This window comes from Triticum aestivum, chromosome 3A, assembly GCF_018294505.1.
Source record: "Triticum aestivum cultivar Chinese Spring chromosome 3A, IWGSC CS RefSeq v2.1, whole genome shotgun sequence".
Lineage (NCBI taxonomy): Eukaryota > Viridiplantae > Streptophyta > Magnoliopsida > Poales > Poaceae > Triticum > Triticum aestivum.
Window position 1 is genome coordinate 102,903,840 of NC_057800.1, and position 72,089 is coordinate 102,975,928.

The 72,089-nt window shown below is 45.7% G+C and overlaps 1 protein-coding gene and 1 pseudogene across 1 annotated transcript; both read left to right on the top strand.

Annotated features, from left to right (window-relative positions):
• The first annotated feature begins 13,198 nt into the window (after positions 1-13,198).
• Positions 13,199-22,843, top strand: LOC123056831 (serine/threonine-protein phosphatase 6 regulatory ankyrin repeat subunit B-like; annotated as a pseudogene).
• Positions 22,844-44,462: 21,619 nt separating this feature from the next.
• Positions 44,463-45,349, top strand: LOC123058043 (uncharacterized). The gene has a single exon (XM_044480875.1). It carries the CDS (start codon positions 44,643-44,645, stop codon positions 45,018-45,020), a length of 378 nt encoding a protein of 125 aa, XP_044336810.1. The 5' UTR covers positions 44,463-44,642; the 3' UTR covers positions 45,021-45,349.
• The last annotated feature ends 26,740 nt before the right edge of the window (positions 45,350-72,089 follow it).

Consider the following 72,089-nt stretch of genomic DNA (forward strand, 5'->3'; position numbering starts at 1 on the left):
TAGTGGGAATTTTTCATTATAGAACTTGGCTTATATATTCCAATGATGGGCTTCCTCAAAATGCCCTAGGTCTTCATAAGCAAGCAAGTTGGATGCACATTCACTTAGTTTCTTTTGTTGAACTTTCGTATACTTATAGCTCTAGTGCATCCGTTGCATGGCAATCCCTACTCACTCACATTGATATCTATTGATGGGCATCTCCATAGCCCGTTGATACGCCTAGTTGATGTGAGACTATCTTCTCCCTGTTTGTCTTCTCCACAACTCACGCTCACACTCACGCTCATGCTCTATTTTAGGGTTTCGAAGAAAAGGGATATCAAACGGAATAATAGTAGTGCTATATCCATGGCTCACGCTCATGTATTGCGTGAAGATTGAAAAAGTTTGAAAATGTCAAAAGTATGAAACAATTGCTTGGCTTGTCATCGGGGTTGTGCATGATTTAAATACTTTGTGTGATGAAGATACAACATAGCCAGACTATAGGATTTCGTAGGGATAACTTTCTCTGGCCATGTTATTTTGAGAAGACATGATTCCTTTGTTAGTATGCTTGAAGTATTATTATTTTTTATGTCAATATTAAACTTTTATCTTGAATCTTTCGGATCTGAATATTCATACCACAATTAAGAAGAATTACATTAAAATTATGCCAAGTAGCACTCCGCATCAAAAAATTTGTTTTTATCATTTACCTACTCGAGGACGAGCAGGAATTAAGCTTGGGGATGCTTGATGCGTCTCCAACGTATCTATAATTTTTTATTGCTCCATGCTATATTATCTACTATTTTGGACATTATTGGGCTTTATTATCCACTTTTATATTATTTTTGGGACTAATCTATTAACCGAAGGCCCAGCCCAGAATTGTTGTTTTTTTTGCCCTATTTTAGGGTTTCGAAGAAAAGGGATATCAAACGGAGTCCAAAAGGAATGAAACCTTCGGGAACGTGATTTTCTCACCGAACATGATTCAGGAGACTTGGACCCTACGTCAAGAAACAAAGGAGGAGGCAACGAGGTAGGGGCGCGCCTCCCCCCCCCCCCCGGCGTGCCCTCCACCCTCGTGGGCCCCCTGTTGCTCCACCGACGTACTCCTTCCTCCTATATATACCTACGTACCCCCAAACGATCAGATACGGAGCCAAAACCCAAATTCCACCGCCGCAACTTTCTGTATCCACGAGATCCCATCTTGGGGCCTGTTCCGGAGCTCCGTCGGAGGGGGTATCCATCACGGAGGGCTTCTACATCATCACCATAGCCTCTCCGATGAAGTGTGAGTAGTTTACCTCAGACCTACTGGCCATAGTTATTAGCTAGATGGCTTCTTCTCTCTTTTGGATCTCAATACAATGTTCTCCCCCTCTCTTGTGGAGATCTATTCGATGTAATCTTCTTTTTTGCGGTGTGTTTGTTGAGACCGATGAATTGTGGGTTTATGATCAAGTCTATCTATGAACAATAATTGTATCTTCTCTGGATTCTTTTATGTGTGATTGGTTATCTTTGCAAGTCTCTTCGAATTATCAGTTTGGTTTGGCCTACTAGATTGATCTTTCTTGCAATGGGAGAAGTTCTTAGCTTCCGATTCAATCTTGCGGTGTCCTTTCCCAGTGACAGTAGGGGCAGCAAGGCACGTATTGTATTGTTGCCATCGAGGATAACAAGATGAGATTCTCATCATATTGCATGAGTTTATCCCTCTACATCATGTCATGTTACTTAAGGCGTTACTCTGTTTTCATGAACTTAATACTCTAGATGCATGCTGGATAGCGGTCGATGAATGGAGTACTAGTAGTAGATGCAGGCAGGAGTAGGTCTACTTGTCTCGGACATGACGCCTATATACATGATCATACCTAGATATTCTCATAATTATGCTCAATTCTGTCAATTGCTCAACAGTAATTCGTTCACCCACCGTAAAATACCTATGCTCTTGAGAGAAGCCACTAGTGAAACCTATGGCCCCTGGGTCTATCTTCATCATATTAATCTTCCAATACTTCGTTATTTCCTTTGCTTTTATTTTACTTTGCATCTTTATCATAAAAATATCAAAAATATTATCTTATCATATCTATCAGATCTTACTCTCGTAAGTGGCCCTGTAGGGATTGACAACCCCTTATCGTGTTGGTTGCGAGGATTTATTTGTTTTGTGCAGGTGTGACGGACTCAAGCGTAGCCTCCTACTGGATTGATACCTTGGTTCTCAAAAACTGAGGGAAATACTTACGCTACTTTGCTGCATCATCCCTTCCTCTTCGGGGAAAACCAACGCAGTGCTCAAGAGGTAGCAGCCACCCTGCAGTCCAACTCCCGTGCTCGCCACACTCATTTACGATCGTGCGCTACTCCAACCTTGGGACGAGCCACATGATTGATTCAAATTTCGAATCATCTCAGTCGCAGCTGGGGAGATCAAAAGATGATCGCCTACGCTGCTAGCATATGCCACCCTATCACCTGGCATGCGCGGTCCACATCCTGCCCTGTATGGGGCAGGTGTTGAGTAGCCTGTGGTCGAGCCCCCCTCTGGAAGCCTCAGAACCACGCAGCTCACCCCTCCTCTGGTCAAAAGTGGTGTGGATACCACAGCCAACTCTATCCTCCTTTGTACGTGAGTCATCTATTGGCCAAGCGTAGTGGTGGGGTCCTCCCTTTGGGCGCCAGCCACATGCAATCTGGTGCTGGGCAGCACCAGTAGCTCGCCACCCTCGCCGTCCTCGCCGCCGTTATGAACGGCACACTCACCATGAGCCACTGGAGTCCAGGGCACCACCATCTTGGGCAGGTCGACGGCCACCCGCCTATGCCCGGCAACACGACCACCTCGCGTCTGCTGTCTTTCGCTTCAGTCATCTCCATCCACATGGCCACGAGAATATGTGAACCGGCGCCGTGTATGGCGCGCTCCGCCGGGGCCGTTATGGTCGGCCTGTGGGTATTCGAACTCATCCCCGTCGTCGTTGTCGTTGCCGGACGAAGGCCCCGAGCTCGCCGTCATGTTCTCGGTGGACACCAAATGTACAGTGACACGGTATTCCAGCATGCTCTTCTCCAGCGGCACCAGTGCATCTGCCGGCAATACCAAGCCCTCCGCAAGCTCAACCTCCATAGCCTCCTTAGGCTCCTCCGCCAAGATGGTCTTCTCCTTGGGCAGAAGCGACAGATCATCAGTCCAAGAGAACGCCTCGAAGCTCTGAAGATCCGCCTTGTTCGCAGTCATCGTGCCTAGCCTCTCCACCCATGCCACCGAGCCGAGGATGATCTATGTCGTAGCACGACTCCAGACATGCGGAGGGATTCCTTCCATTTCCACACCGACGCGATAGTTGAACGGCCTCCGGGTAGCTTGGAGCTGCCTGTTCCAGGGGGAGAACCTCAGGGAAAAGTCGCGGCCGTGAACCTCAACAGCGCTCATGACTGTTGGAAATATGCCCTATAGGCAATAATAAAAGTATTATTATATTTCATTGTTCATGATAATTGTCTTGTATTCATGCTATAACTGTATTATCCGGAAATCGTAATACACGTGTGAATACTTAGACCACACTATGTCCCTGGTAAGCCTCTAGTTGACCAGCTCGTTGTGATCAACAGATAGTCATGGTTTCCTGACTATGGACATTGGATGTCGTTGATAACGGGATCACATCATTAGGAGAATGATGTGATGGACAAGACCCAATCCTAAGCATAGCATAAAAGATCGAGTAGTTCGTTTTGCTAGAGCTTTGCAAGTGTCAAGTATCTCTTCCTTCGACCATGAGATTGTGTAACTCCCGGATACCGTAAGAATGCCTTGGGTGTACCAAATGTCACAACGTAACTGGGTGACTATAAAGGTACATTACAGGTATCTCCGAAAGTAGTTGTTGGGTTGACACGGATCGAGACTGGGATTTGTCACTCCGTATGACGGAGAGGTATCTCTGGGCCCACTCGGTAATGCATCATCATAATGAGCTCAAAGTGACCAAGGTGTTGGACACGGGATCATGCATTACGGTACGAGTAAAGTGACTTGCCGGTAACGAGACTGAACAAGGTATTGGGATACCGACGATCGAGTCTCGGGCAAGTAACGTACCGATTGACAAAGGGAATTGCATACAGGGTTTGATCGAATCCTCGACATAGTGGTTCATCCGATGACAACATCGAGGAGCATGTGGGAGCCATCATGGGTATCCAGATCCCGCTGATGGTTATTGAGTAAGAGAGTCTCGGTCATGTCTACATGTCTCCCGAACCCGTAGGGTCTACACACTTAAGGTTCAGTCATGCTAGGGTTGTAGGGATATGTATATGCAGTAACCCGAATGTTGTTCGGAGTCCCGGATGAGATCCCGGACGTCACGAGGAGTTCCGGAATGGTCCGGAGGTAAAGATTTATATATAGGAAGTGCTATTTCGGGCACCGGGACAAGTTTCGGGGTTATCGGTATTGTACCGGGACCACCGGAGGGGTCCCGGGGGCCCACCGGGTGGGGCCACCCATCACCGGGGGCCACATGGGCTGTAGGGGGTGCGCCTTGGCCTTCATGGGCCAAGGGCACCAGCCCCACAAGGCCCATGCGCCTAGGGTTTCCCCCTAGGAGGAGTCCTAGTGGTGGAAGGCACCCCTAGGTGCCTTGGGGGGGAGGGAAACCTCCCTAGGCCGCCGCCCCCCCTAGTAGATCTCATCTACTAGGGCCGGCCACCCCCCCTTGGCACCCCTATATATAGTGGGGGAGAGGAGGGACTTCATACCTTGATCCCTGGCCTTTGGTTGCCTCCTTCTCCCTCCCCAACACCTCCTCCAACTCCATAGCGCTTAGCGAAGCTCTGCCGGAGTACTGCAGCTCCACCAACACCACGCCGTCGTGCTGCTGCTGGTGCCATCTCCCTCAACCTCTCCTCCCTTCCTTGCTAGATCAAGAAGGAGGAGACGTGGCTGTTCCGTACGTGTGTTGAACGCGGAGGTGCCGTCCGTTCGGCGCAGGTCATCGGTGATTTGGATCACGTCGAGTACGACTACATCATCACCTTGCAAGCTTCCGCACGCGATCTACAAGTGGTATGTAGATGCAAACTCTCTCCCTAGACTCGTTGCTTAGATGAACTCATAGATGGATCTTGGTGAAACCGTAGGAAAAATTTTAATTTTTTGCAACGTTCCCCAACAGTGGCATCATGAGCTAGGTCTATGCGTAGTTCTCTTTGCACGAGTAGAACACAATTTTGTTGTGGGCGTGGATTTTGTCATCTTACTTGCCTCTACTAGTCTTTTCTTGCTCGACGGTATTGTGGGATGAAGCGGCCCGGACCAACCTTACACGTACACTTACGTGAGACCGGTTCCACCGACTGACATGCACAAGTTGCATAAGGTGGCTGGCGGGTGTCTGTCTCTCCCACCTTAGTTGAAGCGGAATCGATGAACAGGGCCCTTATGAAGGGTAAATAGAAGTTGACAAAATCACGTTGTGGTGATTCGTAGGTAAGAAAACGTTCTTGCTAGAACCCAATTGCAGCCACGTAAAAGATGCAACAACAATTAGAGGACGTCTAACTTGTTTTTGCAGCGATTGATCATGTGATGTGATATGGCCAGAAGTTGTGATGAATGATGAATTGTGATGTATGAGATCATGTTCTTTGTAATAGGATTCACGACTTGCATGTCGATGAGTATGACAACCGGCAGGAGCCATAGGAGTTGTCATTATTTTTTGTATGACCTGCGTGTCATTGAATAACGTCATGTAAACTACTTTACTTTTTTTGCTAAACGTTAGTCATAGAAGTAGAAGTAGTCGTTGGCGTGACAACTTCATGAAGACACGATGATGGAGATCATGATGATGGAGATCATGGTGTCAAGCCGGTGACAAGATGATCATGGAGCCCCGAAGATGAAGATCAATGGAGCTATATGATATTGGCCATATCATGTCACAACTATATAATTGCATGTGATGTTTATTATGTATTATGCATCTTGTTTACATAGAACGACGGTAGTAAATAAGATGATCCCTTACAAAATTTCAAGAAGTGTTCTCCCCTAACTGTGCACCGTTGCTACAGTTCGTCGTTTCTAAGCACCACGTGATGATCGGGTGTGATGGATCCTTACGTTCACATACAACGGGTGTAAGACAGTTTTACACAGCGAAAACACTTAGGGTTAACTTGACGAGCCTAGCATGTGCAGACATGGCCTCGGAACACGGAGACCGAAAGGTCGAACACGAGTCGTATGGAAGATACGATCAACATGAAAATGTTCACCGACGATGACTAGTCCGTCTCACGTGATGATCGGACACGGGCTACTCGACTCGGATCGTGTAACACTTAGATGACTAAAGGGATGTCTAATCTAAGTGGGAGTTCATAATTTGATTAGAACTTTATTATCATGAACATAGTCTAAAACCTTTGCAAATATGTCTTGTAGATCAATGGCCAACGCTAATGTCAACATGAACTTCAACGCGTTCCTAGAGAAAACCAAGCTGAAAGATGATGGCAGCAACTATACGGACTGGGTCCGGAACCTGAGGATCATCCTCATAGCTGCCAGGAAACAATATGTCCTAGAAGGACCGCTAGGTGACGCTCCCGTCCCAGAGAACCAAGACATTATGAATGCTTGGCAGTCTCGCGCTGATGATTACTCCCTCGTTCAGTGCGGCATGCTTTACAGCTTAGAACCGGGGCTCCAAAAGCGTTTTGAGCATCACGGAGCATATGAGATGTTCGAAGAGCTGAAACTAGTTTTTCAAGCTCATGCCCGGGTCGAGAGATATGATGTCTCCGACAAGTTCTACAGTTGTAAGATGGAGGAGAACAGTTCTGTCAGTGAGCACATCCTGAAGATGTCTGGGTTGCACAACCGTATGACCCAGCTGAACATTAACCTCCCAGATGAGGCGGTCATTGACAGAATCCTCCAGTCGCTCCCACCAAGCTACAAGAGCTTTGTGATGAACTACAACATGCAAGGAATGGAAAAGACCATTCCTGAATTGTTCTCGATGCTGAAGTCAGCAGAGGCTGAAATCAAGAAAGAACATCAAGTGTTGATGGTCAATAAGACCACTAAGTTCAAGAAGGGCAAGGGTAAGAAGAACTTCAAGAAGGACGGCAAAGATGTTGCCGCGCCTGGTAAGCCAGTTACCGGGAAGAAGTCAAAGAATGGACCCAAGCCTGAGACTGAGTGCTTTTATTGCAAGGGGAAGGGTCACTGGAAGCGGAACTGCCCCAAATACTTAGCGGATAAGAAGGCCGGCAACACCAAAGGTATATTTGATATACATGTGATTGATGTGTACCTTACCAGTAATCGTAGTAACTCCTGGGTATTTGATACCGGTGCCGTTGCTCATATTTGTAACTCACAGCAGGAGCTGCGGAATAAACGGAGACTGGCAAAGGACGAGGTGACGATGCGCGTCGGGAATGGTTCCAAAGTCGATGTGATCGCCGTCGGCACGCTGCCTCTACATTTACCTACGGGATTAGTTTTGAACCTCAATAATTGTTATTTAGTGCCAAGTTTGAGCATGAACATTGTATCTGGATCTCGTTTAATACGAGATGGCTACTCATTTAAGTCTGAGAATAATGGTTGTTCGATTTATATGAGAGATATGTTTTATGGTCATGCTCCGATGGTCAATGGTTTATTCTTAATGAATCTCGAGCGTAATATTACACATGTTCATAGTGTAGATGCCAAAAGATTTAAAGTTGATAACGATAGTCCCACATACTTGTGGCACTGCCGCCTTGGTCACATTGGTGTCAAGCGCATGAAGAAGCTCCATGCCGATGGACTTTTAGAGTCTCTTGATTATGAATCGTTTGACACGTGCGAACCATGCCTCTTAGGTAAAATGACCAAGACTCCGTTCTCCGGAACAATGGAGCGAGCAACCAACTTGTTGGAAATCATACATACCGATGTGTGCGGTCCAATGAGCGTTGAGGCTCGCGGAGGATATCGTTATGTTCTCACTCTCACAGATGACTTGAGTAGATATGGGTATGTCTACTTAATGAAACACAAGTCTGAGACCTTTGAAAAGTTCAAGGAATTTCAGAATGAGGTGGAGAATCAACGTGACCGAAAGATAAAATTCTTACGATCAGATCGTGGAGGAGAATACCTAAGTCACGAATTTGGTACACACTTAAAGAAATGTGGAATCGTTTCACAGCTCACGCCGCCTGGAACACCTCAGCGAAACGGTGTGTCCGAACGTCGTAATCGCACTCTATTGGATATGGTGCGGTCTATGATGTCTCTTACCGATTTACCGCTATCATTTTGGGGATACGCTCTAGAGACAGCTACATTCACTTTAAATAGGGCACCGTCTAAATCCGTTGAGACGACACCGTATGAATTATGGTTTGGAAAGAAACCTAAGCTGTCGTTTCTAAAAGTTTGGGGATGCGAAGCTTATGTCAAGAAACTTCAACCTGAAAAGCTCGAACCCAAGTCGGAAAAATGCGTATTCATAGGATACCCTAAGGAAACTATAGGGTATACCTTCTACTTAAGATCCGAAGGCAAGATCTTTGTTGCCAAGAACGGATGCTTTCTGGAAAAAGAGTTTCTCTCGAAAGAAGTAAGTGGGAGGAAAGTAGAACTCGATGAAGTACTACCTCTTGAGCGGGATAGTGACGCAGCACAGGAAACCATTCCTGTGATGCCCACACCAACTGAAGAGGAAAACCATGATAATGATCAAGGTACTTCGGATCAAGTTACTGCTGAACTTCGTAGGTCCACAAGAACACGTTCCGCACCAGAGTGGTACGGCAACCCTGTCCTGGAAATCATGTTGTTAGACAACAATGAACCTTCGAACTATGAAGAAGCAATGACGGGCCCGGATTCCAACAAATGGCTTGAAGCCATGAAATCCGAGATAGAATCCATGTATGAAAACAAAGTATGGACTTTGACAGACTTGCCCGATGATCGGCGAGCGATAGAAAACAAATGGATCTTTAAGAAGAAGACGGACGCGGATGGAAATGTTACCATCTATAAAGCTCGACTTGTCGCTAAGGGTTATCGACAGGTTCAAGGGATTGACTACGACGAGACATTCTCTCCCGTAGCGAAGCTAAAGTCCGTCCGAATCATGTTAGCAATTGCCGCATACTATGATTATGAGATATGGCAGATGGACGTCAAAACAGCATTCCTTAACGGGCATCTTAAGGAAGAACTGTATATGATGCAGCCGGAAGGTTTTGTCGATCCTCAGAACGCTAACAAAGTATGCAAGCTCCAGCGATCCATTTATGGACTGGTGCAAGCATCTCGGAGTTGGAACATTCGCTTTGATGAGATGATCAAAGCGTTTGGGTTTATGCAGACTTATGGAGAAGCCTGCGTTTACAAGAAAGTGAGTGGGAGCTCTGTAGCATTTCTCATATTATATGTAGATGACATACTCCTGATGGGAAATAATATAGAATTTCTGGACAGCATTAAGGCCTACTTGAATAAGTGTTTTTCAATGAAGGACCTTGGAGAAGCTGCTTATATATTAGGCATCAAGATCTATAGAGATAGATCGAGACGCCTCATAGGTCTTTCACAAAGTACATACCTTGATAAGATTTTGAAGAGATTCAGAATGGATCAGTCCAAGAAGGGGTTCTTGCCTATGTTACAAGGTATGAGACTGAGCTCAGCTCAGTCACCGACCACGGCAAAAGATAAAGAAGAGATGAGTGTCATCCCCTATGCTTCAGCCATAGGATCTATTATGTATGCCATGCTGTGTACCAGACCCGATGTAAACCTCGCCGTAAGTTTGGTAGCAAGATACCAAAGTAATCCCGGCAAGGAACACTGGACAGCGGTCAAGAATATCCTGAAGTACCTGAAAAGGACAAAGGACATGTTTCTCGTTTACGGAGGAGACGAAGAGCTCGTCGTAAAGGGTTACGTCGACGCTAGCTTCGACTCAGATCCGGATGACTCTAAGTCACAAACCGGATACGTGTATATGTTGAATGGTGGAGCAGTAAGCTGGTGCAGCTGCAAGCAGAGCGTCGTGGCGGGATCTACGTGTGAAGCGGAGTACATGGCAGCCTCGGAGGCAGCACATGAAGCGATTTGGGTGAAGGAGTTCATCACCGACCTAGGAGTCATACCCAATGCGTCGGGGCCGATCAAACTCTTCTGTGACAACACTGGAGCTATTGCCCTCGCAAAGGAGCCCAGGTTTCACAAGAAGACCAGGCACATCAAGCGTCGTTTCAACTCCATCCGTGAAAATGTTCAAGATGGAGACATAGAGATTTGCAAAGTGCACACGGATCTGAATGTCGCAGATCCGCTGACTAAACCTCTCTCGCGTGCAAAACATGATCAACACCAGAACTCTATGGGTGTTCGATTCATCACAATGTAACTAGATTAGTGACTCTAGTGCAAGTGGGAGACTGTTGGAAATATGCCCTAGAGGCAATAATAAAAGTATTATTATATTTCATTGTTCATGATAATTGTCTTGTATTCATGCTATAACTGTATTATCCGGAAATCGTAATACACGTGTGAATACTTAGACCACACTATGTCCCTGGTAAGCCTCTAGTTGACCAGCTCGTTGTGATCAACAGATAGTCATGGTTTCCTGACTATGGACATTGGATGTCGTTGATAACGGGATCACATCATTAGGAGAATGATGTGATGGACAAGACCCAATCCTAAGCATAGCATAAAAGATCGAGTAGTTCGTTTTGCTAGAGCTTTGCAAGTGTCAAGTATCTCTTCCTTCGACCATGAGATCGTGTAACTCCCGGATACCGTAAGAATGCCTTGGGTGTACCAAACGTCACAACGTAACTGGGTGACTATAAAGGTACATTACAGGTATCTCCGAAAGTAGCTGTTGGGTTGACACGGATCGAGACTGGGATTTGTCACTCCGTATGACGGAGAGGTATCTCTGGGCCCACTCGGTAATGCATCATCATAATGAGCTCAAAGTGACCAAGGTGTTGGACACGGGATCATGCATTACGGTACGAGTAAAGTGACTTGCCGGTAACGAGACTGAACAAGGTATTGGGATACCGACGATCGAGTCTCGGGCAAGTAACGTACCGATTGACAAAGGGAATTGCATACAGGGTTTGATCGAATCCTCGACATAGTGGTTCATCCGATGACAACATCGAGGAGCATGTGGGAGCCATCATGGGTATCCAGATCCCGCTGATGGTTATTGACTAAGAGAGTCTCGGTCATGTCTACATGTCTCCCGAACCCGTAGGGTCTACACACTTAAGGTTCAGTCATGCTAGGGTTGTAGGGATATGTATATGCAGTAACCCGAATGTTGTTCGGAGTCCCGGATGAGATCCCGGACGTCACGAGGAGTTCCGGAATGGTCCGGAGGTAAAGATTTATATATAGGAAGTGCTATTTCGGGCACCGGGACAAGTTTCGGGGTTATCGGTATTGTACCGGGACCACCGGAGGGGTCCCGGGGGCCCACCGGGTGGGGCCACCCATCACCGGGGGCCACATGGGCTGTAGGGGGTGCGCCTTGGCCTTCATGGGCCAAGGGCACCAGCCCCACAAGGCCCATGCGCCTAGGGTTTCCCCCTAGGAGGAGTCCTAGTGGTGGAAGGCACCCCTAGGTGCCTTGGGGGGAGGGAAACCTCCCTAGGCCGCCGCCCCCCCTAGTAGATCTCATCTACTAGGGCCGGCCACCCCCCCTTGGCACCCCTATATATAGTGGGGGAGAGGAGGGACTTCATACCTTGATCCCTGGCCTTTGGTTGCCTCCTTCTCCCTCCCCAACACCTCCTCCAACTCCATAGCGCTTAGCGAAGCTCTGCCGGAGTACTGCAGCTCCACCAACACCACGCCGTCGTGCTGCTGCTGGTGCCATCTCCCTCAACCTCTCCTCCCTTCCTTGCTGGATCAAGAAGGAGGAGACGTGGCTGTTCCGTACGTGTGTTGAACGCGGAGGTGCCGTCCGTTCGGCGCAGGTCATCGGTGATTTGGATCACGTCGAGTACGACTACATCATCACCTTGCAAGCTTCCGCACGCGATCTACAAGTGGTATGTAGATGCAAACTCTCTCCCTAGACTCGTTGCTTAGATGAACTCATAGATGGATCTTGGTGAAACCGTAGGAAAAATTTTAATTTTCTGCAACGTTCCCCAACAATGACCACATCTCGTGCCGCCCTGGAGTTGAAGACAAGCAGAAAGTCTGTCGACCAAAACCGATGCACGGTGAAGGCACCCACCACTGCGGGGACCAACATCTCGACTGCCGCGGTGAGCAGACTTGATGCGATCCTTGGCCGCCCACCCATGGTGATTGCGACCAGGCTCCAACGCAGAGCATCCTCTGCGGCGACCACCTCCTGCGAGCGGGGGATGATGCAGCGCTCCACAGCTGACCTAGCCGATGGCGAGTCGGGCCTCATCCGCCTACTTGACTGACCCACCTCGACCTCCCGCGCGTCCAGCGACGGCTCCGAGGGCACCCTGCCAGTGGAGGCCACTACAAGACCCAGGCAAGGACGGAAGTATATATTGATTTGATTAGGAAAGCGTGTCGATATGGTCAACGACTCCTACGTCTTAATGTTTTGCATCATTAAGTGAAATGAAAAATACCAAAGAGAACAACTCGTTGATGGAGGATATAAATCAAATGACATCTTTTTTATATTCGTACTTGTAGGATTTGAGATGCATACAATCTTATTTCTATGTTTTTTTATTTTTGCGAATTTTCTAACCTACGAACAAAGGAGGCCTAAAGAGATGTGATTTGCTCGAGCCACCGGGGCGCCCACGGTTTCTCAGCGCCATTTCCGTGGAAGGTGCAGTCCTCACTACAGCTTTTCGCTCGTCCTTGTTCTACACGTGTCACTCCCACATTGGCTCACCTCATCCACCCTCGCAAGAAACCTCTGCACCCGTCTCCCCTTCTCACCCGCTACCGGTCAGTACTCGCCAACCTTCTCCAGAGAGTCTGTGTGGACCAGGTCTTTGTCCGAGCAGCCGAGCGGTGGTGCGCACGGGGCCACACGTCACTAGGCAGCGCTAGCTCCGGTGCACCAACACCGGGCTCATTCAGCCAACCACGTCGTCGCCATCATCGCCAAGTTAAGGAGGCAAACCAAAGCGGTCGGCCGAAACTGGGAGCCTCCAAACCCCTCCCCACCGCGGCGCAGGGTTCTCCGTCTCGTCGCTGCCGCCTCCGGGAAGCTTCCACCCCGCCGGGGCTGGGCCATGGCGGCGCCGTTTGTGTACCTCCGCCCCACCGTCAAGGATGACGGCACCGGTACGTACAGCCTCCTCTTCCCGACCCTCTCAATTTGCTCCCAACTTCGCCCCCCCCCCCCTCTCTGGACCCTGGCCGCGTTTCTGACAGCTATCACGTGCGCGCGTATGTAGGTGAGAAGGCCGCCCTGGTTCTCCTTGCTTCGATTCTAGTCTAGCGATGCTTGCTTGGTTACGTCATGCGTGTGCTGACTGCTGTGTTCGCGGGGTCGGAGGTTGTTCAGGCATGCTACATTGCTGCATGTAACCGTCTACTCTACCGATTGCCTTCGGGTTCTGTTTGTTGTGATGCTCTGGTTGTCTTGATTTGGTCAGATTTTCGCTTGATTTGTTGGTACGTTTAAAACATGGGCATTGGGTAAGCACAGAGGGCCTTCTAGCTAGTAAAAAACCAAATAGATTTGCATGAGAAGCACCTAACCTGCCGCCTGTATGACCTTGTTTCTGACTGCATTTGGTTGCGTCTGTGAGTTATTTTGAGTAGTTACAGTGTGCGCTGCCTTGGTTCCGATACCTTTGTCAAAAGTTTTCTCATACTCAATCAAAAATACTTTTCCTAGTGACAGCCATGGCATGTTAATTTTAGGACCGATCATCACACCCGCATGATTAGATACCGTAGTTAAAACAAACTGGGCTGATCAGTCTCTTGATAATGCGAGAACTAAAGATGATGCGGTACAGTTGTGCATTGCATCCTAATTTGCAGCATAGTGTGTCTTATCAAGTATTTTCACCGCATGACTCTGTCCAGCAATGTGATAGATCAGTCACTTTGACTTCCAGAGGCTCTTGTGCATTCAACACGTTTGCTTCTTTTCTTTTAGTTTTCTAACTTGTTAATTTGTCTATTCTCTTCTATAATCCGATCATGTTTACTTTTGTGAAAGGTATTATAAAGAGACTTACCAAAAGAAACGGCGACCTGTCGGCGCTTTTTTCTATCAACACGAATGGATGTAATGTGTTGCGTCTCGCGACATGCGCAGGCCATTTAGAGGTTTGCAGGTACCTAGTGGAGGAGCTTGGAGGAGATGTAAATGCTCCTGGGTTTGGGGATACAGCTCTAGGTCTTTCTCTATCCCTTTCTCCATTTTTCAATTTGGTGGCTACCATGTAAATATTTGCCAGTATGAGATGTACGATTGTGCTAACAATGTGCTTTTTGAAGGTGCGACTCCATTTATGGTGTCTGCTCAGTCTGGTGATGTTGCTACTGTCAAGTATTTTCTTGATCATGGTGGTGATCTTGTGAAAGCAGATGACAAAGGGCGCACAGTTCTCCACCATGCTGCGGGTATAGGTACTCCCCCTGTCACACACCCTCACACTTAATTTCTGCAATCTAGTCATTGTACTGGTAATTATTTACTCTACTCTAGTCATTTGTTCAATGCTTGTGCCCAAATGACTTATGGAATCATCTCGTTCACCACAGGATGCTGCAAGGTTACAGAGTTCCTCCTGTCAAAAGGAGTGCCTGTTGACATAGACTGTGGCCGTGGAACACCACTCTTTTGGGCTGCCAGTAATTTGTTCAATGCTTGTGCCCAAATGACTTATGTGGCTAGGCTGGGGATTCCGGCTTTTGATGTTAGGATTAGGTGAGTGATCTGGGTAGTGGCCCAGCTAGCACCCCTTCATCATATGGATAGGAGTAGCGGCATATGTTGCCTAGATGGTGAATTCAGGCTTATTGTTGTAACACTTTGTAAGGTCCTCGAGAATAATCAATAAAGTGGCCGTATGCATCTCCCAGATGCAGAGGCCGGGGGTCATCCTCCTTTTCTAAAAAAACCATGCGAATGTATATGGCCTCTGCTATTATTTCTCTTGATTCACAGTTAATTTCGATGGGAAGTTTTAAGTTTGTGCATAGTTATATGTCGTGGACAAATATGTTTTATCCTGGGTCTGCTTTGGTTGCTCGGATTGATACATACTTAGATGCCGCAGTACATAATCATTCTATTAGGGACACTCAATGGAGATTTTGAAGTGTGATTCATTTAATGGAGCAACCCATTCCAAACCTCAAACTAATCAAGCATGCTAGATCAGAATGACGATTGGAACCACTTACCATCTGATTCCTTGAACCACCACACACAACAGTTGATTATATGATGACATGTTTTTTAATAGTCATATCTTTGTTCATCTCAAACGTAACTACTGAATTTATCATAACACATGTGCTTCTTATCTTAATAAAACAATGCCCTCCTTTCAGCCTAACATCATCATCAATGGTACTACCAGTCCCCTTATGAGTGCTCTTGCTTATCGTTCATTGAAGTGCATGAAGCTACTCATTAAGGTGAGTATTCTCTGGATTATTTTTCCATGCGATGTTGTGATTTGCTTAGTTTACGAGCTCTGCATGCTTATATACATGTACATGGAGATATCACCATGGACATAATTTTGCACAATTCTTTTCACAGGCTGGTGCTGATGTCAATTGCAATGGTTCCATGTTGACTCCATTGTTGCTTGCTACGATGCATGGAGGTTATACCAACTTCATTAAGCTCCTATTAAAGGCTGGAGCAGATCCTAATATTCCTGATGATGTATGTGTTTTATATATTTTGTTGATATTTGCTGACCTGGTATGCAGAATTTCACTGTTAAGCTTATAGTGGTACTATTATTCAGCTCTTCTGATAATGTTAAGCACCCATTTAGCGATGGGTTTAGGTTGCTTGGTGTCATTGACTATGCTTATGGGAGTTGCGATTGTGTGTATTAACATTATCTTCACATTTCATTCTGGCAGTCTTTATCATAAAAAAAAGACCTATCGGGGGCTCATCCTGAGATATTAATCTGCACCACGGAAATCAAACTCTGGTGGGCTGGGTCACTCACGGCACATCCACCACTGGGGTGCAGCCCAATTTTGAATGGTTATATCAACAGTCAACAGATGTATCATTTTCTGTTGATCACTCCTATGAAGGAACATGCCTATACTCGTTGTTCTTAAAAGGTTTATGTGTCCAACATTTTATCAATATTTTTCCATTTTGGAAGATCATATTGGTGCTTAACTTAACAGTTGATGAGATACTGAGATCTCATATCTTATTACAAACCATTCTGGGCAGCAGCATTTCTCAAATGTTCTCATGCAATAAACAGTAGAATAAATTGAATTTTCCTAGCTAACTTGTTGTTGTTCTTCGTCCTGTTGGCGTTCTGTTTTCAGCCTTTTACTCTAGGCTACTTATATGAATGCTACCATCAGTTAACGGACCGACTAAAAAGAATTCATGTGTGCAGTTACTTCTCGTTTTTTATCTATATATTTCATGGGGACGAGTGTGATTCCACTAAACTGTTTTGGTGTCTCAGTCTCAACTTCTATGAAATACTCTTGGAAACCTTGTGTACTGAGTAAATCCTTGTTGAAACATTTGATCAAAACATTATGCAGATCCTGGTTCTTTCCCATGATGTTATAATTTTTTTACGCTAGTTGTACATTACACAATGTTCATGTTCTTTTGCTATATTCTAAACAGTTGACAAGAGTTGATGAGATAATGAGAAGCAGTATGTACTATTCTGGGTATTAGTATTTCTCCAATGTACTCGTGCAATAAAAACTGAAATAAATAGCTTAATTGATATGATTCTTCATCCCAATTCGTGGTATTCTCCTAGTTAAAACATTTGATAATTTTATTGATCCTGGTTCTTTCTGACAATATTTAATTTTCTTCATCGATTGTATGTTACGTAATGATCAAGTTCTTTTGTTATAATCTCTATGGTTTTCTTCTTCCTTTTGTTTGAACAAAATGATAAGTTCTTTTTCCTTTTGTTTCTAGTTGGGTAGGTTTCCAGTAGAGCTTGCTGCGATACGCGATTGCAAGGAAGAGGTTGAAATGTTATTTCCTGTGACTTCTCCAATTCCAAATGTCCCAAACTGGAGTATTGAAGGAGTAATTTCTCATGCGAAAATTGAAGAAAAGAAGCCAATTGTATGTTATTTTCTGTTCTTATTATGATGCTTGCTTACTGAATATTAATTGAAAGCTAAGCCTTCATATATTTTGTGCATTCGGTGCTATTGTAAGCTGTGATTACTTTATGCATTGCACCACTAGCGAAAATTATTGCTGATTATCTGAGAACAAAGTACCAACTTTACTTTACAAGGGTAATATGATTATGTAGTCACAACAGGGCTGCCCACCAATAGACATGATAAACCCATATTTGGTAACAAAACATAATATGAAGAAACCGTGGAACGTAATGTGTAGAAACTCCTAACAAAATCCGGTTTTCGTGATGGATAATTAGTACATATCATTGAGTAAAAAAGTCCTTTTGATTCCAACATTGAAAAGTATGAACACCTTACACTTGATAAGATTGACTCCTAAGATAAGGCAATTGATGTGCGGATATTTACATGTAGATTGTACTCTAGTCATATTTCTATTAACTGACTTGAACTTATCTTTGAGTCAGGTATTGAGCAAATCATGTAATGTTGTGTATAGTTAGATGCTCGCAGGAACAATAATTCTCGAAACATGGCTCATAATCATGGATGTCATGCCACGGTTGTGAAGTACACCATCATCAAGTAGAGGGTGTGCTATTCATTAGTATCCAGTAATAATGTCACAAGAGTACTATATTTTAATTAAGTGGCATACTATGTAATGTGTTCTCCTTGGTTGTTTCGTGAATGAAGAAACACTTGATATTTACCGATGTTCCCATGTTTCCTATGGAACGCTTGCCATCTAGTTAAACTGAAATTGTTAACTTTAGCGAGAGCATTCAATGGTAAGTTACATGCCACCTAGATACCAAATTATGAAGAATGTTGAACACGAAGTTCTTGGGTGTCTTTTGTGGTAAGAAGTGGGAAAAAATTCATAGTAAATGATTATTCCAAAATAGAAATATTCAATTCATGTTTCATTTATTTGTTATCTAGGAGCAACGGCACCTTCAAAGAAGAAAAGGTTTGATCAAGTCAAAGGCTGATACGGCATTCAAGCAGAAGGAGTATAAGATAGCAACAAAGATTTATGATTTGGTACACCTCTTGCATTATATCTATGATACTGGGAACTGGTTGAAGATATATAACTCTTTTTGTAATGTAAAACATGAAGGTTTGGTTGGCAAAAATAATTAATATTCCCTCTAATTCACAAAAAAATGACGTTTTGGACCTTGACATGGTCTTGGGAATATATTTTTGACCACCAATTTATTTTCTGATAGTACTTCTCTACACAAATCTATGCGTATGATTTTCAACCCAATTTGAACGTTTTAAATGGTATTGTTGGTCTAAGTTTGACTTGGGACGTCTCTTTTTTGTGTACTGGAAGGAGTAATGATTAGTGCGACTAGGATACAATGATCCATGGAAACCATCTATTTGACTATAGATCAAACTAAAGTTATGATTAGATCTGACCAAGGGTCATCCAAAATGTATATGATCTGAAGCCAGTATACATTAAGAATGTGCTAGCATTCATGCATTACTATTTGGGGCAGAATGAATGAAGATTCCATCATCAAACTTGGTTGTTGTCTTACATCCCCAGAACCCATAAGAAGTTCATGACAGTGCATCAAATTATCTAGCTTTATCCAGATTGATCGTACAACAAGCCAATCTGTGTAGCAATAGAATGTGCTCCATATTCTGCAGTATTACTGTCTTACTGAGTAGTAATGTAGATAGTTTCCTACCTGTTAGCATGTGTGAACCATTAAAATAGAACTTTTGTATGTCACCACTCTACCTGGTATCATGCGTGAGTCCCATGAATGAGCATTAATTAAAATAAGGCCTCCTTTGGTTCACGGGGTAGGGAAATCATAGGAATAGAAAAGTCATAGAAAATGGGATGACATGCATCTCAAATCCTATGAGTAGGAATAGGAAAGAAGATGTCCTTTGATTCACTTCATAGGATTTTTTCCATTGAGTCTAGGCTAATGTTTAGGCCTCCTTTGATTTAGAGGAATTTTAGAGGAATTTTAGAGGATAGGATTCTTATAGGATTTTTTTCCTTTAGAGCCCTTTGGTTCATAGGAATGGATTCCTATTCCTACATAGGATTGGTTCCTATCCTCCACATTTCGGCCTCTTTTGGTTCATAGGATAGGATTATCATAGGAATAGGAATCTTGTAGGAAATGAGATGACATGTATCTCAAATCCTATGAATAGGAATAGGAAACAAGATGTTATTTGGTTGACACCAAAGGAATTTTTCCATTGAGTCTAGGCTCTTTTTTATTTTCCTATGAAATGTGGAGGATAGGAATCAATCCTATGTAGGAATAGGAATCCATTTCTATGAACCAAAGGGCTCTAAAGGAAAAAATCCTATAAAAATCCTATCCTCTAGAATTCCTATGAAATTCCTCTAAACCAAAGGAGGCCTTCATAGGAAAATAAAAAAGAGCCTAGACTCAATGGAAAAATTCCTTTGGTGCCAACCAAATGACATCTTGTTTTTTATTCCTACTCATAGGATTTGAGATACATGTCATCTCATTTCCTACAAGATTCCTATTCCTATGATAATCCTATCCTATGAACCAAAAGAGGCCTTATTTTCCTATGAATTGTGAAGGATAGAAAGAATTCCTCCATAGGAATAGGATTCCATTCCTACAAACCAAAGGGCTCTAAAGGAATTTTTCCTACAAAAATTCTATCCTATGAAATTCCTACAAAAATCCTCCAAACCAAAGAAGGCCTAAAACTTTTGTATGATGACATTTTATTAAGTTGAGACTAATATCTGCATGACCTCGTATGTTTGACCGTAGGCAATAGCTCATGGAGAGAGTGCAACACTGTATGCAAACAGGAGTGTTTGTAAACTACTCAAGGGTGATGGTGAAGGTGCTTTGTCAGATGCTCTCAGGAGCAGAATGCTGCGATCTGATTGGGCAAAAGCTTGCTACCGTCAAGCTGCAGCTCACATGCTACTCAAGGTGCCTCTAGATAGCCAGTGTGTTCAATTACAGAGAAGATTACATTGTTAGGATCCTTAACTTGGAGCCCAAGGGATAGACTATAGAGATAGTTACAAGAGATAAGATGAAATCACAACTAACTACCCTAGTCTAGGCTCGGTGGAGACGTCCTGGTTGAACCGGACCTTGCACGCCATATTTGTCGCTTAACACTTTTTAGCTGACGTCTCCATTCCTTTCGGTTGAATTCATGCAGGAAGGCAAGGGAACTCATGAAGAACCCTCCCGGCGAAGGCGAGCAGTGAGACACGGACTCCTGGGATGCAACATGTGCCAGTTTTCACTAAACTAGAGCAAGTAGGGCCTTCTAATCCTTATGTTCTGCTAGGAACCAAAACTCTCATTCATGTGGAGCTACGCCTTAAGACTGCTAACACGACTTGTGTGAATTTATCTTGTCTGGCATGTGGATCTTACTCGCCGTATTCAGTCACTTTACATTTGGTTAGACTTATTATCTTTCATGTGCCAGTTGCTTCTGAGGGGCCTGCTATATTTCTTATGAGTATCATGTGTTCAAGTCTGACCGTGACGGCAGTTTATAAACTGTATATACTACTATGTAGTATTCACTAAACGAAGTGGTTGGGCAGTAAACTTTCTTTTTTGAAGGTGGTTGGGCGGTAAACTAACTAACAGTAGAGTTATGAAAGTCAATAGTACTCCTTGTGTCAGGGCCGTCGAGTTCCCTATAACTTGATCTGGGACGAGGCGTGCCGTCGGATTTGGACTGAAGCGTTTCCCGGATAACCAACAGTAACCTGAACTTAGGGCCTCTTTGATTCGTGGGATTGTAAAAACATGGGAATAGAAAAAATATAAGATTGAAATGTCATGCTCATCTCAATCTTATAGGATTTTCGATTGTTTGATTGCATCATAGGAAAAACAAAGGATTCTTTCAAAGAGTTTGAGTGGATGCTAGAAATCCTACGGAAAGTAGTATAAAAAATTCCTTAGGAAAAATTTCTATAGGATTCAAACCTATGAATCAAACAACCAACATAGAAAAAATTCCTAAGGATTTTAATCCTCCAAAATTCCTATGCAAATCCTTTGAATCAAAGGAGCCCTTAGGTGAATCTTTCGACAGTTGTTCAGGAAAGAGGAGCAAGGCTGACAGGGCTGCCTCCTCAGCTCACACCCTTGAGCCAGTTCGTCCGCCTTCTCGTGTCGTGTTCCAGCGCAGTGGAATGCTTCGTCAATCGTCACCATGGCCGAGACTTTTATTTGTAGTGATCGTAACGTCCCCGTCGTGTCACGCCATTACCATTAAATCAAAACTCCTTGGCCAGATTGACCCGACAGCATCACCAATTATTGCTACCCCGGCCTGGATCAGCACTCCAAATCAGCTCCCCGCCCGCCTGAAAGCGGCGCAAGTGCAACTTGCGACTTTGCGAGGCATCTCGTTAGTTATCCTCGAGAGAGACGTGACACTTGCTCAACTGGCGTTACTTGTACTCCTTCCTGGCGGGCGATGGTTTGTCCTTCGGCATATGCTGCGTTGCGACTTGCGAGTTGCCACCCACCGTCGTCGCCTGGAATATACCGCGGCGTGCGAGGTGCGCGAGAGCATTTTGCACCGGAAAATGGCATCGCCGTCGACATACGTAGACATAGGGTCAGGCTTGGCAGGACATTGGGATTTTACCATGGGTAGTTCGTAGGTAGGCTCTGGTTCCTCTCCCGAGCTTCGGTTTGACGAGGGTTGACGATGTACGTCCATCGATCACAGTCTTGGCCTCTGACCATCAGAAGAAACAGAACAGTCGCCGTGAACGCAGCGTTGTGCAACGGCACGGCAGAGAGAACGGGCGTGGCCGTGAAAGCAGCGGACGGACGTGCACATCACCCGGGCAGCTACCGGTGCGTGTGTCGCTAGCTGCACGCATGCGCATCACGCACGGCGCTGGTTCCTCCGTCCGACGCGTCCAACGGCGGAGCGAGCGCGCGACATGGACCGTGGCTAAGCAAGCTAGGAGACGCGAGGGTTACTGTCACGGCGCGCCAGACGGGGGACGTGGTAGATCGCGCACGGTCGGACCGCCAGAACCTTCCTGCACGCAGACAAAACACCGCCGGTGGCCGGAAAAGCCGTCCACGTCGACCCCGGCCGGGTCGCCGTCGTCGAGCTAGGCAACGTGACGGAAATGCGCTTCACGTACGCGATCCGCAACAGGACGTTGCTCTCCACCTGCGACCGTCCGTTTTAATGTCTCTAGAAGCTCCTGGTTTCACGTATATCATTCCTTCCAACCGGTGATTGAATACAAACAAAATTAGACCACGTAAAATCCGAGTAAATAATTTTGCATTTGTGCTAATTTTACTGCACAGATCACATGCTTTAATTGCATCTTTTTACCTGTTGCAGTCGATGATGACACTGATGCAGCTGACGGCGATGTGGCTGACAAAGACGTCGATACAATGAGCAGAGATGCGTTTATTGCATCTCCAATGCTGACACTTAAATTTGCTTTGACGTATGTCCACGGACACTCATGTGGTAGCTGGTCATCCATCTGTATCCGTAAATGTCCGTTTTTATATGAGTTAATTATCATTTTGCCCTCAGTGCTGTTCATGTGCTCAGTTTTGTCCTCAGATGCGAATTGTGCTCGGTTTTGCCCCTAGTCCATGCACAGCTACTATGACGAGGTCAAACGGCCATATTTGAGTTCATTCCGTCCGCCGGCGTTAGTGATTGTGGGTCCGGAGCTTACATGTGGGACCGCGTGGACGTGGATCCGGAGCTGACATGTAGGCCCGTACAACTAAATCCCCAAATCATTCGTAGGATTCTACCTCACTCTGCCCATCCGCCGGGCGGCTGTCCTGCGCCGCTGTCAGCACCTGCCCCGCCACCGGCTGCACGGCCTGCTCCGCCGCTACCGTCCTGCGTCTACGCTCCACGGCTACCTGCGACGCTCGCCACCTTCTTGCGACGCCACGGGTGGGGCGCCCGCCACCTGCTCGACCCGCGGCACGGCCTCCTTCCGTGCACCCGGCCGGAGCGCTCAAAGGTGGGGGGCTGCTGGAGCTGTTTGAACTAGGAGGAAGAACCCTAGGGCGAAATGGCGAGCAGCGGCGACCCCGGAGTATTTGGCGAGGCAGGCATCGGGCCGGAGATCCGCCGCATCCACGACTGGGTTCCCGAGGGGCCAGTCTCGCCTCCTGTTTAGATTGAGTTTAGTTGTGCATTTGAACACTCGATTCGAGTAGGTTTGCCCAACTAGTGTGCTGATTGCGTCTCTGTTTTTCGCCCGTTAGGATGGAGTTGCGGTTTGCTTTCTTGGTGCCCATTAGAAGGGACCGGTACATGTTTGATGCAAAGGATAAGAAGAAATACCAAGGAGGTTTCGATTATCTGTTGCCAATGGCTAGTAATTAGAGTTTCAGACAATTTGGGGAGGTAATTTGTAGCCAATATCCTTGGGGTTTGCTTGATGAAGTGGTATACAAATACTATGATGGGAAAAAGAAATGAGTGACAGTTGGTAATGATGAAGAGCTAGCTACCATGTTTGTTAGGCATGAAGAGAAAGATAATTTTTATGCGAGGCCGCAAGTTGATGTGCTTGAGCAGGCATTTGGACCTAGGATGACGGGTGCAACATCTCGGGGAGAACCAAGTCGTCGTAATGGCATCTCTAGCCAGAACAGTTCAGTTGGTGCACAACGACGTGCTGGCTCGACAAGTGTGGGCAACAGCAGTAGGGTCCCCCTTGAAGTGGAGCATGATGACTACAATTCTGGGGTTGATGAAGAGAAGCTATATTCTGATATTATTTGGAATTTACGACGGGCACCTTGGGCTGAAAAACAAGATGAGGCTCACAATGCAGTCCGTGTGGATGATGACACGGTGGGTGAGGACGAAGACCTCGCAGCTGTTGAATGGGACCCTTTGAACCCTCATATGGAAGAAGGTACAATTTTTGCATCCATGAATGAGTGTAGAAATTGCTGGAATTTTGTCTATTTTGGGCCTAGCCCAATAGCAGTTTCAGAAATTCCTAATAAATCCTAGAGGTCCACTTAGCCCATTTGTGCCAGGCAAGGGATACTACTAAAGTTTAGTCCCACATTACTAGTTGAGTGGGAGTTGGACCTCCTTATAAGGGAGGTTCTTTCCCCACTTGTATGAGTATGAGAACAAGAGGGACATCCACGCGCGCTCCTCCTCCGCCGCCCGCCTCGCCGCACCGCGCCGCGCCGCAGGTTGCGGGAATGAGCCGAGCCGATGTCTAAATTTTTGACACGCACTACGGGTATACGAAAGGTCACACGGAAGCTGAAAATATTTTTGCGAAAGTGGAGCTCGAATGCGAACGGTGCAGCTCGTCGGCTGCTGGCTGTTCGCTTCATCTCCGTCTCTTCGTTTCACCTTCCGTCGCTGCCCTCTCGCCTCCTTCTCTTGCGCCTATAAAAGGGAGGTCCCTCCTCCCAGAGAATACAGACCAGAACCTCTTCCTCCTCTCACCACAAGTTCCTGAGCACTGCGTTGCTGCTACGATCTTCCCCATCCCAGCTTGCAGCGTGCACCGCAGATCGGGACAGTAGGCCTCCGAAACCGCACCTTTTGAGTCTTGTACGGGAGAAGGGTGATAAGGTTTTTGGGGAGCGCTCAGCGCGACTACTGGCTGCTTCATCATGGACGATCCGGTCGTCGACGACTACTTCCCCGACGTCCACGACCTCCTCCACGACATGGCAGACGAGGACACCGACCCCAAGTCCAGCACTTCTACTGCTGTTGTCCCGTACGTGTTCTTGCTCTTTCTGTTAGATGTCATGACACAATTCTTTGCTATACTTTCCGTCCTACATGTGTTAGGTTCTACTTCATATATGCAACTTCATCTAGTGTCTGTTCTAGATGTGTTTAATTCAAGTTCATATATGCAGATGCTCTTTACCTTCTCTCTGTCAGAACGCATGACTTGTTTTATCTCTACTATATTAGTCATGCTTTATCTAGTATTTCTGTTAATAAAATCATTCGGTAAATTGCTCATATTTCCAACAATCCAAAAACCTTATTATAGGCAATTTACCCCGAGTGGTTTTGCTGCTTCCATGAGACCTCCTATGTTTGAGGGTATCCGCTATAAGAGGTGGTGCGTGAGAGCAGTCTTATGGTTTCAAACCATGAGTTGCTATGACGCCACTCTTGGCAAACCTGAAGGAGAGCTTGATGCTCAACAAGCACAAGCCTTTCAGAAAATGGATACTCTGTTTAAGGCTGATCTCTTGAGTGTTCTTGGTGAGAACATAGTTGATACTTATGCGTCAATTGATAATGGAAAAGATATGTGGGATGCACTAGAGGCCAAGTTTGGGGTCTCGGATGCTGGCACTGAGTTGTACATCATGAAGCAATTCTATGATTATAGAATGACTGAAGAGCGCTCCGTGGTTGAGCAAGCTCATGAGATACAGTCATTTGCTAGAGAACTTGAGCACTTCGGTTGTATGCTACTGGACAAGTTTGTTGCCAGAGGTATCATCACTAAGCTTCCTCCTTCATGGAGGAACTTTGCTACCTTGCTGAAGCATAAGAGGCAGGAGTTTTCCGTCCCAGATCTCATTGGCACTCTTGATGTGGAAGAAAAGGCGAGAGCAAAGGACACACGTGCTCGAGGTGTTGAGGGAGGATCTAGTGCCAATGTGGTACAGAAGCAGAACTTCCAGCCCCACAAGTTCAAGAACAACGGCAAGTTTTATGGTAAAGCAAAGTTTGATGGGAAGAACAAGGTTGTCCAGCACAAGAACTTCAAGAAGAAGAATGACAAGAAGAAAGGTGTTTGTCATGTGTGTGGGGATCCTGATCATTGGGCTCCTAGTTGCCCTAATCGCTATGGCAAGCGTCATCCTGGGAAAGGCGGCAAGACCGCTAATGTTGTCATTGGAGACATTGATATGAAGGATGCTGGGTATGGTATATTTTCCACTATTCTTTCAGTATGTTATTCTCCTGATTGGTTGATTGACACGGGTGCTAATGTGCATGTATGCGGTGATATTTCCATGTTTTCGTCTTATCAGACCGCAGGGACTTCAATCGTGCTGATGGGCAATGGTTCAAGTGCTTATGTTCGTGGTGTTGGCATGGTCGATCTGAAGTTTACTTCGGGGAAGATCGTGCGGCTGAAGAACATGCATTATGTCCCCTTCGTCAATAAAAATCTTGTTAGTGGATCCCTTCTGTGTAGAGATGGATACAAGCTTGTCTTTCAGTCGAATAAATTTGTAATATCCAAGTATGGAACCTTTGTTGGTAAAGGCTATGAGTCAGGAGGCCTGTCTCGTTTATCCTTATCAGACGTTTGCAATAAAGTTGTTAATCATGTTTGCAACAATAGTGAATCAAATGTGTGGCATTCACGTCTTTGTCATGTTAACTTTGGTTGCATGTCGCGACTAGCAAAGTTGAACTTAATCCCTAGTTTCATCACTGTCAAGGGATCTTAGTGTCAAGTGTGTGTGCAAGCTAAGCAACCTCGTAAGTCTCACATGACTGCGGAAACGAGAAATCTTGCACCACTAGAACTCATACATTCAGATCTTTGTGAAATGAATGGCATTTTGACAAAAGGTGGAAAGAAATATTTCATGACGTTAATTGACGACTCCACTAGATACTGCCGTGTGCATCTTCTAAAATCTAAGGATGAGGCTTTGAACTTTTTCAAGATCTATAAAGCTGAAGTGGAAAACCAACTTGATCGAAGAATCAAGAGGCTTAGGTCTGACCATGGTGGAGAGTATTTTTCTAATGAATTTGATGCTTTTTGTGCGGAACATGGTATAATCCATGAGAGGACGCCTCCCTACTCACCTCAGTCAAATGGGGTGGCCGAAAGAAAGAACCATACTGTAACTGATTTGGTTAACGCCATGTTAGACACATTGGGTCTCTCCAAGGCATGGTGGGGGGAGGTGATATTGACGGCATGTCATGTCCTAAACCGAGTTCCAAAAAGAACAAAGAGATAACTCCATTCGAGGAATGGGAGAAGAAAAGGTTAAAACTCTCTTATCTACGAACATGGGGTTGTTTGGCGAAAGTCAATGTTCCAATTCCAAATAAGCGGAAGCTTGGACCAAAAACTGTGGATTGTGTTTTCCTGGGATATGCTTTTCATAGCATTGGCTATATATTCTTGGTTGTAAAATCTGAGGTACCTGACATGCATGTCGGTACGATTATGGAGTCAAATGATGCGACTTTCTTTGAAAATATCTTTCCCATGAAGGATATGGCTACCTCATCTAATCAGAAGATGTCTAGTTCATCGAATCAGGAACCAGTTACAATTACCGAACCTGCCATTTCGATGGAACACTTTGAAAGTCCTGTGGAGGAGAATAATGAAGTTCCTACTAGGAGCAAGAGATAGAGGACTGCAAAGTCCTTTGGTGATGATTTTCTTGTGTATCTCATAGATGACACTCCCAGTTCTAATTCAGAGGCCTATGCATCTGAAGATGCTGACTACTGGAAGGAAGCGGTTCGTAGCGAGATGGATTCCATCTTAGCGAATGAAACTTGGGAGATAACTGATCGTCCTTATGGGTGCAAACCTATAGGATGCAAATGGATATTCAAGAAGAAGCTTAGGCCTGATGGTACTATTGAAAAGTACAAGGCTCGGCTCATGGCTAAGGGTTATACCCAAAAGGAAGCTGAAGACTTCTTTGATACTTACTCACCTGTGGCTCGACTAACCACTATTCTAGTTCTACTTTCACTAGCTGCCTCACATGGTATTCTCGTTCATCAAATGGATGTTAAGACTGCTTCCCTAAATGGAGAGTTGGACGAGGAAATTTATATGGAACAACTAGATGGTTTTGTACTAGATGGTCAGGAAGGAAAAGTATGCAAGTTGCTGAAGTCTTTGTATGGACTCAAGCAAGCACCCAAACAGTGGCATGAGAAGTTTGAAAGAACTTTAACAGCTGCAGGCTTTGTTGTAAATGAAGCTGACAAATGTGTATACTATCGCCATGGTGGGGGCGAGGGAGTTATCCTTTGCTTGTATGTTGATGACATACTGATTTTCGGAGCAAATCTGAATGTTATTAAGGAGGTCAAGGATTTACTATCTCGTTGCTTTGAGATGAAGGATTTAGGAGTGGCTAATGTCATTCTGAACATCAAGTTGTTGAGAGACGATGATGGTGGGATTACATTGCTTCAATCTCACTATGTGGAAAAGATCTTGAGTCGCTTTGGCTACAGTGACTACAAGCCCTCTCCAACACCATATGATGCTAGTGTGTTGCTTCAAAAGAATCAAAGAATTGCTAGAGACCAATTGAAGTATTCTCAGATTATTGGCTCGCTTATGTACTTAGCCAGTGCTACAAGACCTGACATCTCTTTCGCTGTTAGCAAACTGAGTCGGTTTGTTTCAAAACCAGGAGATGTGCATTGAAAAGCTCTAGAGAGAGTTTTGCGTTATTTGAAAGGCACTGCAAATTATGGAATTCACTACACCGGGCACCCAAAGGTGCTTGAAGGGTATAGTGACTCGAACTGGATCTCAGATGCTTATGAGATAAAGGCCATGAGCGGATATGTATTCACTCATGGAGGTGGCGCTATTTCTTGGAAGTCTTGCAAGCAAACCATCTTAACGAGGTCAACAATGGAAGCAGAACTCACATCACTAGATACAGCTACGGTCGAAGCAGATTGGCTTCATCGGCTCTTGAATGACTTGCCGGTTGTTGAGAAACCTGTATCGGGTGTCCTTATGAACTGCGACAATCAAACTCTGATCACAAAAGTGAGCAGCTCAAAGGATAACATGAATTCATCAAGGCACGTTCAGAGAAGGTTAAAGTCTGTCAGGAAAATGAGAAACTCCGGAGTTATTGCATTGGATTATATTCAAACGTCTAAAAATCGGGCAGATCCTTTTACTAAGGGTCTATCACCTAATGTGATAGATAATGCATCGAGGGAGATGGGTATGAGACCCACAATATGAGTTGTTCACAGTGGTAACCCATTCTTTGTGATCGGAGATCCCGTGAATTAGATATGGAAGACAAGTTGTTGGTCAACTCAGAGGAGAGTATCCTTACTATTAACAATACCACTTCATGAAGATGCAATACTCTTCTAATCTGCATGGCAGGTTGATGTATATCTTAATGTGTTCTAAGTGGCTCTTTTAAGCAGAGATGTTGTCCTACAGAACATCTTTTGAAGAACACACCTGTATGAGTCTAATTGTTAAACGTCGCAATCTATGAGAGTAGGATTCTCTCTAGTAAACTCATGAAAAGTCTAGGAGTATGACGCATAAGCTCCACCTGCAGGGAAGACCCACGGTAGCCATGTATCGGTCAAGGCTTTATGTGAAGCTAGATTCGCAGAAAACTTGCAATTCAAGGCCCAGTCCACTGTTGAAGTTGCTTACTAGTGTAGCATAGAGTTCTAGGTGGAAGTTCAACTTAACAGTCTCCACTGCAGTACCGGTATATAAAACAGTGTTTTGGAACCAAAGGCAATTTTTGTGTGCCTCTGGGATCTGGTGGGGGATTGCTGGAATTTTGTCTATTTTGGGCCTAGCCCAATAGCAGTTTCAGAAATTCCTAATAAATCCTAGAGGCCCACTTAGCCCATTTGTGCAAGGCAAGGGATACTACTAAAGTTTAGTCCCACATTGCTAGTTGAGTGGGCGTTGGACCTCCTTATAAGGGAGGTTCTTTTCCCACTTGTATGAGCATGAGAACAAGAGGGACATCCACGCGCGCTCCTCCTCCGTCGTTTGCCTCGCCATGCCATGCCTCGTCACGACGCGCCGCGGGTTGCCACGCACTACGGGTATACGAAATGTCACACGAAAGCTGAAAAGATTTTTGCGAAAGTGGAGTTCGAATGCGAACGGTGCAGCTCGTTGGCTGCTGGCTGTTCGCTTCATCTCCGTCGCTGCCCTCTCGCCTCCTTCTCTTGCGCCTATAAAAGGGAGGTCATTCCTCCCAGAGAAGACGGACCAGAACCTCTTCCTCCTCTCGCCACAAGTTCCTGAGCACTGCGCTGCTGCTACGATCTTCCCCATCCCGGCTTGCGGTGTGCACCGTAGATCGGGACAGTAGGCCTCCGAAACCGCACCTTTTGAGTCCTGTATGGGAGAAGGGTGATAAGGTTTTTGGGGAGCGCTCAGCGCGACTACTGGCTACTTCATCACAGACGATCCGGTCGTCGACGACTTCTTCCCCGACGTCCACGACCTCCTCGACGACATGGCAGGCGAGGACACCGACCCCAAGTCCAGCACTTCTGCTGCTGTTGTCCAGTACGTGTTCTTGCTCTTTCTGTTAGATGTCATGACACAGTTCTTTGCTCTACTTTTCGTCCTACATGTGTGAGGTTCTACTTCATATATGCAACTTCATCTAGTGTCTGTTCTAGATGTGTTTAGTTCAAGTTCATATATGCAGATGCTCTTTACCTTCTCTCTGTCAGAACGCATGACTTGTTTTATCTCTACTATATAGTCATGCTTTATCTAGTATTTTTGTTAATAAAATCGTTCGGTAAATTGCTCATATTTCCAACAGAAATGCACTTGTGACATACTGCATCAAGATAGAACATACTTTCAAAGTTGACAAGAGAGATCAAGTACGTTACAAAGTGCACTGTCTGACTGAGGGTTGTCCATGGAGGCTGCTCGCATCTAAAATGCGAAATAGCACTAATGTTCAGGTCAAAGTGAACCCTTCTAAGCACACATGCTAGGAATCAACCCTTAGGAAGGATACAATCAGTAGAGCCAAGTCAAGATGGGTGGCAGAAGAAGTAAAGAAGTGGGTGAAAGAAAACCAACAAGTGGGTCCAAAGGAATTGCAGAAGAACATCAAAGATAAGTTCAAGATAGATTTACCATACATGAGGTTGTTCAATGGTAAACAACATTCTATGAATTCTATTTATGGTAACTGGCAGGAAAGTTTTCAATTGTGGTATTCATTCAAAGGTGAAGTGGAGAGGACAAGCCCAGGTAGTATTGTAGATATTGATCACCACACCGTGGAGTACACATTCAGGGAAGTGACAAAGACCAAGGAATGCTTTAGGAGGGTTTTTGTCTGCTTTGAGGCTTGTCACCGGGGTTTTTTGGCAGGCTGCAGGCCTTATTTGGCTATTGATGCCACTTTTCTCACAGGGAGGTTTAAAGGGCAATTAGTAGCATCTTGTGCAGTTGATGCACACAGTTTTGTATTTCCAGTTCCCTACGGGTGTGCTGGAGAGAGAGTCTGGGGAGAGCTGGACTTGGTTTTTGCATAATCTGCGCCGGACTATTGCATATCCCAATGGGTTGGTCATTCATACAGATGCCTGCAAAGGTTTAGAAGTGGTCATAGACAATGTGTTCCCTGGAGTAGAGCATAGGGAATGCATGCGTCACCTTGCTGCAAATTTCATGAAGAAATTCAAAGGAAAGGTGTATACCGACAATTTATGGCCATCATCTTTGACTTGCATTGTGAAGAAGCACAACTAACACTTGAGGCAGTTATACATGAACCCCAAAATGAAAGAATACTTGGAAACACACCACTCCAAGTTATGGGCCAGAAGACAATTCAGTGAACTGAGAAACTTAACTATGTGCATAATAATCTAGCAGAGTCTTTCAACTCAACGATCCGGAAACTAAAGGGTCATTATGTGGTGGATTTGCTTGATAGGATCAGGATAGAATACATGCAGAAATTTCATTATCGTGCAGGGATAGCCGAGGCAAAATTCATGGGCCACATTATCATCCCTGTCGTGATGAATGAACTGAAGCAGAAAACAACAGGCTTGAAAATGAACATGACTCTTTTCTCGGGTACCACAGCAGAGATATCAAATTTGGATAAATAGAAGAGGGAATGGAGATATCCAGTGGATTTAGAAGCTAGAACTTGCAGTTGTAGGCAATGACGGATAACTAGGTTGCCATGCATTCGTGCCTTGTTTTTCATCACTTCTCTCCCAGGTCCAGCAGGGAACATACAGCAGTATGTGCATGATTACTACTTTGTTGCAAGGTTCAAAGCCACATATGCTTATGCCTTGCCTGATATGGAGGGAAAACAACAATGGGACATGGTGGACCCTGGATTCAAGCTTTGCGCTCCAGTTCTAAAGAGAGCAGCAGGTAGACCAAGGAAGAGTCGAATCAGACCTCGCAGCGAAGGAGCTGGACTTGGAGCGAGGAAGCGTAAGTGCACAAGGTGTGGTGTCTGGTCATTTCGGTAAGTATTGTGATAACACAGTAGATCCAGAGTTCGGAGAGAGTTTCGATGAAGGCTTCGATGATAATGTTGGTCAGTAGCCGGTTGCCTCAACAGATGATGAAAATGATGGTCAACAGCCAGTTGCATCAGATGAGGATTTTGACGAGGTTCCAAATGATGATGGTCAACAGCCGCATGATTTTGACGATGATCCAAAATATCCTCCAAATAATGATTCAAGTGAGGCTTCAAATGGTGATCCAAGTGAGGCTCCAAATAGTGATCATGGTGATCCAAATGAGGCTCCAAATGGTGATCATGATGATCCAAGTGAGGCTCCAAATGATGATCCAAGTGAGGCATCAAATGGTGACCAACCTTCTGTAGTTGTGAGTTCTGCTAGGTATGTAAATCTTGCAAGGGTCAAATACTACTGTACATTTATCACTTGACATGATCACATTACCCTTTATGCTTTGCACAGCTCTATGATAGATTTGAAGAAGACGCGCAAGGTACCAACAACCAAGAGGAGAAGAGAAGAAGCAATGAGCACAAGATGCACGAGGAGCAAAGTGATGGCAAGAAGCTCAAGGAAGAGACAGAAGCCCCAACGCTATTTATGAATAAGGGTTACCCTATGAATAATTATGAAACATTATGAATAATGTTGTATTTTTGTTGGATGATGTTGGACCTATGTTAGTACTATGTTTGAGATGATGTTTAAATCTGTTGGATGATGTTTGAATGAGCACATGGTTTTTCCTTTTTTTGATTTTTTTTGAATTTTATTTTGTTCATTTGAATTCTGGTCAAACCTAACTTTGACCAAGATTTAAAGAAGTCTAAAACATCAAAATGAAAAACTAAGCATGGATCCTTCTTAGTCAATCCAAAATGAAGCTGTGGTGAGATTTTTGAAATTTTCATGAAAAATGTGCTAAAAAGAGGGGTCCAAAGATAGAGTAAACGGCCTCATTTCTAAGTAAGGTTTTTTTTGACCTTGTCTAAATCAGCCAAATAACTTTCCTACACATATATCCTATATATACAGACTATGTGCGTTGGTTTTTCCATTTTTTAATTTTTTTAATTTGTTTTGATCATTTGAATTCTGGTCAAACTTTACTTTGACCAAGATTTAAACAAGTGTAAAACATCAAAATGAAAAACTCAGCCTGGATCCTTCTTAGTCACTCCAAAATGAAGTTGTGGTGAGTTTTTTAAAATTTTCATGTTCATTTCCCCAAAACACTTGTCTTCACTTCATACAAGAGAGTTTGAGATACTCGAGATATCACACAACACATGAAACTTATCGTTTAAATGTATGTAAACCTTGTTTATCAACTTAAATCATTAGTATATGACATAAGAAGACTATGTGCGCATGTTTTTATTTTTCTGATTTTTATTTAATTTATTATGCTCATTTGAAATCAGGTCAAACATAGCTTTGACTGCTTCAAACCCCTCCCAAACCCTGCTAACCCTAGCGCTGAACAAGGACCGTTCATCTAACCCTAGCGATGATCAAGGGTCGTCGATCTAACCCTTCTAGAAGAAATCTGCGGGGAGGAGGGGGTGATCCGCAAGATGCAATCTGATTGGCTGGGAGATTTTTTTTAAACAAATACCGGGCGCGCTGGATGGACTGTTGGGGCGTCTCGTTGTGTGGGCCTGAGACCGCAGTAAATAGCCCGTCTCAGCCTTTTCAGGCCTTGCATGCATGGGAGGCGGCGACGTGTGTTTGCATGCGTGGGAGGCGAACGTGCATGCATGCGAGCGAAGCGAGCGAGGCGCGCTAGGCAAGCTAGGCTAGCGAGGTGAGCTAGGTGGTTTAGGGCAGCGAGTCAGATGCACCGCCCGGTCAAAGAGCTATGCAGTAATTCAGATGCACGCATGCGCCTCATGCATCGTTTTCGTGCAAAAATTAAAGAGTGCAAAATGTAACGGATACACACACGCGTCCGGATTCACACACGCACCATTCTCATCCTTTCTCTCTTCCTCTCCCACCCACAGGTTTCTAAATGGGGTGCCTCTCTTCCTCTCCCACCCACAAGCCAGATCATCCGATCCATTCTCTCCAACTTGAAACACCCAAGCGACCGAGACCTCCCAAGCGAGACCAAGTGAAGATGCAGTTCAACGGGCCGACCTTCAATCGTCCGCCTGTCATGCTGGAGCTGCGCTACCCATCGGGCGTGCTCGTGGAGAGGGAGCTCCGTGTGTGGGCTATTTCAAGGTGGAGGGGTTCCGTAGGACTCACCCACGCCTTCCTCAGAGCCGGCTATGCCCACCTCCCACGGGGCTCGCCTAGGATGTTCACCCTCAATGAGGTTCGTGACCGCGGCGACATCCTCCTACTGCTCACGGTCACCTTCACCAACCCGTTTGACGCGCGTGAGCTCCTCGGCCAAGTCTTTTGGTGCGGCTGCGAGGCCATCTTCTTCACCGTGTACAACATCTACACCAACTACGAGAGCATCTTCTTCACCGTGTACAACATCTACACCAACTACGAGAGCATCTTCCCCACTCCAGGCCAGATGCACTCCCTTCCCTATGACGAGGAGGAGGAGGTGTGAAGATGAAGACGGTGTTGAAGGGGCGCGCGGCCAAGGTGAAAGAAGGAGGTCAATATGAAGATGTTCAAGCCCGGAGTCAAGCTCGTCATGCTTCGTTTTTATTTTGGTGCTTTTCTATGTCATGTCGTGTCATGTTTCGTCATGTGCCCATGAACTTATTATTGTAAGGGTACGGTGTGTTGCATCTTATCTAAGTTATTAGGATTTATTATGTGTGTTAAAGAATGTCCGTGCCAAAACATATCATTTCTTCCCTAAACCAAGTCATGAAGTTCGAGAACTTGTGGTTTTCATTAATGAAAATCGGAAGGGGTGAGAAGCCCTCTGTTTCATTCAAAAAAAGTAAGTCATGAACTAACATGCAAATTTATTCCTTTAAATCCTAAACCAAGTGCCACTCCAACCAAAATCATGTGGCAGTGCAAACATACGTTTTCAACCTTCCAACCCTCCAAAATTTCAATGCAAAACAAAGGAAAATCACTCTCATGCGTGTGCAAACATTCACCGTCTCACTTTTTTTTTGACAAATTTCACGGTCTAGCTATGTATACCTTCCTTCCCTATTCATGTGTAACACCCACGATGCGGCTATATCTCTCACGTGTCAGAGCACGACTTAGAGGCATAACCGCATTGTAGGCATGTCGCAAGAGGGGTAATCTTTACACATCCCATGTACTGAATAAGAAAGAGGTACAGAGTTGGCTTTTAATCGCCACTTCACACAATACATAAATATAGCATTACATCATCCAGATACAATCAAGGTCCGACTACGGAACCAAAATAAAGACAACCCCAAATGCATAAGATCCCCGATCGCCCCCAACCGGGCTCCACTACTGATCGTCTCGAAAAGAAATGTATTAACGTCCTGAGTCCTCATCGAACTCCCACTTGAGTTCAGTCGCATCTCCTGGAATGGTATCATCGGCACCTGCATCTGGTTTTTGAAAGGAATCTGTGAGTCACGGGGACTCAGCAATCTCGCACCCTCGCGATCAAGACTATCTAAGCTTATGGGTAGGGAAAAGTAGTGAGGTGGAGCTGCAGCAAGTACTAGCATATATGGTGGCTAACTTACGCAAATGAGAGCGAGAAGAAAAGACAAAGCACGTTCGAGAATCTATGATCAAGAAGTGATCCTAGAACTACTTACATTCAAGCATAACCCGAGGTCGTGTTCTCTTCCCAGACTCTGCCGAAAAGAGACCATCACGACTACACACTCTGTTGATTCATTTTAATTAAGTTAAGTTTCAAGTTCTCTACAACCGGATATTAACAAAATTTCCATCTGCCCATAACCGCGGGCACGGCTTTTGAAAATTCAAAACCCTACAGGGGTGTCCCAACTTAGCCCATCACTGTTAGAGTTGTGTCGAATATAGTGTACAAGGTAGGTTACAGTTGGACTAGGAGTTGTATTGTGTTTACATAGGATGTGGAGTTGTGTCCTAATAGGACACTTGTATCCTAGGCCTCTCATATATAGCGGGGGTAGACACACGATGTAACTTATGCCAACATAATAGCACCGGAACGCGGGGGAAGCCGGCGGCATGTGCCGGCATCCAGGGCGACCGGGTGCGGTATTGTAGCGGTGTCATGGGGAGGAGCGCACATAATCAGGCCCCGGGGATGTAGCCATATTGGTGAACCTCGTTAACAAATCTCGGTGTCGTGCTCGTGTGATTGCTTGGTTCTCGGATGATCGACGGTATGCCTCGGATTTATTCTAACAAGTGGTATCATGAGCTAGGTTATTTAAAGATCGATCTAAAGAAAGGAAGAAAGCATCGACGGAAGTCTGCATGAAGCAATCGTAATACGGGATAAGTCATCGGCGAGTTACGATGCAAAGCAGATGTATTGGTCGAGTCGTAATCTTCATGGAAGCAATGGGAAGCGGTCTCGGCGTGATAACGTGCAGCAGGCTAGCGGCGCTTGGCACGCGGGTACATGGCAAATCGATTCTATGCGGGCTCCTGTGGCCTTCGGATCGAGGCCGACCGGGCGGCTGTTGCGTGCAGGCGGCAGTCAGCAGATCAGATCGAATCTGACCGGAAGCGACCCGGCGGTAGCTGGCATACCTCGCGTTTGGAGGCCCCAGCAAGGAGCTGGCGTCGTGCGGAGCAACACCAGGCCGGCAGCCCATTGAAGGTGCAGCGGTTGACCAGGGCGTGGCTGACCAGCTCGGGCAGGAGGCCCAGTTGATAGTAGACCGGTGCGGGCTGGCTAGGAAATGGCCGGCTGCTGGTGGGTGTGCTCCATGAGCCATGCGCGTGAGAGCTAGAGGAGTCACGTACAGGGATTTGTTTTGAGACAAAAAAGGAACCGGCCAGGGTCACGTGTGTGTACTGGGTGCACGGAGAAGCTAAAAAAACAAATAGAGACAATGAAAATTGTGCAGTTGCATGGAATTTTTTTTGGAGTCGATTTGTTGTGAAGGCTTGGAACACGTGGACAGGTTACGGAGGCGTGCGGACAAGCACGTCATGAGGATCACACAAACACAGGGCGTCAATCAATGCACGGAGATGTGCAGGTGATCATGATGCAAGGTCGAGCATGATTGCAGTCGGTTAATTTCGGCTGGGTTGGACTGGACTGTCTGACGGATCGACTGGGATGTCGGTTGGTACAGAAGACGGTGGTGGGATCGGCGACGACGACATAGGAGCGTGGTGCTGATGGTGACCGTTTTTTGGGCGTGGAAACACGCGGCACGGGCCTGAGTGCTTGTGTGACTTCGACAAGACTATGACGCGGGGTTGATTCAAGACGGTGCACACGGAGCTTGAAGTTGACGGGGCGCGAGGGTGGACTGATCATCTACCATGGAGTCATGTTGAAGGTGGAGTTGGATTGAGGGGCTACAGTGTAAGGATCCAGGGAATCGAAGCCTATTCAGCAAGGAGGAAAAGCGAGTGACATGCAGTTTGGACTGGAACCCAGTGGTCTGATGAAAGCGTGAAACTCGTCATCGGTCGATGATGATCGGTGTACTCTGCAGTAGGGGTTGAGTGGTGTGGGTTCGCGACCCTTGAGACTCGACCGGGACAGCGGAAGCTCGACGCAGTAATAGTGGCGAGGCGTGCGGTATGCACGGGACATGGAGACGGGCCAGGGCTCTGGTGGTCATACATGTGGTGAGACATCTGCGAATTTGACTCGGAATGACTAAAAGCAATGGTGAAATTCCTTCATGTTTCAGACAGACAGTCAAGAAAGGAGTGGTGATGTTGAGTTCAGGTAACTCTTATGTGTGACACCCAATATGTGAGTTGTTCAATTTCACGCAGGTCAGTGATCAGTGTGTGATGGCGTTGGACTGATACTCTGGAAGTTGGGAGCGCAAACTAGAGTGATGTGGAACTTAGTTTCGTTCGAGTGTTGACTCTGGTCAAGAAAAGAAGGGACTACAAGTTGCAGGTGGAGTCATATGGAGTCTTTGGAGTAGCAGCGGTACTCACGGGATAAGCTCAAGTCCAATGTACATGGAAGTTTGACGCATTGACGAATTCAAGGTGGTGGAGAATATTCGCCAAGGTGGAGTTTGTTAGAGTTGTGTCGAATATAGTGTACAAGGTAGGTTACAGTTGGGCTAGGAGTTGTATTGTGTTTACATAGGATGTGGAGTTGTGTCCTAATAGGACACTTGTATCCTAGGCCTCTCATATATAGCGGGGGTAGACACACGATGTAACATATGCCAACATAATAGCACTGGAACTCGGGGGAAGCCGGCGACATGTGCCGACGTCTAGGGCGACCGGATGCGGTATTGTAGTGGTGTCATGGGGAGGAGCGCCCATAGTCAGGCCCCGGGGATGTAGCCATATCGGTGAACCTCGTTAACAAATCTCGGTGTCGTGCTCATGTGATTGCTTGGTCCTCGGATGATCGACGGTATGCCTCGAATTTATTCTAACAATCACAAGCTCTCACGGTCAATGAAGGATATTCCTTCTCCCAGGACGGCCCGATCAGACTCGGAATCCCGGTTACAAGACATTTCGACAATGGTAAAACAAGACCAGCAAAGCCGCCCGATGTGCCGACAAATCCCGATAGGAGTCGCACGTATCTCGTTCTCAGGGCACACCGGATAGGTCAAGCTACGAGTAAAACCAACCCTCGAGTTACCCAGAGGTGGCCCCGCAGGCTGTCCGTTTCGGACCAATACTCAGAGGAGCACTGGCCCGGGGGGTTTAAAATAAAGATGACCCTTGAGTCCAGTAAAGCCAACCCTCGAGTTACCCCGAGGTGGCCCCGCAGGCTGCCCGTTTCGGACCAATACTCAAAGGAGCACTGGCCCGGGGGGGTTTAAAATAAAGATGACCCTTGAGTCCGCGGAACCCAAGGGAAAAAGGCTAGGTGGCAAATGGTAAAACCAAGGTTGGGTCTTGCTGGAGGAGTTTTATTCAAGGCGAACTGTCAAGGGGTTCCCATTATAACCCAACCGCGTAAGGAACGTAAAATCAAGGAACATAACACCAGTATGACGGAAACTAGGGCGGCAAGAGTGGAACAAAACACCAGGCATAAGGCCGAGCCTTCCACCCTTTACTAAGTATATAGGTGCATTAAAGTAAACAAGATATAATGATGATATCCCAACAATAATCATGTTCCAACAAGGAACATCCTCCAATCTTCACCTGCAACTAACAAGGCTATAAGAGGGGCTGAGCAGAGCGGTAACATAGCCAAACAACGGTTTGCTAGGACAAGGTGGGTTAGAGGTTTGACATGGCAATATGAGAGGCATGATAAAGCATGTGGTAGGTATCGCGGTATAGGCATAGCAATAGAGCGAGCAACTAGCAAGCAAAGCTAGAAGTGATTTCGAGGGTATGGTCATCTTGCCTGCAAAGTTCTCCGAGTTGACGTAAGCATGATCCTCGTAAGCGTACTCAATGGGTTCCTCGATCACGTACTCGTCTCCCGGCTCTACCCAAAGCAAGAACACAAGCAAAGGGAAACACAATCAACCACGGTGCAATGCGCAAGCAACATGATGCAAAACATGGCATGATATGTGGGAAGTAATATGCAATGCATATGCATGCTTCGGAAAGGAAAGATTAAACTAGGCCTCAACTTGGCAAACTAAGAGTGCCGCTGGAAAGATGAGTTAATTTCGATCGAAATCGATATAAAGATCACCGGAATTGGATGCACGGTTTGCAAATGGCAAGCAAAACAATAACGGCACTATCCTGCGATTAACAGCACGATGACATCTAAAATGCAACAAGAAACTAAGCTACTGCACTCTAACATAGCAATAAAGCACATGACAGTGATCCACTCAAGATGCTTGACAAAAAATGAACACTGAGCTACGGCTAAATCACACAATAGCAGATCCAAATAAGCATGGCAAAAGTGCAAAAGATATCAGGTTCACACACTTAGTGAAAATAACATGTCAGGATTTAACATTAGGAAGCAAAGTTTAGAGCAAGATAACAACCTGCTACAGGAACATATCATGACAAAGCAAGGCATGGCATGAAACTACTCAAAGCATATAACAAAAGTCCCTTACTGACCATAAGCCAAAAAGGATCAGAAGATATGATGGCACCCATGTAAACATAGCAAGTTTCGTTAACAGATTCAGACTTAACAGAAAACTGGATATGGCAAAAACAGAGTTACATAAGCATGTTTGCGAGCTCGATGCACTCACCACAAGGCATTTCATGACAAACTTAGCATACACCCAGCAAGAAGACATGTTCAAGAAGCTAACCATGGCAAGAACAATCTCATATAATGCATGGATCAACTACAACAACCTCGGCAAAATTGCTTAACACGTAAACAATCTGTCAGGAACATTTTATAGCAAAAGTAGAGTAAGATTGAGTCATTCTAGGGGACTCCATAATTTCAAACAAAGACATGGATGGATAGAACATAACAATATCTTAAAATCATCCTTACTGAATATGCTCAAAAGAGGCATGGATCACTCTGTAGCAACATGGACACGTGGCATAAAAATAACATCAGGAAAATGTCTTAGAAGAATTCTAAGTCCCTGAAAACAGCAACATCACGAGAGCTACTTTGCATGCTTGTGCTAGTCACCACATTGATCACAAAAAAACATGGCATACATCCCTGTAAAGATGGCATGGCATAGCCCAAGACACATGTAGGGCTCAAGTTCATAGGAGGCACACATTAATCATGGCAAAAATGACAAATGTCCATAATCTGATAAGAAACAGAAACTAACATTACATAGCACTCTTGTAACAACATTTAGGACATCAAGAGGGACTCAAACAAGCATGGTGCAATGGAATAAAATAAAGAGCACATCCAGACGAACAATTTGATATATTACACGCCCAAAACGGAGCTACGGATGCAAAGTTATGATGCGATAAACATGCCAAAACAATAACTAGAAAAAGGACTTAGGGAAATTAGACCTCTCCGGTCAGATCTAGGGTTCAAAGGGGTCCGCGAACCGAGCGGCGATGCACGCACTCCGGCGAGGCGGTGGTGGCCGGGGACGGCGAGGAAATGGTGGACCCGCCGGCTCCTGCCCGGATCTGGCCGGAGACGGCGGGGAGCGGCGTGGCGGCGCCGGTCGGCGACGGGGCGGCGCGCGGGTGGCAGGGCCGGCGCAGGGCGGCGAGGCCGGCGCAGGGCGGCACGGCCGAGCGGCGATGGTGGCGGGGCGGCACGCGGGCGGCGGGCGAAGCGGTGCGGGCGGCGCTCGGCGATCGGGCCTCGGGGGCCCACTGCGGGCCGCGGCGGGCCGGCGGCGAAGGCAGTGGAGTGGGCCACGTGGCGCGCTGTGATAGGCCGTGGGCGGCGGCGCGATTCGTCCGGGGTCGCCCGGACGTGTCCGGTGGCGCGGAGGGGGAAAATTAGGATTTCGTCTACGATTTTGAACGGGGAAGCCCTATTTATAGCTAGAGGGGGCTAGGAGAGTCCAAATGAGGTGCGGTTTTCAGCCACGCGATCGTGATCGAACGACCGAGAGGATGGAGGGGGTTAGGTGGGTTTTGGGCCACTTTGGAGAGGTGTTGGGCTGCAACACACACTATGCCTTTACGGTTCCTCGGTTAACTGTTGGAGTATCAAACGAAGTCCAAATGACACGAAACTTGACAGGCGGTCTACCGGTAGTATACCAAGGCCTCTTGGCAAGTCTCGGTCCAATCCGAGAAGGTTTAACACTCGCACACGAAAAGAGGCAAAAGGGAGGCGCCGGAGGACATAGGATCGGATCGCAAAACGGACAACGGGGAAAATGCTACGTGATGTGCACTATATAATTTGGACCTTACGCCAACCAGGGAAGCAAAACGGAGTTGATGTGCACTACTACCTCCGTTTCAGTTTACAAGTCCTGCGCGTATACCTAGGTTGTCAATTTTATCACCCTAATATAAACTATATAACACAAAAATTATACCTTTTGAAAATAGAAACTCCAAAGTTTATGTTGGTATATTTTTTATAATATATGGTTTGTATTAGGTTGGTCAAATTGACGATTTAGGGGTACACGCACGCCAAACTGAGAGAGAGGTAGTATGTAATTTGGACCTCATCCAAGGAAGCAAAGCAACGGAGCTTCCGCCATTCACTCCTATGTGATTACTAATAGTGTTGCGTGATGATCAGTAGCTTCCGCCAAATCTTAAAGTAACACTTACTAGCTTTCGCCAAATACTATGCTAATTAACAAGCTTCCGCCATCATGTGTTAGTGGCTTCCGCCAAATAGCAAAAAAAAGAAAACAATGCATTCGGACCGAGAGGATACGTGGTGCATTTTGGTTGGCCAGATGGATGTCTGAACTCCCGCAACCCCCTTCCTAGTTTGTCTTGGTTTGCAAAAAAAAGTACGTCCGGACCGCCAAGCGGAAGGACAGCGTTGGATGGCAAAACACGTCCGAACGGATGCAGGCGGTTTGAGGGCCCGTGTTGGAGATGCCCTTACAGACCCAGTGCATAGAAGCTCCCACACAAGGTGGGGTATGGGGAGGGATTATAGAAACCTAGTCTTACCCCTGCAAAGTGCAATGCAGAGAGGCTGGTTCGAACCCAGGACCTCTTGGCACAAGTGGGGAGGACTTCACCACTGCGCCAGGCCTGCCCTCTGTTGGAGATGCCCTTACAAATTAAGAAATGAGATGACATGTATCTCAAATCCTATGAGTAGGAATAGAAACAAGATGTCATTTGGTTGACACCAATTTTTTTTTTCATTGAGTCTAGACTCTTTTTTATTTCCCTATGAAATGTGGAGGATATGAACCAATTCTATGTAGGAATAGGAATCCATTCCTATGAACCAAAGGGCTCTAAAGGAAAAAATTCTATAAGAATTCTATCCTCTAGAATTTCTATGAAATTCCTTTAAACCAAAGGAGGCCTAAGGGTACAGCTGACAACATGCTTGAGCTGACAACATTCTTGAGCTGCATTTGTCTCAATTGCATTGTGTTTTTCCAATGTACTACCACGATATTGTCTCAATTGCATTGTGTGTTTACTCCAAAGTTGCATCATAAACTAGACACACGTTTTGCGCGTTCATGTATTAATGGTCAAAAAGATGAGATAGATCTTACGGTCTCCAAGCACAATGGAATTTACAGTCTCCAAGCAACAAGAATAGTTATTCTGCATGTAGTTCGATGTCGGCAAACTTTTTGTATGTCGACGGTACGTGAAACCAAGGACTTGCAAGTGTTCTAGAACGGCCAACAAACAGTGTGACTCCCGGCGCGTGGGTTCACCCCAAGTGCTCCACAAGAAAACAACTGCACGAATGCTTAATGAATCTCCAAATGGTGTATCTCTTCTCTTCCTCAGCAGCGACGCGCTCCGAAAACTGTGGCTTCTACTTCATCGAAAACGAAAGCTGCGTTGTTCGTGGGTTTCATGGGCTCACGGCACTTTGCTTTCTTCTGTACCGACACCCAACCTTCTCGAGATATTTCAAAGAGGAGAAACACCCCGCCCACGGGACAGCCGTGCCCGGTCGAAACGACCCGAGGAGCCGAAGCCCACACGCCCACGGTCACGGGCGCGTAAAAGCGACGGCGAGGGGCGCCACGTGCGATTCGCGCCGCGTGGCCGCCCCGGCCCATCCCCTTCCCCCGCCCAGCCCGCGAACCTTATCCACCCGTTCGCCCCCCTCCGCTTTATTAACCCCACCACCATTCTCGGCTCCGTTCCATCCCATTCCCATCCCACCACCTTTTCCGAGCAAGCAAAAGCAGCGAAGCGGACCAACCCAATCCATCTCATCTCCTCTACTCTGAATCGCGAATTAAACCCACCCGCGAATCCTCCGATTCTTTTTCTTCCTCTCGCGGCGCGAAGCAACCAATCAATGGCGGTGGCGTTGGGACCCGCGGCCACGTTCTCCGCCCGCCCCGCGGCGCCGGGCGCCGGCCGGCCCTGCTCGTGCGCCGCCGCGGCCACCGGAGGTGCCAGGTTCCGCGGCGCCGACGGGAAGTGGTGGGCGCCGCTGCTCGGGTGGTCGGGCCAGCCCGACTACATCGACGCCCAGCCGGCGCCCCTGCCGGAGGAGGAGCGGGCTGCTGCTGGTGCTGCGGGCGCGAGGCGGTTCGGGGTGCTGACGGAGGAGAAGGCGCGGCAGCTGCGGGTGCGGATGATGGAGACGGAGAGCTTCCACGACGCCATGTACCACTCCGCCATCGCCTCCCGCCTCGCCTCCGCCGCGCCCGACGGCGACGCCAAGCCGTAGAGCGCGGAGCCGAGCAGCTCAGGCTCAGCTCGCCGGCCGGAGCCATGGGAGACGCGCTGTCTGTGCACAGCTGTACATACGCTTTCGTTTGTTCTGTCTGTCCTGTTGACCGTTACTGTACCCCATTACGTAGTCAAGAAGAGGCCGGTAATATTTAGGACAGGGCCCCTTCAGACCCTCCTTCCTGAACTTGATTATTCCATGGAGATGGGACTGCTTACTTAATCTTACTAGTAGTTCTGGAGCAAAACTAGCTAGCAGTAGCACCTGAATGATGAATGTACAAAAATAATTTGGTTGTGCTGATGATTTAAGTTTCGGTTTGCTCATCAGTGTTTTACTTTTACTGCAAGGTGTGGTTACGCTGAATCCAACTCCGCGGAATGACAGTCGATTGTCAAATTCAGATGCTCGCGAGCTGCAAAAATGACCACTGATTGATGTTTCTCCGGTCACTGTGGATTGCATCAACTGCACGTCGTCTTCACCAATAATTAACCCATGGGACTTTGCGTCCCTGTCGACCCCCTCCTGATAAGTAATCCCAGTAGTTTATTATAAAGAGGATTAACACATCCAACCTCATCGCCATTTGATTCAACTCTGTGTCGTACGCTGCCGGTCCGCCATTGGCCGGCTTGAGAGACCGACGCCGACCTCTGCCTTTGATCCGATCTGATCCGATCCATGCTAGATTAGATATCGAGTGTAGCGTAAGATGTAAAGCGGTTTTGCTGTTTCTCAATCGATTGAGCAGCAGCAATCTCCCAATCAGCGTTGTTTTTCTTTTCTCATTTCACCTTTTGCTTCCCCGTTCTAATTTGCTTTAGGGCGCGCTTGGATCTCAGCCGCATATGTGAAAGAATATTCACAGCGTATTTGAAAAATGTTGTATCGAGTATTTAGAAAAATATTCGTTGCGAATTTGAAAAGTGGTAATCGTGTATTAAAAATTGTTCATTGCATTTTGAAAATGTTGGTCGTGCATTCAGAATGTTCACTGAATGTTCACAAATTATTCCATATTTAAAAAATGTTCATCATGTATTTGAAAATGTTGACCACGTGTTGGAAAAAATGATCAACTTGTATGCACTGTAAAAAATGCTCATTATATATTACGTATAAAATTTAAAATAGGTAAAACTCAAAATGCAGATGTACCGATCGCAACTAGGGGCGCAAAGATCATGCGCTCCCTCTCCCTCTGCCCTAGTACCCTTGAAGCTTGTGTTGTTGTTTGCAATATGTAAATTTGCAAATAAAGTTGTAGCATGTAGTACAACTGTAGGTTAAAGATGGACATGCAATTGCAGGTTGGTGTGCACGCATGCCCTCATCTTAGTATCAAGGGCGAGAAAAAACACCATAAATAACTTGTAGTTAGTGAATAATAATACATCCATCGGGTCAACCCTGCAGACTGTGATAGACATGCTGCGGACAAAAAAGAAATGGAGAAAAAGAAGAAAATTGAAAACCTGCACTTGCTACCCCTTTTTAAACCATAAAGTTGCGCCCTTCTTAAAACTTGAAGTAGCAACCTCTCCTCAAGAATTGTGCTTGCACCTCTTTGAAAACTTGTAGTTGCGACTCTCTTACAAAACTTGCGGTTGCAACCCCACTTAAATTTGCAGTTATAATCCCGCTAGAAACTTCTAGCCCCCCCCCTCCTGTTGGGGATATAACTATTAGGTATGACCCGCCCAGGAGGGGCGGGTCATCCTTATAACGATTCATCACAATGAAGCCCAAGATCATATGGCAGTTCATAGGTAGGCTTAGCAGAGGGCCCAGACCCGATGGCGGCTTAAGGCCCATAGATATAAACTGCCATGTGTGTAAAGCTTGTATTGTAATGTATGTAAGAAAGGTCACCGAGCCGGATACGTTGTATGAGCCGGCCGGGACTCTGAGGGCCGCAGGGCGTCAACCCGTGTATATAAGGGGACGACCTAGCGGTGGCTTAGGGCAAGAAACAACAGATCGAGAGCCGGGTCCAGCATATTTGCTCCCTGCTCATCGAAACCCTAGCAATACCAACCACAAACTGGACTAGGCTTTTACCTTCATCGTAAGGGGCCGAACCAGTATAAACTCATCGTGTCCTTTGTCCTGATTAATCCCTTTAAGCTAACATCAACGCGATGGCTCCACGACTAAGTCCTCACACTAGGACATCTGTCGTGACAATTCCACGACAGTTGGTGCCCACTTTGGGGCTATCGCACGATGGTTTCGAGTTCTTAAAGGGCAGCTTCGAAGGGATCAAGGGATACGCCGTGGGCCGGGTGACCAAGAGTCGTCGCGGCAAGCTCTACATCGACGACGTAGGCTGGGGCCCCGAGGCCGACTCAATTGAGTACGGGTACCGGGTCCCCTTCGGTGGACTCCACGTCTTCATCGGCAAGATTGGCGAATCGGGCCCTGAGCCGGACATCTGCACCAACATCGTCGAGACAGCTCGGCGTACGAGACCCACCCGGGTTCGGCCTGCCATGAATCGTGCCTTCGTGGGATTTATCCATGGAGTGGAATCTGAGGATAGACCAGCATCTCGTGATGAGAGCGTCGTCTACTCTGATGGCGAGTCATCCACCGGTGAGACAGAGTCATTGTATCAGCTGCCAGACGGCCGGCTTGGGGGCTGTTCCAATGGCGACAGCATTCCGAACCCCTGTGAGCCGCCGAATCGGGTTGCAATCTTCATGGCTGGTACACAGCCCGTGCAGCATTCATCAACAGCGGCAGAGTTGATTTCCGGTTCAGCAACGGCAATGGCTGCCGGGGCAGGAGGCCCTGAGCACCCGCCGGCTCAAACTTTAACTGATCTATTGGACAAACTGACAGCACTATTAACAGCGGCGGTTAACCCGACGGATCAAGATCATCATAATGCGGCAATCACAAAGCTGCGTGATAAGATAGTGTGGGCCAAGGAGGAGCTAAACGCAGAAAGCGCCAGGATGGCTGAAGAGCGAACCGCTTTGGATGCTTAGGCTCGGCGGATTCAGTCACAATCTTTCCAACTCATGTTAGATCAGAACGCTTTTCAATGAAGTTATGAGGAGGAGGCATCAGACTCGTCTGCCTTCGGTTTATGAGGCAAGGAATCTCTTTAACACGCCAGGAGCAGGAACCATGTCAGGACCCCGATTCTAAGTCACACCGATCTAGCATGTAACACCTCATATCACTTTGCGGCCTCACGCACAGTATTCCCACGGGTGTCGCCTTACCATGGCCCGGGACCGCTTGCGCCTTTTGGCTCACGTATATGATAGTGTCGCTAGCATCCATATGACAGAAAATCCGGGCCGACATGACTAGTCGTGAACCCAAAGTGGCACTAACTTATGGGGACAGGCATACATGAATCAACATCGAGCATGTCGGTCAGCAGCGTGCGAATCCGGGCTGTAGCACTGGGCTAACAGGACTCCGATGAACCGGGCTGTGGCAGGCTAGGCAGGACTCCGGTGAACCGGGCTGTGGCAGGCTAGGCAGGACTCCGGATGTCACCGCGTGACATTTCCCCGAGGGGACAGACACAGGAACAAAGTGAATCACATGCCGGCCAGTCAAGTGTTCTAGAGCAGTAGCGGACTCCGGTGAACCGGGCTGTAGCGGACTACTATGGCTCATGGAAGCACAAGACTACATTTCCCCATAAGAGAGGCTACCAAGGATAAACAACTAGGTTGTCGGATCCCACACATACCAAGCATTTCAATCATACATACAATATGCTCAATATGTGCAATACAACATGGCATCACAACAAGACTCTATGACTCAGAGTAATTATTCATTAGGCTCCGAGGAGCGAGATATTACAAACATGGGTCTCATGACCCAACATTCAGAGCATACAAGTCAAAGCACATGTGGAAGCTTAGCTTGTCTGAGTACAGACAACTAAAAATGAAGAAGGCTAAGGTGCCTGACTATCTACCAGACCCTCCCAAGGGTACAAGATCATAGCTGAGGTAACAAGCTAAACGTCGAAGTCCACGTGGAACTACTAGCGAGACTGAAGTCTCTCTGCAACATAAAATAAGCAAACGTGAGTACAAATGTACCCAGCAAGACTTACATCAGAACTAACTACATATGCATCGGTATCAACAAAGGGGGTGGTGGAGTTTAACTGCATCAAGCCAGCTTTGACTCAGTGGCTAACCTAAACTACGACTGCAAGTAACTCTTTTGAGGTGGCGCACACGAGTCCACATATTCACCATACCAATACACCACTATGGATCCGCTCCCGTCTCCCTGCGAGAACGCCATCCATAGCACTCACGCTTATCTTGCGAGTTTTAGAGTATCCACGTTCACTTGTCTATGAACTATGCAAGGGGTCCAAGTTTCCATATCCAAGGAATCCGGCTATTCGAATAGATAATGATAACCCTGCAGGGGTGTAGTTCTTCACACACGCTCTCGCCACTTACCACCATGTACACATCGTGTATCTCGGCAACCTTCAAGCGGAAGCCTGGCGAGGGAGTTGGCCACGACCTGACTAACCAACAAGTCTCTAGTCCAGGTTTATCGCCTATTCGGGTTCCATCCAGAAGGAGTCCGGCCGGGGTGTCGCTCACGGCCCCAAACGATGTGTGCAGGGTTCCCAAGCCCACCATCCGGGTGCCACTTGGTACACCGTGCCACTGTGCCTAGTCTGTCCCAAGCCCACCTGTACCGGGTGCCACTTGGTAGACTACTAACACTACCTACAAACACCAGAAACTAGTTGCAACTCCTGAACAGAGATCGAGTTGATTAATAAGTCGAGAGAGCTTGGAGCGCCCGAAGCCCAATGTGTGGTAGTAACTGATCATGGATCACAAACACAGAACTCAGTTCCTGAGGACGACTGCAATGAGACAACCCACCATGTACTCCTACATGGCCTCTCACCGCTACCTTTACCAAATCGTGTTCACATACTTAGCTCACACACAGTAAGACATGTTCATCACCATTCCAATTCATCCCCGATGAATCAGACCTGTCTCAACTCTAAGTAGTAGCAGGCATGACAAACAAGCATGAATGAGTAGGCACATCAGGGCTCAAACAACTCCTACTCATGCTAGTGGGTTTCATCTATTTACTGTGGCAATGACAGGTCATGCAGAGGAAAGGGGTTCAGCTACCGCAGCATGTAACAGTTGACACGGTGTTGTCCTAATGCAGTAAAAGAGAGCAGGAGCGAGAGAGTGGGATTGTATCGGAATGAACAAGGGGATTTTGCTTGCCTGGCACTTCTGAAGATGATATAACTCTTCATCGGTGTCATCGAACTCATCGTCAGAACGAACGTCTACCGAGAGGGAACAACCACCGGCAAACACAAAAGGAACCGCAATCAATGCAATGCACATACATATGAATGATATGTCATATTAAGGTACTGAATTGACCTAGTGCAACAGTTAGCCATATTCATTGAAGTGGAATTCAAACCTATAGCAAATTCCAACTCCAAAACCAATTACCATTTATTCCATAATCATGAATTGTCCTATTCAGTGAGTTTAACTTGTTCGAACATGCATGAAAATACCATATTCAGATTCTTTGGATTTTTCTGATAATTTTTCATATATAATTTATCTTATTTGGAGTTATAGATAATTTTCTATGAATTTTAGAAGTTTTAGCTATTTTCTGAAAATAAATAAATCATTTAGATTTATTTTAAATCCAGAAAAGCTTCATGACGTCAGCATCGCGTCATCCTTGCGTCAGCTGGTCAAAGGCCCGGTCTAGGGTCAAACCTAACGCGCGGGTCCCGCACGTCAGTGGCATAGTTTTAGTTAACTAACTAATTGGAGGTTAAATTAGCAACTAACCTAGCTTTGACCAGGGACTGGGCCCACATGTCAATGACTCCAGGGAGTCAAAGGGTGGTCAAACCCGGTCAAAACGACCGGCGGTTAGCCGCCGGCGACGGCAGTCGCGGCGGAGGGGCTCGGAAATCGCCCACGGGGCGCCGTTTTGAGCGTGGTTTGTTGTTGCAGCTTGCTAGCGCTAGCGCGCATCTAGTGGTGGCTGCGTTTGGGCGAAGGGTGGCCGGAATCGAGCCCGGTGATGAGCTCAGGCGGCGGCGGCTACGGTCATCGGTGAAGCAGCGGCTACGACGTGCAAGCAAGGAGAAGGAAAGGGGGGTTCGGACCGTGGCCTCACAGTGAGCACGATGGGCGGGTCGGCAAGCTTGGGGAAGCACCGGAGCGAGCGGAGCGGCGAGGGAGATCTCTGGCGTCCGGCGATGAAGATGACGAAAATGGCGGCGAGACGGAGCACTCCGGCTCGTTTCCTTCGGCGTGGAGACGAGGTGCGCGACGAAGGAGCTTCTGAACATGGCGATGCGGCGAGAGGGGAACGGTGGCTACGCGTACGCGCGACGGCGGCCGGCTGCTGCTCTCGGACGGAGCTCAGGGAGGAGCTGGAGAGGGGGAGGGGGCCAGAGAAGCAGGAGGAGGACAGAGAGGCTCCAAGGCATCTCCAAGTGCGGGATCAGGGAGAAGGATGGGCCTCCAGCGCGAAGCAGGAGGAAGACGACGCGATGGGGGTAGGTGGGCCGCCAGGTGGGTGCGGGTAAGGGGCCCAGGTGAGTCCTTCTCTCTCTCTCTCTTTCTAATTCTGTTTTTGTTTTCTATTTATTTTGATTTGTTTTGAATTAGTAAAAATACTAACTCATTTTGTAAAATCCTGACAAAAATTGTGGGCACTATTTGAATTATTTCCAACAGCCCCCAATTATTTTCAGAAGTATTGAAGCATTTAAAATATTTATAGGCGTTAAATGCTCCAATCCAAATACAATATGATTTAACTCAAAAATCCATAAATGACCAAGAAATATGCTCATCATTTTTGGCAGAGGTATTCACCTTTATCATAAATCATGAACATTTTCAAAGGCATTTTGGATTCGTTGAAGATTATTTTAGGTTGAACCTATTTGACTTGATCTGGTGCTAGGGTTTCAACAATCCCCATTTCAACTTTTAAAGAATTTTAGACATGATGCATGGATGCTTGTGCAACTATTTGCAATCAAATTCTAGGGCTGTGACAAACTAGTAACCCGGCAGTAGCAAACCGGGTCGAAGAACTTGGGACTGGTACACCGGTTCAGCCACGCACAATGGACCCGCCTCGTCAGAACACCAACCTGCCGCAGCACGTGCTGACACCACCGGGTCATTATTCTAACCCTTTGGATAACATGATCAATATGGCGTCACGATTGGCGGCAATCCCGGTTGATGGTGAGTCGCCAACGGCGGTTGAGACACGGAGGGCCAGAGAGCTTCACCAGACGGCATTAACTCAGCAGCAGGCCTATTCTTACAGTCGGGATAGGATTCATTCCACCCCTAGTCCGAGCCGAAGTTACAGCAGACATCTTGATGAGTCGGCGGTGTCAAGCAGTGGACGGAACCATAACCCTCCGCGCAGGTATAACCCGGCGGGTGGTGGTGCTCATGCTCAAAATGTGGTGGATCAAGGAAGAGCCCATCGAGAGGCCGAGTTAGTGGCACAGTATGCGGCTTGATGTCTACTACACAACCTTCTTCTTGTAGACGTTGTTGGGCCTCCAAGTGCAGAGGTTTGTAGGACAGTAGCAAATTTCCCTCAAGTGGATGACCTAAGGTTTATCAATCCGTAGGAGGCATAGGATGAAGATGGTCTCTCTCAAGCAACCCTGCAACCAAATAACAAAGAGTCTCTTGTGTCCCCAACACACCCAATACAATGGTAAATTGTATAGGTGCACTAGTTCAGCGAAGATATGGTGATACAAGTGCAATATGGATGGTAGGTAAAGGTATTTGTAATCTGAAATTATAAAAACAGCAAGGTAACTAATGATAAAAGTGAGCGTAAACAGTATTGCAATGCTAGGAAACAAGGCCTAGGGTTCATACTTTCGCTAGTGTAAGTTCCCTCACCAATAATATCATAATTGGACCACCTAACTATCCCTCAACATGCAACAAAGAGTCACTCCAAAGTCACTAATAGTGGAGAACAAACGAAGAGATTATGGTAGGGTACGAAACCACCTCAAAGTTATTCTTTCCAATCAATCCGTTGGGCCATTCCTATAAGTGTCACAAACAGCCCTAGAGTTCGTACTAGAATAACACCTTAAGACACAAATCAACCAAAACCCTAATGTCACCTAGATACTCCAATGTCACCTCAAGTATTCATGGGTATGATTATACGATATGCATCACACAATCTCAGATTCATCTATTCAACCAACACATAGAACCTCAAAGAGTGCCCCAAAGTTTCTACCAGAGAATCATGACAAAAACGTGTGCCAACCCCTATGCATAGGTTCATGGGCGGAACCCGCAAGTTGATCACCAAAACATACATCAAGTGAATCACGTGATATCCCATTGTCACCACAGATATCCACGGCAAGACATACTTCAAGTGTTCTCAAATCTTTAAAGACTCAATCCGATAAGATAACTTCAAAGGGGAAACTCAATCCATTATAAGAGAGTAGAGGGGGGAAGAAACATCAAAGGATCCAAATATAATAGCAAAGCTCGTGATACATCAAGATCGTGCTAAATCAAGAACACGAGAGAGAGAGAGAGAGATCAAACACATAGCTACTGGTACATACCCTCAGCCCCGAGGGAGAACTACTCCCTCCTCGTCATGAAGAGCACCGGGATGATGAAGATGGCCACCGGAGAGGGATTCCCCCTCCGGCAGGGTGCCGAAACGGGTCTAGATTGGCTTTCGGTGGCTACGGAGGCTTCTGGCGGTGGAACTCCCGATCTATTGTTTGTTTTGGAAGTTTTTGGATACGTGGGTATATATGGGTGCAGGGAGTACGTCAGGGGAGCCACGGGGGCCCCATGAGGCAGGGGGCGCGCCCCCCACCCTCGTGGGCAGCTCCGTATCTTCTGACGTGGGGTCCAAGTCCATCACGTGTGTTTCCTTCCAAAAATAACTTCTCCAGTTGATTTCGTTCCGTTTCGACTCCGTCTGATATTCATTTTCTTCAAAACACTGAAATAGGCATAAAACAGCAAATCTGGGCTGGGCCTCCGGTTAATAGGTTAGTCCGAAAGTAATATAAAAGTGGATAATAAAGCCCAATATTGCCCAAAACAGTAGATAATATAGCATGGAGTAATCAAAAAGTATAGATACGTTGGAGACGTATCACGGCTCGTCAACCAACTCCGGTTCGTCCAACCACCTCTGTGGAGCCAGCTATGACCTTTAGAATCCTGGGCGTGCCATGCTTGGTGCCGGATCTGCGTAATGAGCGCCTGCCTAAGGATTTTTAGGGTCCTCGCAAGGTGCCTAACTATACAGCCGATTTGAGTCCGGAGGCATGGATTGAGAGTTATGAGATGGCCATGGAGTTGCTGGATGTTAGCGAGGCTGCATGTGCTAAATATTTCCCCTGATGTTAGAAGGGACGACCCACACTTGGTTGAAAGGGCTCCCTGCCAATTCCATCGGGTCACGGGCCGCGTTAAAGGCCTGGTTCATTCAGAACTTCAAGGATACATGTAAACAGCCCATGTCAATATTGGATCTGGCCTCCTGTGTACAAGAGGAAGGTGATTCAACAACCCATTGGGTGCGCCGGGTCTCAACAATCTTGCACTCGTCGGATCGATCAATGTCGACTCAGCGGTTTTGATGTTAGAGAACAATTGTCGTTTCATGCCTTTAAAGCAGAAGCTAGGGCGGCTCAAGCGCCACTGCAATGACATGGGGACGCTCATGGCGGCTCTTGTTAAGTATGCTGACTCTGATAGTACCAAGGACCCCGAGTCTGACGATGACAAGCCGGGGAAGGGAAGGAAGAGCAGCAACGCCAAGGGGCAGGAGCATAACCCGGGAGGCAATGGTAAGCGCAAGGCTGATAATAATTTTAATTTTGTGGCTAACACCAATGCACAGAATAGTGGTCAGCGTCGCAAGGGTAAACCACCCCCACGAGCCGGAGGATCCGATATAAATCTTGAACATATGTTAAATCAGCCTTGCCCAAAATATGGTACGAAGGAAAGACCATCTGGGCACCTATGGAAGGATTGACACATTATGAAGGAGTACAAGAATTCCAATCTTTTTCATGACAGCCATGGGCCAGGTGGCGGCTCTGGGCTTGGCTCTCACGGTCCGGGTTATGGCGGTGGCGGTTCTAATTGTGGATTCCAAGGAAACCAAGGTAATTACAACAACCAGGGTGGTTACAACCAGTAGAGTAATCAGGGGGGGTCAGCAGCAGAAGTCTGGTTATCAGATCAACCCAAAGCAGTTGAATAGTGGGGCAATACCACGTGTTCACCACTAGCTTGTGTAAACGTGACCAGAAGCTTCATAAGAGATCGGTCAATGTCGTTGAGCCGGCGGTTCCTCGTTATCTGCGTTGGTCTGAGCAGCCCATCGTGTGGAGTCGGGAAGATCACCCGCCCCGGGTTGATAATCCGGGTCATTTTGCTTTGGTGGTCGCACCTCAGGTCGGAGGATATAAGTTTACCAAAGTACTCATGGACGGACGGAGCAGCATCAATATCCTTTATTATGAAACTTTCCGTCGCATGGGGTTAACTGATGAAAATCTTAAGCCGTCAAACACTGTTTTCCATGGCGTGGTGCCTGTTAATTCGGCATATCCAGCTGATAAGATAGCTCTAGAAGTTGTTTTTGGAGATGATCATGACTCTAGGTCAGAGATGTTGACCTTTGAAGTGGTCAAGATCCACAGCCCCTATCACGCTATGTTTGGACGGCCGGCTTATGCCAAATTCATGGCACGACCTTGTTATGTATATCTGCAGCTCAAGATGACGGGTCACAAGGGAACCATCGCGGTGCATGGGAGTCGTCGGATAGCCCTGGAATGTGAAGAAGGAGATGCGGCTTATGCTGAGTCGGTTTGTGCAATGGAGGGGTTAAAATTTTACAAAGACAATATTGACCCGGCACATATGACGTCTTTGAAAAAGCCAACCACGGAGCATGATCCGGTTCTCAAGTTTAAGTCACCAGACGATACCAGGATGGTTGATTTTGTCCCTGGCGACTCATCCAAGCAATTCAGCATCAGTGCTAATCTGGATCCGAAATAGGAAAGCGCGCTCATTGAGTTCGTCCATGAGAACCGGGACATCTTCGGATGGAAGCCTTCAGACATGTCGGGTGTACCAAGAGAACTCGCTAAGCACACTCTTAATATTGATCCAAAGTTTAAGCCGGTCAAGCAGTTTCTTCGTTGTTTTAATGAGGAGAGGCGGAAGGCCATCAGAGAAGAAGTAGCCCGGCTCTTGGCAGCTGGGTTTATCATTGAAGTTTTCCATCCTGAGTGGTTGGCTAATCGGTGCTGGTACTTAAGAAGAACGACACTTGGCATATGTGTGTGGACTACACGGATTTAAACAAGACTTGTCCGGCTGATCCTTTTGCTCTCCCTCGTATTGATCAGATTATTGTTGCTACGGTGGGTTGTGAGCGTTTGAGTTTTTTGGATGCTTATTCTGGTTATCATCAGATCAAGATGGCAGTTAAGGACCTGGAGAAGACATCTTTCATAACTCCCTTTGGATCCTTCTGCTATGTGTCTATGACTTTTGGGCTCAAGAATGCCCGGGCGACTTATCAGAGATGTGTGCAAAATTGCCTTAATAACCAAATCAGGCGTAATGTTCGTGCTTATGTGGATGATATTGTGGTGAAGTCCAGAGAGAAGGAGACATTGATAGATGATTTGAATAAAACCTTTGAAAATCTCCGGGTTGACAAGATGATGATTAACCCGGCCAAGTGTGTCTTTGGTGTACCGGCACGCAAACTCTTGGGGTTTTTGATGTCTAACAGAGGTATTGAAGCTAACCCGGAGAAGATTAAAGCCATCACTTCACTGGCTAAGCCGCCATGTATCAATGATGTGCAACATTGATGACCCACAAGTGTAGGGGATCTATCGTAGCTTTTCGATAAGTAAGAGTGTCGAACCCAACGAGGAGCAGAATCAAATGATAAGCAGTTTTCAGTAAGGTATTCTCTGCAAGCACTGTAATTATCGGTAACAGATAGTTTTGTGATAAGGTAATTTGTAACGAGTAGCAAGTAATAAAAGTAAATAAGGTGCAGCAAGATGGCCCAATCCTTTTTGTAGCAAATGACAAGCCTGGACAAACTCTTATATGAAGGAAAGCGCTCCCGAGGACACATGCAATTATCGTCAAGCTAGTTTTCATCACATGCATATGATTCGCGTTCGGTACTTTGATAATTTGATATGTGGGTGGACCGGTGCTTGGGTACTATCCTTACTTAGACAAGCATCCCACTTATGATTAACCCCCATTGCAAGCATCTGCAACTACAACAGAAGTATTAAGGTAAACCTAACCATAGCATGAAACATATGGATCCAAATCAGCCCCTCATGAAGCAACGCATAAACTAGAGTTTAAGCTTCTACCACTCTAGCAGCCCATCATCTACTTATTACTTCCCAATGCCTCCCTCTAGGCCCAAACAATGGTGAAGTGTCATGTAGTCGACGTTCACATGACACCACTAGAGGGATGACAACATACATCTTATCAAAATATCAAACGAATACCAAATTTACATGACTATTTATAGCAAGACTTCTCCCATGTCCTCAGGAACAAAGGTAACTACTCACAAAGCATATTCATATTCATAATCAGAGGGGTATTAATATGCATAATGGATCTGAACATATGATCTTCCACCAAGTAAACCAACTAGCATCAACTACAAGGAGTAATCAACACTACTAGCAACCCACAAGTACCAATCTGAGGTTTGGATACTGATACGTCTCCGTCGTATCTATAATTTTTGATTGTTCCATGCCAATATTATTCAACTTTCATATACTTTTTGGCAACTTTTTATATTATTTTTGGGACTAACATATTGATCCAGTGCCCAGTGTCAGTTCCTGTCTGTTGCATGTTTTTGGTTTCGCAGAATATCCATAGCAAACGGAGTCCAGACGGGATAAAAACGGATGGAGCTTATTTTAGGAAAATATGGAAAATTCAGAAGGAAAATCAACACGAACCAGTGCCGGAGGTGGTCACGAGGCAGGGGGCGCCCCCCCTAGGGCGCGCCCTACCCTCGTGAGCCCACCGTAAGGCGGTTGGCGCTCTTATTTTTCCGCAAGAAAGCTAATATTCGGAAAAAAATCACGGCGAAGGTTTCAGGCCAATCGGAGTTACGGATCTCCATATATATACGAAACGGTGAAATAGAGCCAGAAGAGAACGCAGAACCAGAGAGAGACAGAGAGATAGATCCAATCTCGGAGGGGCTCTTGCCCCTCCCACGCCATGGAGGCCATGGACCAGAGGGGAAACCCTTCTCCCATCTAGGAAGGAGGTCAAGGAAGAAGAAGAAGGAGGGGAGCTCTCTCCCCCTCGCTTCCGGTGGCACCGGAGTGCCACCGGGGGCCATCATCATCACCGCGATCTTCACCAACAACTTCACCGCCATCACCACCAACTCTTCCCCCCTCTATGCAGCGGTGTAACCTCTCTCTTACCCGCTGTAATCTCTAGTTAAACATGGTGCTCAACGCTATATATTATTTCCCAATGATGTATGGCTATCCTATGATGTTTGAGTAGATCTGTTTTGTCCTAATGGCTATTTGATGATTGTGATTGGTTTAAGTTGTATGTTTTATTATTGGTGTTGTCCTATGGTGCTCTCCGTGTCGCGCAAGCGTGAGGGATTCCCGCTTTAGGGTTTGCAATATGTTTATGATTTGCTTATGGTGGGTGGCGTGAGTGACAGAAGCACAGACCCGAGTAAGTAGGTTGTTTGCGTATGGGATAAAGGAGACTTGATACTTTAATGCCGTGGTTGGGTTTTACCTTAATGAATCTGTAGTAGTTGCGGATGCTTGCTAGAGTTCCAATCATAAGTGCATATGATCCAAGTAGAGAAAGTATGTTAGCTTATGCCTCTCCCTCAAATAAAATTGCAATAATGATTACCGGTCTAGTTATCGATTGCCTAGGGACAAATAACCTTCTTGTTGACAAAAGCTCTTTACTAAAAACTAATTTAGTTGTGTCTTCATCTAAAACAGCCCCTAGCTTTTATTTACTTGCTCTTTATTATCTTGCATACCTATCCAACAACACCTACAAATTACTTCTAGTTTCATACTTGTTTCCGGTAAAGCGAACGTCAAGTGTGCGTAGAGTTGTATCGGTGGTCGATAGAACTTGAGGGAATATTTGTTCTACCTTTAGCTCCTCCTTCGACACTCTTACTTATCGAAAGAGGCTACAATTGATCCCCTATACTTGTGGGTTATCAAGACCTTTTTCTGGCGCTGTTGCCGGGGAGCAATAGCGTGGGGTGAATATTCTCGTGTGTGCTTGTTTGCTTTATCACTAAGTAATTTTTATTTGTTGTTCTTAGTTGTTTCCTATCTTTAGTTATGGGTAGGAAACGCAAAATACCAAAAAAATTAGTTGTACCTACTGAACCAATGGTTGAAGAACCAATCAAAATCTATCACACTGCTGAAGCTTATTACTTGGATCATCTTCGGTCCCTATGTGCTCGTGCTAAAACCCCAACTAGTTTAGTTGAGGGTAAATCCTTAGATGAGCATGCTTGTTATATGCGACACCGTATATCTGAAAAAGGGAAACTATTATGGGGTCAAATTCAACGTTTGCAATGCTATGCTTGGAATTTATGTGAAATGTATGATTTTACTTGTTGTTCTGAAAACCCTAAGAAACACCTTCCCTATCAATGTGAGTTTAGTAATAATGGAATCGTATCTTCGTATGCTAAGGGTGTTTATAATTACTATGATGTTCAGCAAATTGAAGAATTCGTTGCTTTTAAGGGTGCTTTTGAAATTGCTTCTTTGATTGAAAAGTATGATGCTACTCTTCATAAATCTGAGAATTTTGCCATACTTGAATATTGTTATGAGAATTATGCTTCTAATGCTTATGTTAAATTATATATTGAGGAATACTCCGCTGTCCAAGAAGAGACTAATATTTTGGAGGGGTCTATGGAAGAAGAAATTGATGAAATTGTGAGCTCATTGGATGAAAAAGATGAGGAGGAGAGCGAAGAACAAAAGGAGGAAGAGCGGATTGATCACCCGTGCCCACCTTCTAATGATAGTAACTCTTCAACTCATACATTGTTTAATTCCCCTTCGTGCTTACCGAAGGATGATTGCTATGATGACTGTTATGATCCCTTTTATTCTCTTGAAATATCCCTTTTTGATGATGCTTGCTATGCTTGTGGCCAAGATGCCAATATGAATTATGCTTATGGAGATGAACTTGCTATAGTTCCTTATGTTAAACATGAAATTGTTGCTATTGCACCCACGCATGATAGTCCTATTATCTTTTTGAATTCTCCCGATTATACTATATCGGAGAAGCTTGCACTTATTAAGGATTATATTGATGGGTTGCCTTTTACCGTTGCACATGATGATTTCGATAAATATAATATGCATGTGCTTGCTGCACCTACTTGAAATTATTATGAGAGAGGAACTATATCTCCACCTCTCTATGTTTCCAACGTGATAAAATTGCAAGAAACTGTTTATACTATGCATTGGCCTTTACTAGGTGTGCATAAATTGTTCTTTTATGACATGCCGATGCATAGGAAGAGAGTTAGACTTCGTCATTGCTTGATATATGTTGCTTTGTGCTCACTACTAAATTACAAATCATTGCTAATTAAAATTGGCTTCGATATACCTTGGGATCCGGGTCGATTCACTACTTGAGCACTACATGCCTAGCTTAATGGCTTTAAAGAAAGCGCTGCCAGGGAGACAACCCGGAAGTTTTAGAGAGTAGTTTATTTCTGTTGTGTGCTTTTATAAAGTTTAAATATAAAAATAATGTGCCAAGGTTTGCCTTTAGGATGTTTACATTTGCTTGATGGTTTGTACGGTGCAGGACAGAAACTTTGGCTGTAGTACGTGATTTTAAATTTTTAGCTGGAACGTCAAATGGTTCTGATTCTTTTTGCACTGTCTTCCTATACAAATTGTTTATCTTTCCTAATTTTGGTAGAATTTTTCAAGTATCAGAAGTATGGTGAATGTTCAAATTGCTACAGACTGTTCTGTTTTAGACAGATTCTGTTTTTGATGCATAGTTTGCTTGTTTTGATGAACCTATCAATTTATATCAGTGGATTAAGCCATGGAAAAGTTATGTTACAGTAGACACAATGCAAAAACAAAATATGAATTGGTTTGCAACAGTACTTAGAGTAGTGATTTGCTTTATTATACTAACGGATCTTACCGAGTTTTCTGTTGAAGTTTTGTGTGGATGAAGTGTTCGATGATTGAGAAGGTTTCGATATGAGAAGAAGGAAGAGAGGCAAGAGATCAAGCTTGGGGATGCCCGAGGCACCCCAAGTAAATATTCAAGTAGACTCAAGCATCTAAGCTTGGGGATGCTGGGGAGGCATCCCCTCTTTCTTCAACAAATATCGGTATGTTTTCGGATTCGTTTCGTTCATGTGATATGTGCAATCTTGGAGCGTCTTTTGCATTTAGGTTTTTATTTTTCTTTTATGCACCATGCTGGTATGAGATAGTCCTTGGTTGATTTATAGAATGCTCTTTGCACTTCACTTATATCTTTTGAGTATGGCTTTATATAATGCTTCATGTGCTTCACTTATATCATTTGAAGTTTGGATTGCCTGTTTCTCTTTACATAGACAACCGCCATTTGTAGAATGCTCTTTTGCTTCACTTATATTTGTTAGAGCGTGGGCATATCTTTTGTAGAAAGAATTAAACTCTCTTGCTTCACTTATATCTGTTTAGAGAGATGACAGGAATTGGTCATTCACATGGTTAGTCATAAAATCCTACATAAAACTTGTAGATCACTGAATATGATATGTTTGATTCCTTGCAATAGTTTTGCGATATAAATGTGGTGATATTAGAGTCATGCTAGTCAAGTAATTGTGAAATTGATAAATACTTGTGTTGAGGTTTGCAAGTCCTGTAGCATGCACGTATGGTGAACCGTTATGTAACGAAGTCGGAGCATGAGGTGTTTATTGATTGTCTTCCTTATGAGTGGCGGTCGGGGACAAGCGATAGTCTTTTCCTACCAATCTATCCCCCTAGGAGCATGCGCGTAGTACTTTGTTTCGATGACTAATAGATTTTTGCAATAAGTATGTGAGTTCTTTATGACTAATGTTGTGTCCATGGATTATACGCACTCTCACCCTCCCATCGTTGCTAGCCTCTCTAGTACCGCGCAACTTTCGCCGGTACCATAAACCCACCATATACTTTCCTCAAAACAGCCACCATATCTACCTATCATGGCATTTCCATAGCCATTCCGAGATATATTGCCATGCAACTTCCATCATTATCATATACATGACTTGAGCATTCATTGTCATATTGCTTTGCATGATCGTAAGATAGCTAGCATGATGTTTTCATGGCTTGTCCGTTTTTTGATGTCATTGCACATCCCGATACACTACCGGAGGCATTCATATAGAGTCATATCTTTGTTCTAGTATCGAGTTGTAATATTGAGTTGTAAGTAAATAAAAGTGTGATGATCATCATTATTAGAGCATTGCCCCCAAAAAAAGAGGCCAAAGAAGCCTAAATAAAAAAAGGGGGGCCAAAGAAGCCCGCAAAAGAAAAAAGATAAAAAAGGGGGCAATGCTACTATTCCTTTTTTCCACACTTGTGCTTCAAAGTAGAACCATGTTCTTCATATAGAGAGTCTCTTGAGTTATCACTTTCATATACTAGTGGGAATTTTCATTATAGAACTTGGCTTGTATATTCCGATGATGGGCTTCCTCAAATGCCCGAGGTCTTCATGAGCAAGAAAGTTGGATGCACACCAACATAGTTTCAGTTAGAGCTTTCATACACTTATAGCTCTAGTGCATCCGTTGCATGGCAATCCCTACTCACTCACATTGATATCTATTGATGGGCATCTCCATAGCCTGTTGATACGCCTAGTTGATGTGAGACTATCTTCTCCTTTTTGTCTTCTCCACCATCATATTCTATTCCACCTATAGTGCTATGTACATGGCTCACGCTCATGTATTGCGTGAAAGTTGAAAAGGTTTGAGAACATCAAAAGTATGAAACAATTGCTTGGCTTGTCATCGGGGTTGTGCATGATTTGAATACTTTGTGTGGTGAAGATGGAGCATAGCCAGACTATATGATTTTGTAGGGATGAGCTTTCTTTGGCTATGTTATTTCAATAAGACATAATTGCTTGGTTGGTATGCTTGAAATATTATTGTCTTTATGTCAAAGGATAGATTATTGCTTTGAATCACTCGTGTCTTAATATTCATGCCATGATTAGACATATGATCAAGATTATGCTAGGTAGCATTCCACATCAAAAAAAATTATCATTTACCTACTCGAGGACGAGCAGGAATTAAGCTTGGGGATGCTGATACGTCTCCGTCATATCTATAATTTTTGATTGTTCCATGCCAATATTATTCAACTTTCATATACTTTTTGGCAACTTTTTATATTATTTTTGGGACTAACATATTGATCCAGTGCCCAGTGCCAGTTCCTGTATGTTGCATGTTTTTGGTTTCGCAGAATATCCATATCAAACGGAGTCAAAACAGGATAAAAACGGGCGGAGCTTATTTTTGGAAAATATAGAAAAATCAGAAGGAAAATCAACGTGAACCAGTGCCTGAGGTGGTCACGAGGCAGGGGGCGCCCCCCCCCCTAGGGCGCGCCCCTACCCCTCGTGAGCCCACCGTAAGGCGGTTGACGCTCTTCTTTTGCCGCAAGAAAGCTAATATTCGGAAAAAATCACGGCGAAGGTTTCAGGCCAATCGGAGTTACGGATCTCCATATATATACGAAATGGTGAAACGGAGCCAGAAGAGAACGCAGAACCAGAGAGACAGAGAGATAGATCCAATCTCGGAGGGGCTCTCGCCCCTCCCACTCCATGGAGGCCATGGACCAGAGGGGAAACCCTTCTCCCATCTAGGGAGGAGGTCAAGGAAGAAGAAGAAGGAGGGGGGCTCTTTCCCCCTCGCTTCCGGTGGCACCGGAGTGCCACCGGGGGCCATCATCATCACCGCGATCTTCACCAACAACTTCACCGCCATCATCACCAACTCTTCCCCCCTCTATGCAGTGGTGTAACCTCTCTCTTACCCGCTGTAATCTCTACTTAAACATGGTGCTCAACGCTATATATTATTTCCCAATGATGTATGTATATCCTATGATGTTTGAGTAGATATGTTTTGTCCTAATGGCTATTTGATGATCGTGATTGGTTTGAGTTGTATGTTTTATTATTGGTTCTGTCCTATGGTGCTCTCCATGTCGCACAAGCGTGAGGGATTCCCGCTGTAGGGTTTGCAATATGTTTATGATTTGCTTATGGTGGGTGGCGTGAGTGACAGAAGCACAGACCCGAGTAAGTAGGTTGCTTGCATACGGGATAAAGGGGACTTGATACTTTAATGATGTGGTTGGGTTTTACCCTAATGAATCTTTAGTAGTTGTGGATGCTTGCTAGAGTTCCAATCATAAGTGCATATGATCCAAGTGGAGAAAGTATGTTAGCTTATGCCTCTCCATCAAATAAAATTGCAATAATGATTACCGGTCTAGTTATCGATTGCCTAGGGACAAATAACCTTCTTGTTGACAAAAGCTCTTTACTAAAAGGGACAATTTGATTTATGCCCCTAGTTGTGACCCCCTCATCTGTTTTACCCCTAGTTTGAGAAAGTCACCGGTTCTGTCCACACCACTTTGTAATTCTTTCGTTTTTGCCCTTCCGTCACGGCTCCGCTTGGTCAGCGCCGTTTGACCACATACAACGCTCCGTTTTGGACATTTTTGCCCCTGTGTCCCCAGCGCCGATACCCCTTCGTCCTCCTCGAGCTCTCGTGCAGAAACAAACAGAGTGTGGGAGAGCTCATGAAGAACGGGATCGAGAGTTGCCATGGGAGAGGCCCGAGCGGGAGGAGAAGATGCGGACGACAAGCTTCCCGTCATCAAACTCCTCGACGGCGGCTGGTTCTACTGCCGCAGAGGTAAGTGGAGCACTCCGTGGGGATTTGGGGATTTTCTAGGGTTTCAACCATTTGACCCCCTCATTCTAGGGTTTCTCTGATTTGGGGATTTTTTTGCTCTTCTTCTGATTTAGATCGATGGGATGGGGATTGTGGAGCTCGTCTCGGAGTACCATCACCCAGACGATTCATTTTCCGGCTTGGAGCCTTGATCTAAGCACCGTTGCCCTGGACATGGCCTAGTTCCTGCTCGTCGGGTGGCTTGGGGAGGGGCTAGCACGGGCTGACGATTTTTGGGTTGCCCTCTTGATGTAAGTAGTTGCTTGTAAATTTGGGAGGTTCTTGTTTAGTGGAAGTGGGTGGTTTGGGTTGACCCTCCTCCTCCACTGCGTGTGGCCCTTGCATTTGAAGATCTACATGCAGAGATTGAACACAGCTGGATCAAGTCTCACAAATTGCAGAGGGAAAATATGGAGCTATCAAAGAAGAACCGTGCTTTGAACAAGAAACCGAAGGAGAGAGATGAGATGCTCAATGTTTGGGCAGTGTTGTTTAGTGGAATTGTTGTATGTGTTGTAGTTGTGTCTTTATCAGTGTTATCACAGAATCAAGCCACTAAGTGAAGCAAGTGTGTTTATTGTTGTTGTAGTGCAGGATATGGATGAACTTTGTAATGTACCAATCCTAATGTAATGCTATTTGGTGTCCTAATTTTCTGCAGTTTGGTTCATGTTGGTAGATGACTAGGGAGATGACCAAATTGTCGTCGTCGACGACAATTTGGTTCTTATTGGCAGATGACTAGGGAGATGACCAAATTGTCGTCGTTGACGACAATTTGGTTCTTATTGGCAGATGACTAGGGAGATGACCAAATTGTCGTCGTCGACGACAATTTGGTTCATATTAGCAGATGACTAGAGAGATGACCAAATTGTCGTTGTCTGCGACCGTGTCCTTGCCTTGCGGCCGCGGACACCGCAGGTGGCACCGCTGCCGTCGCCGTCGTCCACCATTCTTGCCTTGCGGCCGCGGGCGCCGCAGGTGGCACCGCTGCCGTCACCATCGTCCACCATCTCCAGCAGTCACCGCGGGCACCACAGTCGTCAACGCTGTCGCCGTTGTCGCCTCCTAGCTAGGGTTCGTGAGAGTGGGAACGGGGAGAGATTGGGGAACGGGAGAGAGTGGGGATGAGAGTGAGGTGGGCCCGAGTGGGTTCTGTCCTAGCGGGGGGCAAGCAGGGTCCAAAACGGAGCGCCGTATGTGGTCAAACGGCCCTGACCAAGCGGAGCCGTGACGGAAGGGCAAAAACGAAAGAATTCCAAAGTGGTGTGGACAGAACCGGTGACTTTCTCAAACTAGGGGTAAAACAGACGAGGGGGACACAACTAGGGGCACAAAGCTAATTGTCCCTTACTAAAACTAATTTAGTTGTGTCTTCATCTAAAACAGCCCCTAGCTTTTATTTACTTGCTCTTTATTATCTTGCATACCTATCCAACAACACCTACAAAGTACTTCTAGTTTCATACTTGTTTCCGGTAAAGCGAACGTCAAGTGTGCGTAGAGTTGTATCGGTGGTCGATAGAACTTGAGGGAATATTTGTTCTACCTTTAGCTCCTCCTTGGGTTCGACACTCTTACTTATCGAAAGAGGCTACAATTGATCCCCTATACTTGTGGGTTATCAGATACAAAGATTGGATACAAGAGATGAACTAGGGTTTGAGATGAGATGGTGCTCGTGAAGATGTTGATGGAGATTGACCCCCTCCCAATGAGAGGATCGTTGGTGATGACGATGGTGATGATTTCCCCCTCCCGGAGGGAAGTTTCCCCGGCAGAACAGCTCCGCCGGAGCCCTAGATTGATTCCGCCAAGGTTCCGTCTCGTGGCGGCGGAGTTTCATCCCGTGAGATTGCTTATTATTTTTTCTCGGACGAAAGACCTCATATAGTAGAAGATGGGCATCGTAGGGCCACCAGGGGGCCCACGAGGCAGGGGGCGCTCCCAGGGGGGTAGGGCGCGCCCCCCACCCTCGTGGCTAGGGTGTGGGCCCCCTCTGGAACTTTCTTCGCTCAATATTTTTTATATATTCTGGAAATAACTTCCGTGAAGTTTCAGGACTTTTGGAGCTGTGCAGAATAGGTCTCTAATATTTGCTCCTTTCCAGCCCAGAATCCTAGCTGCCGGCATTCTCCCTCTTCATGTAAACCTTGTAAAATAAGATAGAATAGGCATAAGTATTGTGACATAATGTGTAATAACAACCCATAATGCAATAAATATCGATATAAAAGCATGATGCAAAATGGACGTATCAACTCCCCAAGCTTAGACCTCGCTTGTCCTCAAGCGAAAGCCGATATCGAAAAATATGTCCACATGTTTAGAGATAGAGGTGTCGATAAAATAAAATACGGACATGAGGGCATCATGATCATTCTTAGAGCAGCAACATATATATATATATATATATATATATATATATATATATTGTCATATGATCTCTTATGCTAAAGTAACAATTCAATCACAATTTCAAGTATGAATCATAAACTTCATTGAGAACCAACAAACTCTAATCTCAGTCATTGAGGCAATTGCAATTTATCATAACATAGGAAAGAGTCAATATAAGAGCTTTTCAGCAAGTCCACATACTCAACCATCTTTTAGTCTTTCATAATTGCTAACACTCACGCGATATTTATGGTTATGAAGTTTTAATCGGACACAGAGAGAGATAGGGGCTTATAGTTTTGCCTCACAACTTTTTACCTCAAGGTTAATGTCAACAATAATAGTTCATGAAAACTCACATCCAATTAGCTATATATATCAGGATCTTTCCAACACATTGTGCTTGCCAAAGGATAAAATGTAAAAAGGAAAGGTGAATATCACCATGACTCTTTGCATGAAGTATAAGACAAGAATAAAAGATAGGCCCTTCGCAGAGGGAAGCAGAGGTTGTCATGCGCTTTTATAGTTGGATGCACAAAATCTTAATGCAAAAGAACGTCACTTTATATTGCCACTTGTGATATGGACCTTTATTATGCAGTCCATCGCTTTTATTTCTTCCATATCACAAGATCGTATAAAGCTTATTTTCTCCACATTAATAAGTCATACATATTTAGAGAGCAATTTTTATTGCTTGCACCGATGACAACTTACTTGATGGATCTTACTCAATCCATAGGTAGATATGGTGGACTCTCATGGCAAAACTGGGTTTCGGGATATTTGGAAGCACAAGTAGTATCTCTACTTGGTGCAAAGAAATTGGCTAGCATGAGAGGGAAAGGCAAGCTCAACATGTTGGATGATCCATGACAATATAATTTATATCAGATGCAAGAGAACATAACCCATTAAGTTGTCTTCCTTGTCCAACATCAACTCTTTAGCATGTCATATTTTAATGATTGCTCCCAATCATAACAGATATCCAAGATAGTATATTTATATGTGAAAACCTCTCTTTCTTTATTACTTCCTATTAATTGCAAAAATGACTAAAACTATGTTTGTCAACTCTCAACAACTTTTATTCATCATACTCTTTATATGTGAGCTCATTACTCTCCATAAGATCCATATGATATCTTTATTTCTTCTCTTTTATTCTATTCCCTCAAGATCATAGCAAAATAATCAAGCCCTTGACTCAACACTAATATTTATTACATATAGCTCACGGACTCGATTACATAACAAGATCATAAAGCAAAACTCACAACTAGATCGTACTAAAACTTTATTCTACTAGATCAAGATATTATCAAAAGGATCGAACTAAGAAAAACTGTAAAGATAAAAGTGATGGTGATACGATACCGGGGCACTCCCCCAAGCTTGGCAGTTGCCAAGGGGAGTTCCCATACCCGATGTGATTATATCTCTTTTGCCGGTGAAGGAGATGGAATTGTTGATGATGTAGGCTTGTCGTCCCTCCTCCAAGGCATAGGCTCACCATCATAGAAGGATGATCGAGTCTCCGAAATCCTCAAATCTGAATCCAAACTCATCCTCTTGAATCTATATTCATACTCACCGTTTTGAGTTTGCAAGTCATAGATCTGGGCTTGGAGGTGCTCTATTTTCTCATGAAGCTTGAAGATGGCCTCCTCAATGTCCTTGGCGTCCAGCTTGTGGTTGTTGGTGAACTTCGTGATCATTATGTGATTGGAGTCGAGTTCACGCTCCACCATCTCCTGACACTTGAAAACTTGTTCCTCCATTGCCTCGAGCCTTGTCTCCATGCTTCCGGTCCTCCTTGGTCCAAAACATCGTGGATGTGCAACAACCCCTCATGCATCTCAAAGGTTTGAGGGTGTTGCAGCACCTCCGCAAGGTAGGGGTTGATGACCTTCTCGAAGTCCTTGTCCTTGGGGGCACTTGAAGACGACATGGCGACCTAAATCTGTCAGAAAAACAACTCGAAACAAAGACAAGAGATATTTGCGTGATACGGTTGTCAAAACCTTCGGGAGATTATATAGTGAATTTTTACCGACTAAAAGAAGTATCGTGCAAGAAAACAGAGTCTGGAGGGCACACGAGGTGCCCAAGAGGCAGGAGGGCGCGCCCTCCACCCTCGTGGAAGCCTCATGTCCTTCCCAGTCTGCTTCTTATTTTCCTATTTTCTTAAATATTCCAAAGCGGAGAAAACTTGTCATTAGAACTGTTTTGGAGTCAGTTTATTTACCATACCACGTACCTATTCCTTTTCGGAGTCTGAAATGTTCCGGAAAGTGTCTCTTATGTATTCCTCCGGGGTTACGGTTTCAATACTATTAATTTCAACATTTATGGGATTACCTGAGATATAATGTTTGATTCTTTGACCGTTCACCACCTTCGGATTTGTGCCTTCGAAGTTGTTGATTATTATGGCACCGGAACGATAGAGCTCCTCGATAACGTAAGGGCCATCCCATTTAGAGAGAAGTTTGCCTGCACAAAATCTTAAATGGGAGTTGTATAGCAACACATAATCACCTACATTAAACTCACGCTTTTGTATCCTTTTATCATGCCATCTTTTAACTTTTTCTTTAAACAGCTTGGCATTGTCATAAGCTTGGGTTCTCCATTCATCAAGTGAGCTAATGTCAAAAAGTCTCTTCTCACCGGCAAGTTTAAAGTCATAGTTGAGCTCTTTAATAGCCCAATATGCCTTATGTTCTAATTCGAGAGGTAAGTGACATGCTTTAGCATAAACCATTTTATATGGAGACATACCTGAGGGAGTCCTGGATTAGGGGGTGTCCGGGTAGCCGGACTATACCTTCAGCCAGACTCCAGGACTATGAAGATACAAGATTGAAGACTTCGCCCCGTGTCCGGATGGGACTTTCCTTGGCGTGGAAGGCAAGCTTGGCGACGCGGATATTCAAGATCTCCTACCATTGTAACCGACTTTGTGTAACCCTAACCCTCTCCAGTGTCTATATAAACCGGAGGGGTTTAGTCCGTAGAACAACTTCATCATACAACAATCATACCATAGGCTAGCTTTTAGGGTTTAGCCTCCTTGATCTCGAGGTAGATCTACTCTTGTACTACCCATATCATCAATATTAATCAAGCAGGACGTAGGGTTTTACCTCCATCAAGAGGGCCCGAACCTAGGTAAAACATTGTGTCCCTTGTCTCCTGTTACCATCCGGCCTAGACGCACAGTTCGGGACCCCCTACCCGAGATCCGCCGGTTTTGACACCGACATTGGTGCTTTCACTGAGAGTTCCTCTGTGTCGTCGCAATCAGGAAGGATGCCTCTTCCCGTCTTTAAAGACAGCGCCGTTACTAAGGGAGCCTTGGTTGTCGGCCAAACTCTCCGGCTAGGCGGTTTTCTCATGACCGCCTGTTCGGCCATTGCGCCGACGGTGACCTCTCGGGTCATCAAAAGCAATCTTCACGTCAGCTCGGAACTCGTCGAGCAGTTAGATCCAATGGAGCTCTCTTCCGTAAACGAGCTCTTGGATCGCATCGCCGCCTTGGGGGTCAGTACGGATTATGACCAGGTTGGGCTTAAACCCGATCTAAGAGAAATTAATTCTCCCCAAGTCACCCATCACGTTGCCGTAGTAGAGGCACAGTGCGGCGACTCTTCATCTATCTTAAGGACTAGCTACGTCCGGATTCCAGGTCCCTCCAAGCCGGATACCCGCGGAGGGGAGGATGTAACTCAAGACCTGAACTAGAATCAGGCAACGGGCTAGATTCACTGGACAACATCCAAGAATCCAAACCTCAGAGTTCAGAAACTCCTTGGCCTCTAAGTCTTAGATTGGGTGAAGTTCCGGATTTAATTCCACCCACCCGCCCGAACATAAGCGATCTATCCCAAATCAGGAAAAAGCCCGAAGAAACAGTACATCATTACTAGGCAAGGTTCCTCCTGGTTATGAATAGGATAAAGGACTGCCGCGAGGAAAACGCAATCTCAATCTTCTGCAATAATTGCACGGACAAGGGAATCCTCAACTCCACAGTTCGTCGTGATCTTACATGCTTCACTGACTTGGCGTCCATAGTACAAAAGTACTGTGTGATGGAAAGCGCCCGGAAAACCGAAACTAAATTTTGGGACAATCCGTCCCTGAATAGAAACCTCGTCCGAAATAAAAGGGTGCAACATCATCAGACACCCGAGTTAAAAACCAAAAAACCAAAACCCTCTGCAGGGCATGGAACCGTACTGGAGGGATGGCTTAATGGACCCTGTAAAATTCATAGTACAGAGGACGCCACACCAACTCATAGCCTTAGAGCATGTTGGATACTCTGGCAGGTGGCCAAAAGGGGCGAAGATCTCCTAATTCCGGAGGCCGCAGAAAGCCACCTCAGGGACTCCAGTACAGTCTTAACAGTATTCGAGACTTTCGCATCAAATAAAATGCGAA

Excerpts from the sequence above, each read along its gene's own strand:
- LOC123058043 (XM_044480875.1), top strand. The coding sequence starts at position 44,643 with ATGGCGGTGGCGTTGGGACCCGCGGCCACGTTCTCCGCCCGCCCCGCG.